This window comes from Lactuca saligna, chromosome 7 (assembly GCF_052625555.1).
Source record: "Lactuca saligna cultivar CGN05327 chromosome 7, ASM5262555v1, whole genome shotgun sequence".
NCBI classification, from domain to species: domain Eukaryota; kingdom Viridiplantae; phylum Streptophyta; class Magnoliopsida; order Asterales; family Asteraceae; genus Lactuca; species Lactuca saligna.
The window spans coordinates 156287539-156353097 of record NC_136423.1 but is presented as its reverse complement, the minus strand read 5'-3'; the positions used below and the strand labels follow the sequence as shown (position 1 = coordinate 156353097).

Sequence of the window (65559 nt, the reverse complement as noted above, 5' to 3'; positions counted from 1 at the left end):
TTCCAAATTAATTTATGATTAAATATTAATTAAACAATATGATTTCTAATTAATATATTATTTCCATAATATATTAATAAATTATTTATGTTGATTTTTAATTAATTTATTAACCAAGTAATAAATTAATAAATCGTTCTTCTCTTTTTAAAATCTATCATATTCAATTGTCAGGTTTGAAGGCAACCCAAAAAGACTATGCTACTATCAATTCAAGTATATATCAATTATAATTATGAGATTAGACATATAATCCAATAAAAATTAGGGTCATCAATCCATATCAAGCTAACTATCCACCATTCAACACTCATATCATCTTCTGTCGGCTCCAACTTCTGTATGAGTCTATTATCCTTCTAAAAAACTTATTAAATTATAAATAAACATAAATTATAAAGTAAATAAATATTTAAATAATAAAGTAACCATATGTCATTGATTTGTAAGAGTTGGTTGCATTCAAGCTTTTATTAAATTCCTCAGTTTTTACCATACAAAATCCCGAGGGATCACTTTCTGTTGTCGGGTACCAAACGAACTACTCACTGGAAAAGTATATATGAATGTTAGCATACAGATAAATTGTTAGAATTTTAGAAAAAAAAATAATTTTTTTTTTGCATATACTTACCTTAAAAGCGTATAAAAACTCATTAAGGGTGTACATCATTTTTTGAGGTTGTTTCTCTTTTGGTTCATCTGGAAATATAAGTTTGTCAAACTTATTGAATACATTAAATAACTATGTGTACAATTGATCCCAAATTATCATCTCCTATGGATATCTGCCACTTAAAAAATCAGTTAACAATTAAATTTCTAAAAATATATTAGTAACGATAAGTAAGTATAAATAGTAATCATAAAATAGATGGCGTTATAGCTATTGAATTCATCAATGTCGTATAGTAAAGCGAAATACTCTTGTGTAACAGTCTGTTTAGGCAACCGCTCATTGAAATCCTTCTAATGGGTATAGAAGACATACATAGAATGCCTCCTCGTCTGATAACTCATTAAGTGAATGTTTAAACACTGTCATAACATCGTCTAATTTGACCTAGAAGTTCCTCAGGACCATTCGAAAGGCATGGGATCGGAAGGCAGCGACGGATGCAGAAATAAGAAAATAGCCACCAAACTGGAAGCCGGTGATGAGACAAAATTCTTTCTTCCCGAAAGACAGGTCGTAACTCCCAATCTCAAACACCATTTCCTTTACTTGACTTTAGGGGTCAATGAAAGGTTCGTGGCAAAACACATAATGTAGAATTAAAGGACTTCCTTATACATCAGGAATGTTTAACCTCCTCCCAAAACATGTATTCCAAAAGATAGTCTTGTATTGGGTTATGTCCTTAAATGCCGCAAGAATTGGCTCGTTAATTTTGGGTTTACATGAGAGTGCAAGTGATGCATCAAAAACCATGTCGTACTGCACAAATAAAAATGTGTTATCACTTCATTCCAATACGGAAATGACCAATATTTTGGGCAGTTTCGCACCAGTTCCACATGTTCCAAACGAGTTCATCATGTTGTGGCACAGTTCCTCGTGTTTTGGAGGCTTCCTGAATGAACTTTTAAGATCTGAAACACAACATTTCGATGTAAATCAACAATACCTAAATATCTAAACTAGTTTTAAGTTGGTCCTACAACACTAGCTTCTTTAATTTAAATTCTAGAACACTTCCAAAACTAAAATCCAAAATTCTTAAAAAGCCCGAACTTCCACTTTACGGTTATACCCTTGGGCTTCAAATCATAAACCGAACTCCTGGATTATACAACCTACATTATCCACACCAAAAGGGTCTAAATCTCTCTTTTCCAAAGGCCCTAATCCTTATGATACCCGATCCTCGGGTCACGGCCCCAAATTAGGAAACGATTCGGAATTGGGTGTTACATAGTGATATCAGAGCCTTGAAATTTCAAATTAATGTTACATAATAGATGAAATCGAAAAAACAAAAAAATCAACAATCTGTTTCTCCACGATGTGGCAAATCTTCTACCAAGCACGTAACAAAAGAAAATAGTAGAGACCTTCTGAGTAAAATAATAAGTTACAAACCAAACGCGTAAATTACCTTAAACCATAGGGACCATTCGTGTAATTTACTCGAACAAATTTAAAAAAAGATATTTAGTGATGTAAATTATAATTTATTAATCAAAATATGTTATTATCTGTCTAAAAATTTCATAACTTATTATTATTAATAAATGAATTTATGAATTCAAATTGCCAACGATTAATAGAAAATATTTGGTTGTATTATCACATTTATTATATTTAATAAATTACATATATAAATATTATTATTATATAACATTTTATTTTGTAAAATTGAAGGAAATTAATATATAAATATTATTTATTTAAAAGATATCATAAGATGATATATGTCAAAACTTTTGAATAAATAACATGTGATAATAGAATTTTTATTTATTAAAAAAGATATAAAAAATGGCTTCTCTATAAAATAAAAAATTTAAACTTAGTAAGGTGTAATTCTTTAAAGATGAAAATTAAAGCAAAAGATATAACTTTTGGTGTCGCCCCACATATAGCTTTCATCAAAAAAATTCGACGTTTTAACAAACATTTCTGCATTCACACTGGAATCTTTTAGAAAAGTTCCACTCAAGCATTCACATTGGAAGGTTTTATAGTTTTTATTAAGAAATAAAATATATTAAAAACATTAGGATTTTATAAAATTAAAAAAAAAAAAAAAAAAAAGTGATTTTGATAATGTGTTATTATTTTTTTTTACAATTATAATATTAATTTTTTATAAAGTTCAATAGAAGACATTATCTTGTTTTAATTTGTTTTAAATATGAACCATTTTGACCGGTCAATCTGATTGTCAGTTATTATTGGTGATATGTATGTTATTGATAATGTCACCCTTATGTGATATTTTTGGTGACATCACTTACTGTGTGTTAAAAATAATAAAATAAAATAAAATAAAAATGTAGTGACTTAACTGAAAATAAAATACAATGTCAAATTAAATTTTATAAAAACTAAATGTTTTTTTTGTACAATTTGACCTTATTATAACAAAATAATCGGAACTTATTGAAGAGTTAGAAACCCTTTGTAGCCAAGTTTTGAGCAAAGCACCAAAACAAAATTGACACTTAAACATGGAGTGTTATAACTTTGTTGCTATTAGTATGCATTCCAATCTACATTTATTGGATTTATTTTCCTATATAGATCTCTGATTTTAAATGACCACGGCCTTTGATCTATCATGAAGCCCGACAAATTCTTGATAATTGCACTAGGAAACATATATGCAATAAGCTAGATAAAGTATTTACGTGCTTCAATGTAGATCAAATGGTCGTGACCAATTACAATAAGTAATTTATCGAGGAGGTGATGTCACCAAAAAACATCTCGTCTGCATAGCATGTTAATGTCACATTATCAAAGATGGCACGTTACCATTTCACGTCTACTAACAATTAGGTTGACCGGTCAAATTGTCAGCACCATAAATTTGAAAATAGAATGTCTTTTATCAAACTTTGTGAAAACTTAGTGTTTTCATATGTAAAAAAATATCATGGCTTCAAAATCGAAATTTCGTAAAAACTTAGTCTATTTTATGCAATTTGTCATATAAAAATTCAAATGAAATATAAAAATAAAATTGGAAGAGTTTTTTTTTTTTTTTTAATATTTGTAATATTTTTTATATTTTGACATCATAATGAATTAATTGAATATACTTTTTTTAGCAATTAAGTTAAAAAAACTTATATAAACTTTATATGTTTGAGCTTTTATCTATAAACCAGTCTGAGATAAATATGAGGATTTTTTTTCATAAATATGATCAAAATTTAAAGATTTTTAGAGAAACGTAGATATTTTTAATTTAAATGTATTATTTTACTATAATATTCATATAATGATTTCTATATTACCCAAAGTATTATCTTATTGTATTTCTCTATTTGAGAGAAGAAATTAACTTACAATGTCTTCCTTAAAGTAAAAATAATAATCTAAAAATTAAAAAAAAAAAAAAAAAATATCTTTAAACAAAAAATCTTTATCATACAAATGATATGTGTTGTTAAAATCACAATTTCAATCATAACATTGTATGATCATACAATCATACTTAGCTAAAATGATCTTGGTCATATTTTGATTTTTTTGGCTAAAATAGTGGTATGATCACAAACTTAGCAAAAATGATTTTGGTCATAATACTTTGTTTTGGAATAACTAAGTACGTTGGATAGCCCTCCTAGAATTCTCCTTTGCAAAGCTTAAAAGGATCCTATTGATCCTGACTACTTTAAATGATATTATTCGTTAGAAAATTATAGTAAACAATTACGTACTTTTAGTAGGAAAAAAAAACTTTGATGCAAGGATATTCTCTATCTTACAAAGAGTATCATAAGTTTAAATCAAACGTATTACAATCCATTAAAAAAATAATATAATAAGATAATACTAAAAAAATTAGAATTTTTTTTAAGCCTTCAACTTTTGATCATATATATATATATATATATATATATATATATATATATATATATATATATATATATATAAAATAAATAAAAAAAAATAAAAAAAAATAAAAAACCCTTATATTCTGTTGGTAATTAGTTTAGTGTGTAAAACTCAAATATTTAACTACACAATTATTGGACTTCATTGCTAAATAAAATATTAGAAATTAAAATTGAAGCCAATGTGAGACTAGTCCACTTCATTCAGCTGAAAACCTCTTAGATTGGATATCTAAGGTTCAAACTTTGACTAATCTGATAAATTTAATTTATAGTTAATAAATAGCGGTTAAAAAAACGTCTAAGAAAATATGAAGTCAAAATATAAAATCATTATAAACATTTCCTTTCTAAAAGAACGAAGTTCGTTTATCGAGTTTGTTAATTAACAAGCTTTTGTTAAGAACGTTTATTTAATAATTTAACAGGTTTTATAGGTTTCCAAACGATCATAAATAAAAAATATACAAAGGATATATATATATATATATATATATATATATATATATATATATATATATATATATATATATATATATATAAGGTTCAATGAGAACCTTTAAAGGTTAACAACCCTAAAAACCATATATTTCTAAGCTATTTTGTTTATTCTAATATTTTTATATTTTTAATATTTAATAAATAACAAAAACTAATAAGGTTAGAATGGTCTTTTTGAAAAACTTATTCCATAAACTTAGATGAGATCAATTGTTCATAGTTGTTCAAAACAAAAAAGTTATTCTCTCATCTCTTTCAGTAACCTCTGATGAACACCACAACCACCGCCACCATCGCCGATGGTGGCTTCACCACAGTCACTCCTCTTCTTTTGTCACAACCTCCGATCACTTGCGAAAACACCTACTTTCTTCGTCGAAACTTCAAATATGGAACCGCCTTTCTGTCACCGTTGAAGACGCTAACAACCACCAACAACGTCGACCTCCTCCGATGTTGAACTACCACCTCAACGTCTCAGGTCAGTGCATTTTTATGCTTTGTGCTCATGATTCTAGGTCTGAGTTCTTTAGATCTGGTGTTGTCTTCTTCTTGTCTAGATCTGGATCTAAGTTCTTCAGATCGGGTTTCCTCTTCTTCTTTTCTAGATCTAGATCTACGAAATTTGTTTGTTGTTTTCATCTCTAGATCTAGATCTTTATGATCTCCGGCGAACGACCACATCTTTCTGTCGTGTGTGGTGGCATTTTGACAGATTCGTGATTTTGACGCCTTTTTTTGGCGCTTCTTGTTCAGATCTGGGTAGATATGAGAGTCTGATGGTTTTTTCTTGTTTCTCATGGTGTTCATAGTTTAGATATGTCCAGATCTGGTTAGATCTAAGTGAATCTGAGTTTTAATAACTATAATCTCTTGTCAATAGTGTTAGTTTTATGGTTTCGATCTGTTGACGGTGATTCCTTACGGGACTGACAAGCTTCATGTGTTTTTTGTTCCGTATCCGGCGGATCTTACAGGTAAAATCATTTTATTTCTTTTGTGTACATGCTTTTAGTATTTTCATTCATTTCTGTTCTTCCAGAGCTTGTCAAAATGAGTTTTTTGTTGTTATTTTGAGCAAATTCTTCCCCGATCATGCTCTAATGTGTTGGTTTACTTCATATCTTCGTTAATGTGTTTTAGATCTCTATTAGATATGATTATTTACTCTTAGTTTGTCTAGTTTTTTGTGGAGGTCTTAAAGTTTAAGTTGTGAATGTATTATTTTGCTACATATCTAATGTGTATATCATCTTGTTCTTAAACTTCAACTATATGAATTTTGTGATTAAACTGTGAATGAACTTTAGTAAACTATGAATAGAAAATATTAAGTTGTGAATCGCCTATGCTAAGTTGTGTATCTTATATGGATTTTATGTTAAAATATGAATGATTTGTGTATTAAATTGTGATTTTTGTATTTTAAACTGTGAATTTATAACATTAGGTGTTGGATAAGGTGTCTAACTCCGTAATTATATTTCAGAAGTATTTGACTTGACTCGGCATGGTACACTTGGGTTGCACTTCACCCGAACAATTTATATGGATAATCTTTCGAGAATAGTATAATTTATGATTTATTAATATATTATAAGTTCTAATATATTATTAATAAATCATATTGTTTAATTAGTATTGATCTAAAACTAATTTAGAATTAATTTTCTGATCAAAAGTGTGACTAATTAAATATGGACTCTTGTATTTATATAGTGTGGACTCTTGTATTTATATAGTGTGGGCTAATGCTTATTTAGAATGCGTTGGGATTGCAAGTCCATGGATAGTCCATGGAGCTTTAACCCATGGATCTCATGGAAATGAAAGATCATGGGTATTAGGATTTACATGGATGTAACCCTAATCTACCACACCATATAAAGGAGTCCTTGGCACTTGAAATGAAACTAGTTTCCAAGGTTTGTGGTGATTTGTGACTTCCATTTGAGGTATCCACATTATTGGTGCTAAGCTCTCAAACTCCAAGCAATCAACCACTACTAAAAGGTATGTAACTCTAGTACCTTATTATGTTTCAAAGTTCCCCATGCCATGCTAGTTAGGTTAAGAACCTTGAAAAAAAACAAATTTGCATGTATCTTAGTAAAACATAGATCCAAGGTTTCTAGGGTTGCATGTACACCATAGGAGTGTTAGAATGCTCTAAACTCTTCAGTGGTATCAGAGAATAGACTTATTTTCTTGATACTTGATGCAAATTGTTGAAAAAACTCAAGTTTTTTGAATTCTGCAGCATGAACTCGCCGAGTCCATGGGGGCAGTGGACGAGTCCATGTGATAATTCATCCTACTCGTCGAGTAGGTTCGTGCACTCGACGAGTAGGAATCTCGGAATGCAGATTTTCGAGTTTTGCTGCCGGAAATGGACTAGAAGCATTACCCTAAACTGTTTTGGTCTTATAAAACTTTTTTTAGATGGTGTAATGGCTATGCTAATCCATTTTCAATGGCTATTATCAAAATTTCAAGTTTTGTATGATTTATTTATGATTCTTGAAATTGTTGATATGCATGTTCATGAACTTATGAGTTTAGAACATCATAGGAATTATTTGCAACTTTCTTGGTAGTTTAATTCTTGATCTTGATGTAATCCATAATTTGTCCACAAGTTATGGATTACCAAAAGTCACTCTTTTAAAGTCCATTAAAGAAACACATAGGTTACATAAAATGAAAAATCTCTCATTTTAATAAACCATTAACTCATAAGTTATGAAAGATGAAAAATTTTGAAAGTTACAAAACATGCCCTCATGTTTTGGAACATGTAAAAGTCACTTTGAAAACTTTAGTTCCAACCCCTAGAATTTTAAAAGTTAAATTTCAACCCTTAGACTTTATAATATTAATATTATAAGTTAATATAATATAATATATATATATATATATATATATATATATATATATATATATATATATATATATATATAAGAACAAGTTGTTTTACCATTAGTAGGCCTCATTTACGAACTCGGTCTATAAGGGGGTATAAGGTTGCTGCCTATAAAATGGCAGCTTAATGGGTGTCCACTCTCACCCACCACTTCCTTGACCGGTGGAGGGTCGTTAGCCGAACTGGTAGGACAATAAATTTAATCCTCATTAAAAGTATGATGATTATAAAGTAACTAAATGTTTTGATAAATTCCCATTCTTAGTTACTTTAGGAAAATGTGAATAAGGTGCTAACCCATGAAATTACACTTTGCACTTTGATTAAGTCGTTAGTGGAGCGTGTGTTGTTAACCGGCACACTAACCTGGACATAACAAGGTAGGCAAAGGGTGGCTTAAGTTTTATCATAGGTAGGTGGAACGTGTGTGGTTAACCGGCACAACGATTGAGTGATAAACATTAAGGGTACCAAGTAATTTGCATGGTTACTTCACATCTTGTTTTGTAATCATCGACATCCCAGTCACAAAACTTGAAGGGCATACTCGAGATTGAAACATGTCATTGAAAAGTTCAATGAATCTCAAAGAATCCAGGAGTTTCAAAACCAATTAAAACCTAATAATTTATTTCATTTTTCGTGGTTGAAATTGGTGAATCGTCATTCACCTACCTTTATATATTTTATAGCTTGGATTACGACATCCCTTTTCTAAGTTATAAAATATTGTGTTGGGTCCTATCCTTAATATTACATTTGGGTGTCTTATTAAGGACTATCTTTATATCTAATCTAAATTTGTCTTTCTTCTTTTCAGATGTCTTCTAACAATGCCGCTTCTGGCTCAAACTCTATCGGTTCCTTCTCTCTCATGAACCATTGTGAGAGAGTCATCTTCGATGGATCCAACTTTATGGATTGGATCAGGAACATCAGGATGGTCACTCGGTATGAGGAGAAGGAATATATCCTCGCCAAGGAGCTTAAGGAAATTGAGTCGTCTGATACTCCTGAGGAGATCGCTGAATACCAGGCACATGAGAGAGATGCTACCAAAGTGGCATGTATCATGTTGGCCTCAATAATAGCCGAGATCCAAAAGTCCTATGAGGACTACAACCCTTTTGAGATAGTCGAGATCCAAAAGTCCTATGAGGACTACAACCCTTTTGAGATGCACCAGGACTTGATGGACTGCTACCATCAGAGTGTTCGTTAAGAGCGGTATGAAATCATCTTCTCCATGATAACAACCTGAATGAAGGCTGGTGAACCCATCACGGGCCATATGTAGAAAATGCAAAGGTATGTGGACCATTTGCTGAAACTGAATGTTAACTTCCCTGAGGAGTTGGAAATTGACATTATTTTACACTCCTTACCTTTGTGTTATGATCAATTCCGAATTCCATACCACATGAACAAGGAGGAAGTTACACTCAGCAACCTTCAAGGACTCTTGAAGACCACCGAAAGTGGTCTTAAGAGTAAATCGGTTGTTATCACTCCTACTCCTACGGTGGCCCCTGTCTTGGCAATCGGGCGAGGCAAAGGAAAGAAGAGGAAGATCCCTTCGAAGGGTACGAAGGGAAAGTCCATTGATGGCTCCTCTTCATGTGGAACCAAGAAAGGTTTCGTCACTCCTTCTGCCATATGTTCTGATTTGTAGGTTGTGGTATTCACATATGTTCTGATTTGCAAGGATTAAGAAGAAGTGAGAATGTGGAGCATGGGAAGATAAAATTAATCATGGGGAATAGGAAAGCTTCACCTATCACCTTGGAGTTTACTCTTTGTTGCTAAGTAGTGGGTTTACATTAGATTTGAATAAGTGTTGTTACACGTCTGGAATGGTGAGAGATATTATCTCCTTTCATGGTTTGTAGAAACAATGTTTTACCTTTTCATTTGATAATGAATGTGGCGGTATTAATGCTTTCTTTGATAATGTTCTTTATTTTAAAGCATTACATTATGATGGTGTGTATTGATTCTTCCACTAGCTTGGATAAAGCGTCATTATGGCATTGTCGTCTTAGACATGTAAGCAAGAAACGTATAGGCCAACTCCAAAAGGAGGGAGTCTTGGAGTCATTTGACCTAAACTCGGATGATAGTTGTGAATCTTGTTTGCTTGGGAAAATAAAAAGTCACCCTTCATTGGTACTTGTGCTAGGGGTGAGGGTTTTTTGGACCTCGTACATACTGATGTGTGTGGACCCTTCAGAGCCTCCATAAGAGATGCTAACCACTTCTATGTGACTTTTACTGATGATTTTAGCAGATATGGATATGTCTACTTAATCAAGCATAACTCAGAAACCTTTGAAAAGTTCAAGGAGTTTAAACAGGAAGTGGAGAATCAGTTGGGTGGGACATTAAGATGCTTCGATTTGATCGAGGTGGTGAGTATCTTAGTACAGAGTTCCTTGACTATCTTAAGGAATGTGGGATTATCTAACAATTGACACCTCCCAAGACACCATAACTTAATGGTGTGGCTGAGAGGCGCAACCGAACCTCGTTGGATATGGTCCGTTCCATGATGAGTTGAGCTTCACTACCAATATCATTTTGGGGGTATGCCTTAGAGACTGTCTCCCATATCCTTAATCTAGTCCCTACCAAAAAGGTTCCCAAAACACCTCATGAGATGTGGACTGGAAAAGTTTCCAATCTGGACCACATCAAGATCTGGGGTTGCGAGGCTTTCGTGAGATGTGCGACTCATGATAAGCTCGAACCTCAAAGTGAGAGGTGTATTTTCATCGGCTACCCACAGAGATCCTTTGGTTGCCTCTTTTACATAACCAGTGATAATGTGGTATTTGAAGAAAGAAAAGGAGTCTTTCGCGAGAGAGAGTTCATAAGCCAAGGAAACAGTGGGAGGCAAATTGACCTTGAAGAAATTCAAGATTCAAGTGGTGAAGGAACCTTAAACCCTAGCAATCAACCTGAGGAGGAAACTCATGTTGATCTGATAGAAGAGTCTGTATCTCTTAGGCATTCCACGAGAGTTAGGAATGCACCTAAGAATTACTATGGTTTCTATATTGCTGCGGAAGGTGATACACTTATCAGTGATAGCACACTGGTAAGTCTGGATGAACCTAACAGCTACACGGAAGCCATGGCAGGCCCTGAGGATGCTAAATGAAAAGAGGCTATGAATAGAGAGATACAATCCATGTATGACAATCAATTTTGGAACTTGGTTGACAATGTACCAGGTTGCAAGAAAGTCGGGTGCAAATGGATCTTTAAGAAGAAGACCGACATGGATGGTAATGTACACACTTATATGGCGCGACTGGTTGCAAAAGGGTTTTTTATCAAACTCTGGGAGTTGATTATGATGAGTCCTTTTCACCAGTAGCGAAGATTAAGTCTATTAGAGTTATGTTAGCCATTTCTACATTTCATGATTATGAAATATAGCAAATGGATGTCAAACCCGCTTTCCTTAATCAAAATTTGGCTGAGGATGTTTACATGAGTCAGCTAGAGGGTTTTATCAGTACAGAGTACCCTAATAGAGTGTGTAAGCTTAAGAAATCCATTTATAGATTGAAACAAGCACCTCGTAGATGGAATCTTTGTTTAGATGAGAAAGTCAAAGAGTTTGGCTTTTTGAGGAGTGAAGATGAATCTTGTGTATATGTCAAGGGTAGTGGGAGTATAGTTAGCTTTTTGGTATTGTATGTAGATGACATACTACTTATATAAAATGACATCCCAACTCTGCAGGAAGTGAAGTCCTGACTTGGTAAGTGTTTCGCTATGAAGGACCTTGGAGAAGCTACCTATATCCTAGGGATAAGGATTTTGAGAGACAAAAGTAAAAGACTAATAGGACTTATTCAGAGCACCTATATGGATAAAGTGTTGAAAAGGTTCAACATGCAGCACTCCAAGAAAGGTGAGTTACCAATCCAGAGTAACGCCAGACTGAGTAAGACTCAGAGCCCGAGTATAGAGGCTGAGATAGCAGAGATGAGTCGAGTTCCTTATGCTTCCGCTGTAGGCTCAATCTATATGATATGACTTGTACTCTTCCTAATGTGGCCTTTGTATTGAGCATGATCAGCAGATATCAGGGGAATCATGGCAAGGATCATTGTACTGCGGTAAAGAACATTCTCAAGTACCTACGGAGGACTAAGGACTGGGTCCTTACCCTTGGTAGGAGTGATGATTTGAGAGTAGTAGGGTATAGTGATGCTAGCTTCCATACTGATAGGGATAACTTCCGCGCTCAACCAGGCTGGGTCTTTACCTTAAACGGAGGAGCAATTGCTTGGAAAAATTCCAAGCAAGAGACAGTGGCTGATTCAACTTGCAAATTAGAGTATATAGCGGCAAGCGAGGTAGCAAATGCGGCGATATGGCTGAAGAACTTCATTAGAGACCTTGGAGTTGTACCAACTATAAAGGACCCTATGGAGATTTTCTGTGACAACAATAGTGTGGTTGCCTTAGCTAAGGAACCGAGAGATCATGGAAGATCTTGACACATTGACATAAAATACCATTTTATCATACATCAAATAGAAGAAGGACTCCTCGTGGCAAAGAGGGTATCATCGGATGAGAACCCGGGAGATCCCCTCTCGAAGGGACTGAGTAGTGTTAAGCATCTCCAACATGTGAGGTGCATAAGGATAAAGGATGATATTAGTTTTAGTAATTAGATAGCTTTGAAATATGTAAAGTGTAATTGATATTTGATGATGAATAAAAGTTGTTGTTTATTTATGAGTAAAGTGTTACTATCTTTTGTCACTTGTTTACTATCATTTCATTTTGCATGTTTTGACTTCTAGAATAATTATGTTTTGGTATATCACATTATTCAAATTCTCCACAGTTGGTTATATGTTGAAAGTAGATATGAATCAAGACTTTCATGAGTTAGCTTGTAGATGCATAAGATGTTGGACATAACAGAGTGTTGTTACAACACTCATGAGTGCTCTCAAGTTCTGAGTATTGGAATCAACCCACGCTCACTTGTATCACTTCATGGAATTTATCTCGAGTGAACGTGAGACGGTAATATCATATAAGTCTTCAAACCTAGAGATATGAGTTGTTACCTATGAGTTGGTTATACATTGATTGTACGAAAACGCATTGGTAACTCGATGTTATAAAACGTACCTTTGTGTATAATTCAACAAGTAGTAGAACAAACATATGAGTCGAAGTTTATCTGTTCCTTCTTGGATTAGAAGCGATATCTGGGCTCCTCGATGATTTTGTTGTGACCTATGTACCGGGTCCCGGTCGGAACTAAGTTGATGTGTTCAATTACGTTCTATGTCAAACAAATCGGAAATTAGGAAACAAACTGTTGGACAACAAGTAAGACATTGTTCCATGTATATGTCCAACTGATATCTAGAACAGAGGACTATATGATCTCTTATCTAAAATGATGCTTCATAGTTCAACAAAGTTTTAAGAGCTACGATTGCCAGTCGGTTCCTGAAGTCATAATTGTAACTATAGTTATTAGACTTATCCAAGTAGGAGATTGTTGGATAAGGTGTCTAAGTCTATAACTATATTTGAGATGTACTTGACCTGACCCGACATGGTCCATTTGGGTTGCACTTCACCCGAACAATTTATATGGATAATCTTTTGAGAATAGTATAAGTTATGATTTATTAATATATTATAAGTTCTAATATATTAATAAGAAATCATATTATTTAATTAGTATTGATCTAAAATTAATTTAGAATTAATTTTGTGATCAAAAGTGTGACTAATTAAATATGGACTCTTGTATTTATATAGTGTGGGCTAATGCTTATTTAGAATGGGCTAGACTTGCATGGTAAGTCCATGGATAGCCCATGGAGCTTTAACCCATGGATATCATGGAAATGAAAGGTCATGGGTATTAAGGGTTACAAGGATGTAACCCTAATCCACCATACTATATAAAGGAGCCCTTGACACTTGAAATGAAACTAGTTTTTTTGTGAGAACTAAGGGTGGGGATTTCTAAAAGTGTTATACTATTCTCTCAACTTTCCAAGGTTTGTGGTGATTTGTAACATCCATTTGAGGCATCCACATTATTGGTGTCAGGCTCTCGAACTCCAAGCAGTCAGCCACTACTAAAAGGTATGTAACTCTACTAGCTTATTATGTTTTAAAGTTCCCCATGACATGCTAGTTAGGTTAAGAACCTTGGAAAAACATATTTGCATGTATCTTAGTAAAACATAGATCCAAGGTTTCTAGGATTGCATGTATACCATAAGAGTGTTAGAATGCTCTAAACCCTTCATTAAGTTATGATTTTCTTAAAGATAAGCTGTGAATATATTATTTTGCTACATATCTAATGTGTATATCTTGTTGTTCTTAAACTTCAACTATATGAATTTTGTGATTAAACTTTGAATGAATTGTATTAAGCTATGAATAGACAATACTAAGTTGTGAATCGCTTATGTTAAGTTGTGAATCTTATATGGGTTTTATGATAAAATATGAATAATTTGTGTATTAAACTGTGATTTTTGTGTTGTAAACTGTGAACTGACAACATTAAGTTGTGATCTTTCTATTAAACTATAACTTAACTAAATTAAATGTGAATTTTGTATATTAAATTGTGAATTTATTGCATTAAATTATGAATTTTGTGTATTAAACTGTGAATTGACTGTATTAAGAGTTTTAAGTTGATAACATGGTTGTGAATTTATACTTATTGAGCACTAAACTGTGAATTTATTGTAATAAGTTGTGAATTTTATATATTAAGCTATGATTTTTATGTTTTACTATAAATTAATTGCATTAACCTATGAATTTTTACTTTAAATTGTGAATTGATTATATTAAGTTGTAGATTTTTTTTTTATTAAAATGTGATTTTTTTGTTTAAAAATGTTAATTAATGGCATTAAGTTGTGAATTTTCTATTTAAATAATGAATTGATTATATAAGCACTGACTTATTTTATGTTAAAATACGAATTATTTATATGTGAATGTTTTTGTATTAGTTTTTTCGTGAATATATTAATTTTTTGACTTGTATAAATATGTAAGAATACATTAGTTTTTATAATTATTTTGCATTAAATTTATAATAAGTAAATTAATTGGTTTATTAAATTGTGAATATAGTATTTAAGCTATCAATTAATGATTTTATATACAGATCTGATTTTGAATGACACATGTGGTTGATAGTGGTGTGTGGTAGTTGGTGGTAGTGTTTGTGTTTGACTTTTTTAAAAATGCCAATTATTGTATATTGGATTGTTTTATATTATGATGTGAATTTTATGTATTAAACTAAACACGGACTATATTAATTTGTATATATATTTATATACTTTTTGTGTTAAAATATGGCAAAAAGTATGCACAAAAATATTAAAGGTTGTATTAGTGAATTTGAACTTTAATTAAACTTGAATATGGTATTTTAAACTGTGAATATATCTTATACATGATATATTTGTAAAGAAAACTACAAATTAGAAAAAAGAAAATTATATTTCAAGGCATAATTTTATTTTTTTATGAAAATTTTATACATTTTGCTATAAAAATGAAATGGTATGTGTTAAAAAGTACCAAAAAAGAAATGAAAATTACAATGTTTGTTATATTAAGTTGTGAATACGCCCAGAAGAATGCTACTAAATTTAAATTTGTTGTTACTCTGACGGTGATCCGATAGTGGTGTGGCGGTGCTTCGGCAACGGTCCCACTACAAGTCGCAACTAGTTGTGAATTAGGGAATGAAAAAACTTTGCTTAAGATAATATTAATGTTTGATTTGTCCAAAATGTTCTTAATGAAAATATCTAAAAAATAGTTCTTAGGGTTTTTAATATTTTTTTGTTCTCATTTGAACCACTTCATATATATATATATATATATATATATATATATATATATATATATATATATATATATATATATATATATATATATATATATATATATATATATATATATATATATGCGCAAATTGGAAAAGCTCTATAAACTTATTCAATGTTAAATTTTTAATGAAAAAAAATCCTAAAAAGTTCTTCAATTCACTTAGATTGCTTCTGGATTTTTGCCACTAATGCTTGTCAATTTTACTTCACTTGTTATCTTTATTAATGTCACTGGGAAGAAGAGCCTGCCTTATTGTTTCATGACTTCATGTGGAATTAAACCAAAAGGAACTTTAGCGACCAAAAGAGAGTGAGTGATGTCCTGCATTTATGACTTTTTATTCTTGTATTTTTACGATCCTAATAATGGATTTCCTGTAGCATAATAAAATATTTTTACTACATTATATAAAAAATATGAGATTATTTTTATTTAAAAACTTAGCTCAAATATACCTTCTTATTTTGTTAAACAACATTTACAATATATATATATATATATATATATATATATATATATATATATATATATATATATATATATATATATATATATATATATATATATATATATATATATATATATATATATATATATATATATATATATATATATATATATATATATATATATATATGAAGTCCTAAAAAATATTACGAAAATGAACATACAAAAAGACTACCAACAGGATAGGCCCGTACAAGAGCATGTTTATCTAGACCCAGATTTTTTATAGGTAGCAAAAAATATACTAGTGAAGTTAGCACGACCCACAAAGGGTCATGGGCAATTTTTTTACCACTAAAAAAAATGAAAGTATAATATCATAATCGGATAGGTTTTTTAAAATATAATGCCTTAACGGGAAAAGATATTTAGATGTATATGCTTTGAATAAAAAGAACACACAATTTGAGGCTCTTTAGAAAGAATAAATTATCCCCATTTCAAAGTCCTGGCAGCAGAGAATGGATATGGCTTAACTCAATTGAAAATGTGTTTTATAAGTGAAAAGTATCGTTTCATTAATTATTTATGAATTTATATAAACTACAAAAGAACAATATGAACCGATCTACTTACTCAGTTAATCTACAAAACACGAGGCATACATCTTAGATTGTATCAATGTATATGTTTATATGTTGATCTCTTTGTTGTTTCTATCATCATATAACAAAATCCAGTATTTGTGTGTCATGTTTGAAGCATATAAGCTAACACATTTTTGGTTAATGACTATTTCTTGCAACCATGCTTTCAACTAACTCCTTATTATGATTGTCCTCTGAATACAAATTTAAAAGTAAACCTAAGTACTATTCATAAAACCATAAACAATAACTTTTTGAATTTACAATGAAGTACATAAAATAGACCAATGTACCTCTTTGGTCCAAGGTCCTTTACCAAGTTAATGGTTAAGAACTTTTTGCTAAGTTGCTTGATTTCAGCTCGTCAGTAACTACACATCCTTCTAACTTCCGAATGGTCACATCCAAAAACAAGATCCTCATGTTCAATCCTATCTTGTGAAAAGAAGGTTAAGTTTGTGACCTAACAACTTTATCAAACATTCATCTTAATGACATAACTGAGCCTAAGAAAACTATGTTTGACTTGAACCTTTTCAATGTTACAAGAAGGGTATTTTGGTCCTTGGTCATCCCATAAAGTTGTGTAAGTTGTAGTTGTTCTTTTCAGGTGTTGTTTTATTTGTTTCTTCATAGTATACTTTTTGTTGTTCTAAAAAAACTAAAAGGCATTTATATATGATGCAACATGTATTTTGGAGATATAATTTTTTAAAAGTTTTATTGTAAAATTAGATTTTTGAAAAATAATAAAATAATGAATTGCTGAAATTTGTTATAATGATTATTTTAGTGATTTTGTAACAACTTAGTTAGTGAAAGACCATCAACATCACGAAGTTGCAAAATTAAAAATTGAAAGTGTTTTCGTTATCGTACGTCAAATCTATCCAATGAACGCATGATCAATAATAATAAATATTAGAAGATGCTTAAGCTTATGATTGTTATAAAACCCCATAATGTTATTAGAGTTATTTAACATAATATTACATTATTTAATGTTGCATTATTTTTGTCAAAAAAACATTTTAGTTTTTTATTTAATATTCCGATGAGATTAAAAAGGTTCTCTTTTAAAAAAGAGAGTATAGAAATAAACAAATAAAATATAACAATTTGTCTATAACTTTTTCGATGACTCCTAACATAGTGTTTTGATACCTTAATGTTTTCTAGTATGTGATTAATATCAACATCGTGAAACATACTGATTATATTTCCACTGAGTGATGTGTACGTGTTTTCCATTCCAAATATGCTAGGAATGTTTGGTCTCTATACTTTTAGATGCATGTAGCACAACCAATTTATTACATTTATAAAGACAAAAAAGATGTAAGCATAACCTAAAATAAAACACTAAAATTGTCCCCAAATTACAACCTTAATCCTCTACAAAGCTCTACGTATATATAATATTTAGAGCTTACCGGTTATCTTGTTTAATATGTTATATTAAGCTTCAAACACAATAGGTTTTCCCCCTTAAAGCCATTTGTTGAAGGGTTGACAAATAAATAAAAGTCGACCCAGTTAACAAAAAATTCAACAAACTTACAAATTAAACACAAAAATTAGGAAATTTTTATTAAGATAACAAAATTCCAATAATGTGAAATTTTTATTAAGATGCTTTCTCCTCATATACATTTGATATATTTCCCTAAAAATTTGAACCAGGATACAATGTTTATGCGCTATCTAATATAAGAATAAATTTGAGTTGATATAGTACCATAGGGTGCTAAAAATACTTACCGGAAAGGAAAATATAGATTGAGTTGTAGAAATCAAACAGATAACGACAACCAATTAGCAATTTATCATTACTGGACCAGGAGATGTTAATAAAGAAAACAAAGGAGTGATACCCAAACTAAAGCAACAACACATATCAAAATCATCAATTAAACAATGGAGTACCAGATCAAAAACTTATTCTTCTTCTTTTCGAAATATATCCTACATGAAAAGAGCCAAAAATAAACAGATCTGAGGCTGGAGAGATAAAGGAGGGTTAACTTATTATTATAGGGAAATTGTAATCTAACCCTTATGAATGATCTATTTGACAAAAATGACCCATTTTATTATTATTTGTATATAATGTAACGACATTTTTTTAGAACACATTGTTCCAGAGATGTCTCCGGAATTCCGGAGTACGATTCCGGACAATGGTTCCAAAAAACGTGTTTTTTTTTTGCATGTAACATATGTTTTTTCTTTTAGTTTAAATTTTAGTTTTATATAATATATAAGTTTTGCTTTTATAAAAGGTATAAATTTTGGTTTTATAAAATATAAAATGCAACTAAATCAACCACCAACTAATAAATACATAAACTAACACAAAAACTCGATGTTCAAATACTAATACGATGTTCAAACTATCTTTATCCTTATACCCCAAAAAAATTATGCTAGTCTTTGTCGATAACCTATAGCCCATGGAACGGTTTTAACCTGTATAGAAATTGATTTACCAATGATCAACGCCTCCACGAACCAATACAAAAACACGCCAGAATCCCCTCAACTGCTAATCTGTTGTGGCACGTCTTGTGCTTTTTTCAAGGGTGATCTTGAAGCTTTCAAGTGGGAGTGAGTCAATTGTTATGGTACCCCCAATAGCTGACTTCAACTAGTAGTTTGTGGATTGGGCTCTCATACCTATAAAATAATCCTCAATTTCCGAACAGTAGCCGTCCTTCCAATGACTATCGTATATAGTCATTCTAAATGTCTTCAAATCCAAATCACCCAAAAACTAATGAGCATATGGTAAATTGATTGGGATGTAGAGCTACAATAAATGTTGAAATTATTAATTAGTATATATCTACTCCAATAATGTAATCCAACTAAATTATATTGTATCACACTCTTCCCAAGCTGAGTTAACAGATTCGTCAACCATATCGCGTCAGTTAAATGTATCAGTGTTGAAAGTTGATGGCATAACCATCCACCGAGCATTATCTACCAAACAACATCGAATCATCATGTTCTTTATATATATTGTGTACGGTAGGCTCTAAAAGATTGTACAACGGTGCTGGCTGTTTCCGTGTAACACCTTTCCTCTTCATTTTTATCCATGGCGACTTATACCATATAGACATAACTTTTTGACACTTATAATGCCTAAGAGGTGCTGGAGACGGTGTTTTGTATTCCTCCTGTGGAATCACTTTTACATCCAATGATTTAATACACAGAGATAACTACTCAGGGTCGTCATTCAACTGTTGTTCCATGGTGCATAAGACATAACTATGCTCCCATAAGTCATTGTCAATGTAGTATGTCTGTACCGTTCAATAATGTATACTTATAAACGATGCAAAAACATAACGACTATAAACAATGAAATAATTAAAATTGTGCTACCACCCCCTTCGAGGTGCCAGCATTGTCCCCAGGAGTCTTATTGATAAATTTTAGAACCATGGCTAAAGCAGCGTCATGCTTTGCTAAATGTTGATCCTATGACCTCAACTGCTCACGACATTCACCAAGCTTACTTTTCAATTGACGAACCTTGTTTTGCAAGACACTAATAATTCGGTCCTTGTTTTGCAAGACACTAATAATTCGGTCCTTGTCAGTTGAGGGGTCAGCGGCCAGGGATAGTGGTGGTGACGGGTGAAATTGATCATCTATTTGTGCCTTCTTTTCTCGAGGCTCATGGGTAAGGGAGTTTTTGAGTGATGGCATTAGAGAAGGTGCCCTGTGAACTTCAGTGTCGGGAAAATTAGGGTCATCAATCCATGTCAAGCTAACTATCCACCATTCATCACTCATCTCATCTTCTATTGCCTCCAACTTCTGTACAAATCAATTATCCTGCTAACAAAATTATTAAATTATTAATAAACATAAATTATAAAATAAATAAATGTGTAAATAATAAAGTAACCATATGTCGTTGATTTTTAAAAGCTGTTTGCATTCAAGCTTTTTTTAAATCCCTCATTTTTAACCATACAAAAGCCCGATGAATCACATTCTATTGTTGGGTACGAAACAAACTGCTCACTGGAAAAGTCTCAAGAATCTATATCTAAATGTTAGCAAACAAATAAATTGTTGGAATTTTAGCAAACAAAATAATAATAATAAAATTTGCATATATTTACCTTAAAAGCGTATAAAAACCCGTTAAAGGTGTAGGTCATTTTTTGAGGTTGTTTATCTTCCGGTTCATCTGGATATATAAGCTTATCAACCTTATTGAATATGGTAAATAACTGTATGTACAATTGATCCGAAATTATCATCCCTTATAGATATCTACCACTTAAAAAATCAGTTAACAATTAAATTTCTAAAAATTATTAGTAATGATAAGTAATTATAATTAGTAATTATAAAATAAACGACATTGTAGTCGTTGAATTCGTCAATGTTGGATAGCAAAGCAAAACACTCTTTTGTAACAGTCTGTTTAGGCAACCGCCCATTGAAACCCTTCTAATAGGTATAGAAGACATACACAGACTGCATCCTCGTATGATAACTCATTAAGTGAATGTTTAAACACCTTCATAACATCATCTAATTTGACCTAGAAGTTCCTCGGGACCATAGCCATGGGAACGGAACGCGATGCTGAATGAAAAAACATGAAACTAGACACCAAACCGGAATCCGGTGATAAGACAAAATTCTTTCTTCCCGAAAGACAGCTCATAACTCTCAATCTCAAAAACCATTATTTTCTACTTGGCTTCGGGGGTTAGTGACAACTTTGTGGAAAAACACATAATGTAGAAGTAAAGGACCCCCTTATACATTAGGAATGTCTAACCTACTCCCAAAACATGTATTTCATAAGATAGTCTCATATTGGGGTCTGTCCTTAAATGTCAGAAGAATTTGCTCGCCGATTTTGGGTTTACATGAGAGTGCAATTGATGCATCAAAAACCATGTAGTACTGCATAAATAAAAATGTGTTATCACTTCATCTCGAGACGGATATGACCGATATTCTGGACCAACTCCACACATGTTCCTCATGTTCCATACGAGTTCATCTTGTTGTGGAATAATTCCTCGTGTTTCGGAGGCTTCCAGAATGAACTTTTAAGATTTGGAACACAACATTTCGATGTAAATCAACACTACCTAGACATCTAAAGTAATTTTAAGTTGGTCCTACAACAATAGTGGATTCTTTAATTTAAACTCTGGAACACTTCCCAAACTAAAATCCAAAATTCATTAAAAGCCTGAACTTCCACTTGATGGTTATACCCTTGGGCTTCAAATCACAAACCAAACTCTTGGATCATCTAACCTACATTACCCACACCAAAAGGGTCTAAATCTCTCTTTCCCAAAGTCCCTAAGCCTTATGAAACCCGATCCTCAGTTTGTGGCCCCGGATTTGGAAACGTTTCGGAACAGGGTGTTACAGTGATATCAGAGCTTTGAAATTTCAAATTAATGGTACCTAATAAATAAAATCGAAACAAACAAAAAAATCAACAATCTGTTTCTCCAGGATGTGGCAAGTCTTAAACCACGACGTGAGATCTGTATGGATTATCAAATTTTGGGATTTTCTGGTCTTATTCAAAAGATAAAATAATTATTATTTAATTCATTTTATTTTAAATGTCTAAAATCTGAATACGTTAACTAAATGATTGAGAATAATCCTAATTTTAATATGAAAGGAAAACTAAATAAGATAATTATCTTCTCTTCATATATCATAATAAATAAGAAAACACACTTGGTTTCATAACTTAATAGCACCTAAAACTAACATTAAGAAAAGTAAACAAAAAAATATACATTAAAACATTGAATTCATATCTTAAGAAAAGAAAAAACAATAAAAATAAAAATCGACATACTTGATGTAGATAAGGTGGTATTTCACCTAAGAATCGGAGAGAAAGAGATTGATACGAGTTGATTGTGTTTCACCGGAGCGATGAGGCAACAACAACGATGTGGGTTGACAACGGCATGAGATCTCGTCCGTCAATCTCATTAGGATTCATAGATTTTGAGGCATAAATCATAGAACGTAGATCTAGAGGTGTAAACCGTAGATTTGTTGCCGAAGATCGTAGATCTATAACCGGATATTATAGATCTGGATCAGAGCACTTTAGATATGATAACGACATAGATGAAGTTGTAGGTCTAGGTTTTGTCTAAGGTTCTTGAACAAAGGGTCGGGCAATAAAATTAGCGATGTTCAGGAGCTTCTTTGAAGAATTTGAAGTAGCTGGAGTTAACATATTGTTGTACTAAAATTGTTGTCTAAGCTTGCATTAATGAGTAATAGATCAGACTAAGACATGGAGAAGATAAAAAAAGTAAAGAGTTAGGACACTCGCGGCATCGGTGCCGATTTTTATTCTGGCGAGACGGAGATGGGGTGGACATCAACGACGACAAGAAGTGGTGTTAAGGTTGTGTTAGTGGAAGAGTTTGAGAGTAGTTGATTGCATCAAATCTAATAGATCTTATATAAATGAAAAAATATTGAAATTTTGATCTAAATGTTAGGTTTTAAAGTTAAAGGTCTCAAAATGGCAATTTTTCCAAAATTGCTATAAAACCTTACAAAAAAAATAAAGACCAAGAATTGAGCAATATACCCTTAATAATAAGCTACAAATAATGATTCTCGAGTTCCTAATCTTTTTTAATTTTCATTGATCATATATATATATATATATATATATATATATATATATATATATATATATATATATATATATATATATATATATAGTTAGGTTCATATAAGACGATCTAATTTTATGAGACCGTGAGACGCATTTTTTTTTTTTTTTCTTTTAGTTAATTCAAGTTCCGAAAATAATATTTAAATTTTTTTTTTATTTTTCCATTTATTTTGCATTTTAAAATTATTTTTAAATTTGATCTCACGGTCTCACAAAATTAGAATGCTCTCAAATGAACCTGAACCTATATATATATATATATATATATATATATATATATATATATATATATATATATATATATATATATATAATTTGTGATGTAAAGGAAAAACAAAAGAATTAAAACAAGACATTGAAAACCATATATTTTCGGACATAAGAGTTCAAAGATCTCTTATTTTACAATACATATTAAGTGCATACTTGCATCGAAATAAGTCGCGCTAGTTATTTGTTTTACATATAAGCACTACATAATGCATAACTGCATTGTGAAACATCTTTTTAGTATATGACTGAAAAGATGGTTCTTTCCAGATGTTTCCATTAGTTTTGAGTTTGTTTGTAAGCAATTGCCTCTGCAACCGTCTTGCAACACTTGCACCCTCCTTTAGCTTGGTAAGATTTACGAGTACAACAACCATACGTGCAACCTTTATGTCCAGGATTATATGAACCCTTACCGGGCTTAACACCTTTGCCAGGCCTTCCAATTCTACCGCCTATGATGTGTTCTTCACGTCCACTGGCCTTATACTCACCTACAGCATTAAGTGTTAATTAACTTGCAAGATTTATACGCTTTTTTAAAATAAAACACGTAAGAGAGAAAATTTATTTACTGTCAGTGTTTTCAGCCAACGCCGTAGCTACAGCCACTTCAGAGGTAATGAGAAGGACAACAGCAAAAACAAGAGTAAGAAGAAGGAAAGCTCTTGGAGCCATTTTCACTTGTTTATACAAAATGAAATATATGGAAGAGAGGTGTGGAAATTAGTGTGTTACATGTCTCTATTTATAGAAGGTTTTATGAATGAAAAAATTATTGCTATGTCCTACTCCGTTTAGTGGTTGGGTTGTTAGGATTGGGGCTAAGATTAAGATAAAACCTTTTTTTTTTTTTTCTGCATGTGCTTGAATTTTATCACTTTTAAAAAAAAAAAGCAATATATTAAAAAGAATCTAAGGAGCAGCTAGAGGTACATGAATTACACGTAAACCCAATTAGGGTCCATACACTAATCAAACCAATTAAATGCATCAGCTTTACAAGCATGATTCTTAATCCAAAAAAATAATGAAATTACACCTCATTAGCAAAATCCTTGCTGCTTTTAAATCTGTTGTTGAATTTTATCTTTGGTTTATTTTGTACTGGAAAATTATTACAACTAAAAAAAGCTGCCGACGGAACAAGGAAGAATAATACATAAATATCGAAATAGACTTATTAGAGGTGATGACCGAATCCATCAAAAAAAAATATATATATATCAACTTAATGTGATAAAAAGGTTACACTATAAACTATAAGATCTAATAACTTTCAACACAAAAACGTGGAGAGGATCTATTTTTCATATATATATATATATATATATATATATATATATATATATATATATATATATATATATATATATATATATATATAAAAGATACAATTACAAATAGATATACATGTGAAAAGATAAAGCACTAAATTGAAATATAAAATACTAAGAGATAACTCCATCATTATCACCAGATTTATCATTATCGCTAATACCCCTCAAGCGCATGGTTGAAGGCCCAACACAAAGCTTGTGCCGAAGGAAATCAAAAAGCGGTTTAGGTAGACTCTTAGTAAAAATATCGGCTACTTGCAGCCTTGTCGGAACAAAACGAGTCTGTAGTTTACCGGAGGCATCAAGTTCTCGAACAAAATGATAATCAATATCAATATGCTTGGCACGTTTGTGAGCAATAAGAGTCTGGCTGAGAAAGATGGCACTTCGATTGTCACAATGAAGTGTCGGATGATCATGAGGTAAGACATGTAGCTCACGAAGAAGATGAGCAACCCAAACAATCTCAGCAACAATATTAGCCATAGCTCGATACTCAGACTCACAACTAGAGCAAGAGACGGTAGGTTGTTTCTTAGCACTCCAAGATATAAGATTACCACCAAGAAAAATAGAGTAGGCATAGGTAGAACGGTGTGTTTCAATGCAACAAGCCAAATCAGCATCAGAATAACCAAGTATGTTGGGTTGGGTAGAGTGCCAAAAAATAATCCATATGAAATAGTACCCTTGACATACCTTAAAATTCGTTTAACGACCTGAAAATGATCTGGAGTTGGAGCATGCAAGAACTGACTCACTTGATTGACTGCATAAGACAAGTCCGGACGTATAATAGTGAGATATTGCAAAGCACCCACCAAAGAACGATAGGAAGTGGGATCATTAAACGGAGTGCCGGAGCTTGTTAGATAATCTGATGTTGAAAGAGGTGTAGCAATAGATTTGGAGTTCAGTAAGCTAGCTCTAGTAAGAATACCATGAGCATATTTGGATTGACTGAGAAACAAACCATCATTAGTATAAATCACCTCAAGACCAAGAAAATAACTCAACTTGCCAAGATCCTTTATAGCAAACTCACAATTTAAACGTGAGATGCAAGAGGTGATAAATTGTGGTTGGTTACCTGTAAGTATTAAGTCATCAACATAAATCAAAAGATAAAGTATACAGGTACCCCTTTTATAAATGAAAAGAGAGGTGTCGGCACGACTAAAAACCAAACCATGAGTAGTCAAAAAAGAACTCAGTCATTGAAACTAGAAACGCGGAGCTTGCTTGAGGCCATATAAAGCTTTCTGTAGGCGGCACACATGATTAGGAAACTTAGGATCGAGAAAACCAGGAGGTTGTTCCATATATACAGTTTCAATGAGATGACCATGTAAAACGACATTCTTAACATCTAGTTGATGAAGTTACCACTGATTTAATACCGCCAAGGATAAGACTATACGAACAGTAGAAGCTTTTACAACCGGACTAAATGTCAAAGAATAATCAAGACCTGGCACCTGTGTAAATCCTTGTGCAACAAGACGCGCCTTAAAACGATCAAGAGAGCCATCAGAGTTGTATTTCGTACGAAAAACCCATTTAGAGCCAACAACATTTGAACAAGTAGGTCTAGGAACTAACACCCATGTATGATTAGTTTGCAAGGCATGCATTTCTTCTTTCATGGCAGAAAACCATTTGGGATCTTTAACAACACTTTTAAAACCACGAGGCTCCTTATTAGAAAAATGAGCAAGATGAAGAGGGTGGTGCTTAAGAGAAGACATAATGGAATAATCATCCACAAAAATTATGTAATACAAGTAACCATTAGTAGACATAATGGGAGCTAATGAACAAGATCAAGGATGTTTGAAGAGGCGTTTAGAATTAATATTAAAAGGTAAATGTTTGCTTTTAGAAAGCTGACAAGAAGAACAAATACTAGGTTTGGGTAATAAAGAGGTAACAAACAAATGACCTAATCTAGACAAAGAAGAAACAAAATCAAAAGAGACATGACCCAAACGTTTGTGCCAAACTTCAAAGGAAGCATGAAGTTTAGATTTAGATAACTTAGATAAAAATTAGGGGTGAGCATAATAACCGAAAAACCGAACCAAAACCAAATTAACCGATATAACCGAACCATAATAACCGAACCATTTTAAAAACCGTTGGTTCGGTTTCTAATTTTTGTTAACCGATAACTAACGGTTCGGTTATCATTTTATAGATTAACCGAACCATTATTAACCGAACCGCTAAATTTATATTTTAATATATAAAACTTATAGATTATATATAAAATAATATAGTCAAACTTATTTAAGATCCATTAAATTATTGAAAATATAATCCATTAATCGTTACTTATAGGAGACGAACGAGCAATCAAACCATCAAAGGCTGATCATGCAGACACACACAATCTTCCAATCGTGCATTGAATTAGATTATTGATTAATGTTGTAATTCCTAATTGGCTAATTCTACAATTTGTAAACATTATTCACAATTAGTTTAATCTTCACACTCATAATCGTAATCGAAGGTTTCTCGCACCGTCAATCCTAATCAAAGGTTGTTTTGATTTTATAGTCCTATTCGAAGGATTTTTAACTTTATAATCAAGACTTCTAGGTAAGTTAAGTTCTTGGTTCATCTTGACTCTGTGATATATTAAAAATATACTTTTTTGAATTTTTTTAGCTTTTTTTGTTTACTGTTTTTGACTTAATCACATTGAATGTATATGAGTGATTCTCTTTTTTATCCAATAACACATAATATGAATGTTTGGCTCTTTTATTTTATGGTTTTTGATTTAATCGTATTGAACGTGTATGAATGTTTGACTTTATTTTAATATTAATATCAATTATCAATATATGAAAATTTAATGCCAACTTTTTTAATGTTTTATATTTTTATTGAATGTTTTATATTTTGAATGTGACTATGTGTTATCTCACTTTAAGTATTAACGGTACACATTTTATTCTATTATTATAAACTAGGTTACAATCATTGATGTCGAAGACTTTTTGTTATTCTATTTTAATTTTTTATGACTATATACTTTCGTTATTTATATTATTTTGAACATTATAGTTAACCAATATTAACCATTAACCAAAACCATTAACCATAACCAATATTAACCATAACCAATATTAACCATACCCAATGGCTACCAAATGCATTAACCAATCATAATGATTATGGTTCGGTTTTAACCAATAACCAAACCAAACCACCCGATACACACCCCTAATAAAAATGCTGTTTGCCCTTGTTCAAGAATGTAAAGACCTTGATCAACCCTTCCTCGAGCTAGAATTTCCCTGGTGAGACGATTCTGAAGTAAAAAAGAAGGATTTTGAAAATAAGATATCAATAGGTAGATCATTTGTAAGTTTGCTAATGGAAAGCAAATTTTTGGTAAGATGAGGAACGACAAGAACATCTAATAAAGGAATATTATGAAGAGTTAAATGTCCAATATGAGTGATAGGCAAAGTGTTACCATTACCAAAACCAACAAAATCAGCTCCATTGTAGGACTTAGTATCATGAACATTGGAAGTCAATGGAGTCATGTGAGCAGTAGCACCGGAGTCAACATACCAATCCGAAGATGTATCTGAATAGGAGGCACGGAAAGCAGATGCCAAGTTTGCATCAACAGTGGGTGATCGTGTGGCAAATGTATGAAGATTGGGGCATTAGTTTGCAAAATGACCATCTTTCCTGCAAAGTTGGCAATGAGGAGACCTACGGCCGCATCCCCTACCACCATTGTAGCCACCTCTAGAGTGTCCACCACTGTTAGAGGTACCACGATTACCTCTGCCATTTGAAAACCCTCCACAGTTTTTAGTTGCAGTAAATGCAGCTTGTGGAGTAGGTGATGGAAACATAGACTGAATAAATAATTCATGTCCCTCTACTTGAGAGAGCAAATCCTGGAATGAAGGACGAGGTTTAACAGCCCTTTGTGAAATTGAAAAATGCTCAAAAGAAGGTCCAAGACCACACAAGAACCAGTGGCTTTTATCATAGTCATCTACCGGATATCCAATTGTTGATAATTGCTCACAAATAGACCTGAATTTTCGACCAAATTCAGATACAAAGGAAGTACCTTTCTTCCGTTGTCTTAGAGAGTCACGTAGAGTTTGCATTCGCTCAATAGAATCATGACGATAAGCTTTTTCAAGTGCAGTCCACACATCCATGGCTGTTGACAAACCAAGAACCTCAGCCATTGCTTATTCAGTAAGAGAGGATTGAATGATGATAATAGCTTTCTGATCACGTTCTTGCCATTTAACAAAATCTGGTTTTAGTGTTGGTACAGGTGGTGAAGCATCACTTGCTGCAGTGGGTGTAACAGTGCGTGGAGGAGCAAGCGAGCTCCCATCAATGTTATCGCTTAATTTCTGGAAGGATAGTAAAGGGAGGATCTAATTTCTCCAAAAAGATAGTTGGAGGAAGAGAGTTAATTTAATAGTAAGGAGATGGATAAGAGTGTTTAGGGAGAAGGGGGATTGATCATCTCCAGCAGCCATGAAAAAAAAAAAAAAGTCGGCAACAAAGAATCAAGATCCCTCTGATACCATATAAGATTTAATAACTCTCAACACAAAAACGTGGAGAGGATCTATATATATATATATATATATATATATATATATATATATATATATATATATATATATATATATATATATATATAGGGTAAAGTGAATATACCTAACAACCTTATATAAGCTTAGGTACCTAACCACATTATACTATATTGTTTTGCATTATATTTCCATTGCAATCGTCTAAGGTTCTTAAAGTTCAACCCTTAACTTGATTTACTTCCAAGATTTTCAGATATTCACCATTATATTCTTCCTACACTATTTGATTTGTAACGGTAGTATATGAAGCCCACCAGGGGGTCTCCGATAGAAAGACATCATTTGAAGGATGATAATGGTGAAAGTCCAAAGATTTTGGAAGCAATTAAGTTGTGAGGTTGAATTTTAAGAACTTTGGGTGATTACAATGCAAATATGATATAAAATTACGTAGTATGATGTGGTTAGATACCTAAGCTTATATAAAGTTGTTAGGTATATTCAGTTTACCCATATATATATATATATATATATATATATATATATATATATATATATATATATATATATATATATATATATATATATATACATATATATATATATATATATATATATATATATGAAAAGATAAAACACTAAATTGAAATATAAAATACTAAGAGATAACTCCATATTATCGCTAATATAAACCCATCCATGTTATCCATAAACTTTTGAGTCTAACTTATATATTTTTTAACATATATTTTTACATTAATTAGTAAGAAAATACATATATAACAAATTATATGTATATTAATTTGCAACTTTGAGTCGTTCATTTGGTTTTACTTCTTCCTATTATATTATAGTTTTTTAAACATTTAATACAAAATACAAATAACCTCATGCCTTGAAAATAACAATTTTGATTCTTCTTTTATCAAACTTTTATATTTACACTCTTTTGCCTCAATGATTTTTAATTAATAGTTTTCCTCCCTAATTATTACATAAAGTTATATTATTGGTTAGTTATTACTATAAAATTATATTATATTATTGGTATTTTGTAAATGACGATTGTGGCCCCTTATAATATTTTAAAGATATATTTTTTTGTCCCTTACAAACTTTGTTTTTTTAGTTTTTCTTTTCATTAATATTAATTATTATCAATTATAACTTTTTATTAATTGTTATTTATAGTATTATATCAAATATGATATAGTTTTAAATTTTATTTTTGCCCCCCTCCACCATACATAATTGTTAAGATAAAAATTTTATTTTTATATTTTTATGGTCTAATTTGCAAAGAAGTTCTCTGATGCAACGCAAAGCATTGTTAAATACTAGTTTTATTTTATATACAACAACAATTTCAATAATATGACAACAATCAAGTATTAGAAAAATGAAAACCATCGGAACCTAATGATATCCGATGAAAAAAATTGAAATTTCTTTTTAAAAGTTTATTAAAAATTACTATAAACTCAAATAAAACTAACATTAATAATACATAATAATGTTCTTATTTTAAATCGCAGTGTAATATTTTATTTTACTTTTTGGTAATTATTTTTTATATATTAAACAAACTAGATGTGAGCACGATATACTACACAGATTAAGTAATATATAAAATGACATGAAAAAAAATAATTTAAAATAACCACAAAATAACATGTGACAAAATGTAACATCCCAAAGATTACAATAAATTTAAACTTTCGAAAACAATTATATTTTTTAATAAAAACCATTAAATCCTTTAATTAATCAAAACTGTTAAGTTTCAAGTATTTAAATAACATTTCAAAGTCAAAACATACTTTCGACAATATTAATCCATTTATAATTTAAAACAACAATGGAAACCTAATATTCTTTAAACCCCATATCAAGAGTCTGTGACAACGACCCAATCTTCAACCGCATGAGTGTACAGTCATGCTAAACCACTGTTATCAATAGTGACCCTAGCGCTCGCCATGGCGTTTGGCGAGGCGAGGCGTTCAAATGTCGCTATGGGGTCCATAGCGACGTAACGACCTGTTTCAAGTTTTTTTAATATGGTATAAATAGATCTGTATTAGGGTTTTTAGTTAACTAAGTCAAAGAAGCATCTGATACTCTAACGTTCGCTCTATCTCAGTCGCTTCTTTTGACCCTCATTTACGCTTCTTCAATGATCGCCAGTTCCTTAATCTTCAACGTTCTCTTCTTCCTGTGATTTAACTGACCTGCACCGGTTTAGATTAACACTTGTTGTTTTTTGTAATACGCATGTTTTAGAAATTAGTTAAACTATTAGTCTTTGGGGGTTTTAGCTTATTTATTAGTTATAATTGATAATTAGGTGAAGGTAGAAGTGATATTAATTTTAATAGGTATTCTCTAAAAATGAAATAGCGGTCGCTATTTCATCGCTATCGCTATATAGCATGGAGATAGGTTGTCGTTATGCCCTCACTATCATCATTGATAACACCGAGCTAAACCCTTGTTTGAATCTGATGTACCTGTAATAATTATTTTATAAAGGAATGGGTAAGCACGGAACTTAGTGGATTACAACACAACATAACAATATAAGTATTACACCCTAAGCCTATATCACATGACATAAATAATTATATGAACATCAATATGATATATAAACATTAAGATCATACATCTCGTGTCTATTTGGGAACACATGCCAAACAACACTCAAATAAGGACTTCGTATTCAGTCGTCGAATCCATGGACTTAGCGTTTCCGCCTTCGGCCCCCTAACTTGGCATAATGGCATCCGGTCAGTCGGCTCAATATTCAACGGTCAAGCCCAAACATATCATGCACGGCAAACCACACCCTGGCCAAGGCCTTAGCGCACCGGCCAGGCCGAGCTCAATAAGCTCAGTGCTCGTTGATGCCCCCGAGTAGGGGGCCTCGACAAAAGACCAGCGCCCGCTTAGAATACTCCTGGCGCCCCAACAAAAGGCTTACACCAGTCAATGGACGCTCCCAGCTCCAAGACAAATGATACGGTCAGGAGACAAACAGCAGAATCAGGCCATTACCGTTAGGGCCAATGAGAGCGCTCTAACGGTTAAAGGCGCATGATCCTCCAATCAGCGCCCCTGATCTTGTCTCCCAAAAAAGGGGATATTGTCTAGTACGGACTAGGCAAGAGCGCTAGGTATAAAATGATGCACCCTTGGACACACAAGGTAAGCACTCTTTCCCTGCTAAGATACACACAAAAAACCCTAAGGAGCATTCTAACTTGACCGTCGGAGCGTTTTTCCGGGAGCACCCTCTTGGGAACGGCTGACGGCTTTCTTCTCTTGATATTTTGGAAAGGCGACGAGGGATGTGATTCAACAACATTGGATAGGTCAAGTTCGCCATACGCATCAACACTCAAATAAGGGCTCCATATTCAGTCGCCGAATCCATGGACTTAGTGTTTCCGCCTTCACCCCCCCCCCCCCCCCCGACTTGGCACAATGGCATCCGGTCAGTCAACTCAATATTCCACCATCAAGCCCAACCATATCATGCATATACATTCCACATAACAGATAAGAACATCAAACATAACTCATGCAACAATTATTACTTTAAGTATTAATCATATAGCTCCTAGTCTCACCTGACATAATAATAAGCATATAATCCCCTATGGTTATGAAGTGAGGAACTCACCTCTAATGATTAAACTGTTGGATTAGTGTCTAAGTCCATAACTATTTTGGTATGTACTTGACCCGATGGTGCATGGTCCTTTTGGGTTGCCTTCACCGAAGCAACTTGATTGGAGAAATATATAGAGAGAGAGGATAATATGATTTATTAATATGTTATAAGAATAATATATTAAAGGAGAAATCATATTTGTTTAATTAATATTGGTCAATAATTAATTAAGAATTAGTTTTGTGATCAAATGTAATTAATTAAACTAGAGGGGTTGATTTGTAATTATGTGATAGTTACAAAATAAGGTAAGGATTATCTTATTTATATGGTGGACGAATTTAAGGTTGGAAAGCCTTAGAATTCGAGTATGATAAGGATTCAAGGATTATCTTATTGGTTGCTTAATGGATAATCAACTAGATAAGGATAATGACTGAAACCCTATCTCTACACCTATATAAACACCCCTAGGGTCATGAATTCGTGTATCCCTTCCCAACAGGTCCTAGATACGAATTCTAACCTCTCACCTCTCTCTTTATACCTTCTCCATTTGCTTATGGTGTTTGTAAGCCATTAGAGGAGTGACACTTGTGACTCTAAGCCTTCCAAAGTCAATACAAGGAGATTTGGGATTGTTATTGCTACATAACAATCAAGGTAACACTATAAACTTATTCTCATGATAATATGATTACTTGTATGCTAGAATTAGGGTTTATAGTCTTGGATTCAAAGCATGTACAATAGAGAAACCTAGATCCAAGCATTAGGGTTTGTATGAGCACATAAGATGTCTTATGACCAAAACCCATCAGTGGTATCAGAGCCTAGATTGGTTTCTATTGTATTGATGCTTGATATAACTGGAAAATTCGATTTTTTGGATTCTGGAGGCTGGACTCGCCGAGTCCATGGCTTAACTCGCCGAGTCCATGCAGACTCGACGAGTCAACTCGTCAGACAGGCGGGTTTTCGGGATTTTTACCTATTTTGACTTAGGATAATTGCCATAATTGTTTAAACTTAATAAAATTCGAATTTTGTTAATCCTTTATGATTATCCTTGTCAAAATAAAAGATTTTGGTCATCTAATTAGATAATTGTTACCTTATTTGATATATGTGAAGTTATGGAAATTATTTGATCATTATCTTGCAAGAATTTGAACTAGATCTAATTAGATAACCACCAATTATAGTTAATTGCCTTATTTGAATTATGTGATCTAGAATATTCTTGACAAAGTTTGGAATAGTTTCAAATTAATCCCTGTAGGTTTTATAGTTTAAATTTGAACCCCAAAAGTTTTGTTGTTTTGAAATTTAAATAGTTAAAACCCTAATGTTTTGAAAAAGGTTTCAAAACTTGCCCTCAAGTTTTGGAATTTAAATTTTGATTGAATAGTTTAATTTTGATGCATATTTAAATTCTAAACCCTTATGGTTTGAAATGTTTCAAAACTTGCCCTCAAGTTATGGAATTTAAAGGTTGATTAAAAGGTTAATTAGAAATGTTAAATTCTAAAACTCTTGTAGTGTTTTGAAAAAGTTCAAATCACACCCTTATGGTTTTATTAATTAATTAAGGTGTATAATTAAAAGAGATTTAATAAATCCATAAAAGTTTAGGTTAACCTTTTAATTGAATTAAAAGTGTAATTGTTAAAGTTAACCATATAGTATTTTAAAAGTATAAAATACACCCTATACTACATATAATACTAAAAGTCTAACGTTATATATATGTATGAGTAAAAGTCAGTCTTACCGTTAGTAGGCCTCATTCACGAAGCTGGTCTATAAGGGGTGTTTAAGGAAATTGCCTATAAAATGGCGATTGAATGGGTATCCACTCTTACCCACCGCACTCTTGACTAGTGGAGGGTCGTTAGCCGAACGGGTAGGATAGGACGAAACTTTCCATTATAAGTATAATGAAATACAAAGTAACTAAATGTTTTTAAAACTCCCAATCTTAGTTACTTAGGCAAAGTGAATTGATGCAATTCCATGAAATTACACTTTGTGCCCTTGCGAAGACGTTAGTGGAGCGTGTGTGGTTTACCGGCACACTAAATGGTTCTAAGCAAAGGTAGCAAAGGGTGACTCAATGTTTGTCATAGTTCGGTGGAGCGTGTGTGGTTTACCGGAACATCGAATAGGTGATTGTAACATGTGAGGGCACCATGTAGTTTGCATGGTTATTCACACCCGCTTTGTGATCCTCGGCATCCCAGTCACAAACTAGAGGGGCATATCGAGATTTAAACATGCCATTGAAATGTTCAATGAATCTCAAAGGATCTAGGAGTTTTCATAGATTTAAAACTTAAATTTCTTTTTCGTTTTTCATGGTGGAAATTAGTGAATCGTCATTCACTTACCTTCAAATGTTCTGCAATTTGGGTTACGACATCCCTCTCCCGAGTTGTAGGATATTGTGTTGGGTCCTAGCCTTGTAATTTCATTTGGGTGATTTACCAAGGACTCAATCAATCAACTAACTTGAATTCTTTTTTCTCCCGATGTCAAAGTTCGACAACTATGGTCTTCTCAAATCCCGTGGAACAAGTATTCCACATGAAGAAGATATTCCACGATTCGATCGAGGAACAAGAAATCATGCTTCGCTTCCTCCTCCTCCTCCAATTATTCTCCCTAAACCACAAGATTGTAAAATTGAAAGGTTCAATATCACTCAAGCCCTTTTGGCAAGTAAACATAAAGAGGGCAAGTCGGTGTGTGCACACGTCTTAGGGATGAAGTCACACATTGATAGGTTAAAAATGATGCGATCCGTTGTCGGTGAAGAGATGGCTTTTGATTGGGTTCTTCAGTCACTTCCTAACTCGTATAGTGAGTTCGTAAGAGAGTACTATATGATGAACCACGACGTGACACTTATAGATCGCACCTACATGCTTATTACTGCTGAATCAACAATGGTTTGGCGCAATAGAAAAGCAAAGTTGATTGGTGAATCTGCCTTCAAGACCTCTATGGATATAGACAATGGCAATGAAAGACATGCAATGATCGAAAAGTTTGATCATAAGAGAAAAGCGATGTCTGAAGTAGTTCCATGTGTTGTTTCATAAGAGTCAGTTTGCTTTTATTGCCAAGAGAAGGGGCATTGGAGACGAAGTTGCCCTATTTACCTAAGAGATCTAAGAGATGGGAGAGTCAAAAGTATGACTACGCTTTAGGTAAGAATCCACTATCTAACTCCATTAAGTTCCTATTCATTGATTCTTAATACATGATGTGATAAGATTGCATTTGAATGTTTTGAAGGATCGGTGAAAAGAAAGGAAGCTTGATAAGAGAGCAAGATGAATCTAATCACAAGAGATGGATCTTGATCGCATGGACTTGAAGATTGGATTTTGAGCTTAGATAGTTATGATAGAGTTGTCAGAAATCTTCCTTTTACATAGTTTTCAATAGATTTTGCATTGTAAGGACAAATGTTTTTCCGCTGCTTTTATAAATAAAACAAATTTTGTTTAACTTATTTATTTGTTTATTTCCTTGCAATGAAATCGTTTTGAAAATTGATGTTTGAATATTTCTACAACGAATGGATGTGATTCTTAGTTATGTTATTTATGGAAATGTCAAGAATTTACCAAATAGGGAGAGTTGCTCATCGCCCAAGTTTCAATTGGATAGAAACTTGGAATCATGCAACGTGGATGCACGATGAATGAGAAATTTCGTATTTGGAAATTGGACTAATTCATTGACAAAGTGTCAAGTGAAGGACTAGGAGATCGAGTACACAAAGTTGTGTGTTGATCAAGTTCACCATAAGAGTAACAAAGATATTCGTCATGATTTACTAAAGGCTTAGTAAATATGATTACACTTACAAGATTAAGTGTAATTTTGAATTGATTAAAGGGTTTAGATCAATAGCAAAACGAATAAGAATAATCAAGTAGGCAGAAAGATAAGAGTTTCTCCATTCTAAGAAGAAGGGATAGTAGATTTTATGCTTTAAGATAGGTCTTAATGATTAAGAACCATATCTCAATTGATCCTCTAAGTGAGTCTGAGTACAATTGTATGTACAAGAAGAGGAATCAAAGATTGAAGAAATGGTTAAATCAAAAAGTCTATCATACTTCGTTCCAAAACAAGTCTTAAAGTCAAGATTGTGACATTGAGTGAATAGTATTAAGAAGGTTTATAACATTCATCAATTGTGGAAAGTTGTGATGTCTTGGATAAGACAAAGACCAACTAACACCAAAATTATGAAGTGTTTTGTTTTGATAAAAGCTACACTAACTCTTGAATATTTGGTTGTCAACAAATGTTTATTGACAAGAGAATCTTATATGTCAAGGAGTCAGTGGGAGTCTTAATAGTCTTGAAAAGTTTCAAGAACAAATCAAATAAACCTTATCGGTTATCACTAGCACACGAGTTGAGGTTTACAACCTATCGTGAAGACATTATTTTGTTTCTGTGCCAATCCAATCGAGTTAATTATGCATGTGAGTCCTATGAGTTCTCATTTGAATGCATAAAAGGCAAGGACCTTGATCAATGAAAAGTACATTGATAGGAAAAGGTGAGCTTCTTAACTACTTGGAAAACGTGGTGGGCAGCTGTGCTACCATAAGGCAAGAAATCAAGATTAAGAAAGTTCGTTCCATATGAGTTTGAATTTGTCGTAAACTTTGGTTTTTAACAAATTCACATGGATAGGAACACATACACCATTTAAATCTAAGTGTCATAAGATTTCCTCCTTCATGAAAATGATTGTGAGAAAATGCTTTTACTAAGAAAGATTTTAAAAGATAGTGATTGTAAAATTGCATTCTCGAATTCGATCATGGTTACGGCATCCCTTTCCATAATTTGAATTGTGAGGTTTGGCAATTAGTCTTAATTGTTAAGACACACATATGAACTATCTAAGGCAAAAGTGTATAAGTTCAAGAAGCCTTGATAAAAGATTATCAAAGCACTAAGTATTAGAAACATGAACTTAAGAAATTCAATAAGTATTGTTTTTCTGAAAGTTAAGATGTTTATAAATACATGTCGAAGCTAGTGGGAGCATAAGTGTTATGTTTTATAATAATCATCATGATAGTGGGAGCATAAATGTTATGATTGTATGATTATTAAGGCACATATTGCATAGTTGGCAATATTAATTATAGAAAACAAGAGTCATATTTTGCAAAGTTGTAAGAGTTGAAAGGTTGTTTTGCTATAATTAAGGGAGAGAATATTATGCTTCATTTCAAATCTAAAGGATTAGGTTGTGGAATGTTAATAAATTTAGTCAAAGGAACATAGCAAATAAAACATTATGCGTTGTGTCCCATACGCTTCGAGCATATGATCGATTGCAAATGATTTAATGTTTGACCATTCTAAAATTTTCTAAATGTCTAGCGCATTTAGAGGGAAAAGGGACTAGAATTGGTTTTGACTAAAATAATTAAACAACTATCAAAGGACAATCCAAAGTTCGACGAGGATTGGTTGCTTGTGAGTAGTTGGAAGCATGGTATTAATGGACCATATTGACATTATGATAAATAGAAAAGATTCTATTAAGAAATGAGTTCTCATATGGAAAGTATGGAAATGTATCTATATTGGGAAGGAAATATTGAAAATCTATGACTAGATTAGAAACTTTTATGCAAAAGGATGTTCAAAGGAATGTACTTTGAGTGAGAGACATCATATCAATGGAATTGTCTTGTAACAATCTACGTTAGAGGACTTTGTAATATCATTGGCAATAGTCTTTGAGACTTTGGTGCAGTGGAATTACAAAAGGATCGTTGCATAAAGTGTTAGAATCTAGTATATTCTATAAGTAACAAGAATTTGATATTCTTACACTTAAGAAAATGGATTTGGAGTTGTAAAATGAGAATGATTGGAAATGTGTTCAATTTGTCTATTTCACAAAAGTAAGAACCATAGGTAAACATTGTGTGCATGCTAGGAGCATGGGACAAGTGTAATAATTCAAGTAAGAAGTTGATTACCCGAAACGACAAATAATGAGTAATCGATATGGTGATAAATAAAACGTGTTTTGTTTATACTCAAAGGTTTGAGGCCATATGGGATTAGTATTATTATTGTGTTTCACTTTGCATGTTTTGACTTCCAAAATAATTGAGTTTATTAAGAATAATCGAATTATTCAAACGGGCCACAGTCATTCATATGTTGGAAGTAGATATGAATGAAGACTGTCATGAATTGGTGTGTGGATTGTCTAGAAAAGTATTAGACATAAGCAAATGTTTGCTGCAACGTTCATGAGTGCTTATGAATATGATTTGAGCATTGGATTAAACCCACGCTCACTTGGATCAATATCTCGAGTGATTAGTGAGACGATAACATCTTATATTCTTGAAACCGAGATGTGTGAGTTGTATCTTGCTAATCGGTTGCACACTGATAATATGTAAACGCACTAGTAACTTGGTGTTATAAAACATATTGTTGTGTGTGATTTGGTTAGTGAGTGCAAGCAAGCATTGTATCAAAGTTTATCCGTTCCTTTTATCCAAGGTAGGATAGAAGCGATATCTTTGGGCCCCTCGATGGTTTAGTGATGACATATGTAAATGCTCGGCCGGGCTAGGGCTAATTTGATTTGTTCAATTAGTCTGTCGTCATAAATCGGAAATCGAGATATAGTACAAAGAGAATGATTTGAAATCATATCTCATACGATATCTAGAATGGAGGAATATATGATCCCTTATCTAAGGACACGCGTATCTGATATGATCAGAGTTGACAACGGCTTTGGAAAGCTACGATTGCAGATTAGGATCTGAAGTCATACGCAGAATAGTTGTTAGACTTATCCAAGTGGGAGACTGTTGGATTAGTGTCTAAGTCCATAACTATTTTGGTATGTACTTGACCCGATGGTGCATGGTCCTTTTGGGTTGCCTTCACCGAAGCAACTTGATTGGAGAAATATATAGAGAGAGAGGATAATATGATTTATTAATATGTTATAAGAATAATATATTAAAGGAGAAATCATATTTGTTTAATTAATATTGGTCAATAATTAATTAAGAATTAGTTTTGTGATCAAATGTAATTAATTAAACTAGAGGGGTTGATTTGTAATTATGTGATAGTTACAAAATAAGGTAAGGATTATCTTATTTATATGGTGGACGAATTTAAGGTTGGAAAGCCTTAGAATTCGAGTATGATAAGGATTCAAGGATTATCTTATTGGTTGCTTAATGGATAATCAACTAGATAATGATAATGACTGAAACCCTATCTCTACACCTATATAAACACCCCTAGGGTCATGAATTCGTGTATCCCTTCCCAAGAGGTCCTAGATACGAATTCTAACCTCTCACCTCTCTCTTTATACCTTCTCCATTTGCTTATGGTGTTTGTAAGCCATTAGAGGAGTGACACTTGTGACTCTAAGCCTTCCAAAGTCAATACAAGGAGATTTGGCATTGTTATTGCTACATAACAATCAAGGTAACACTATAAACTTATTCTCATGATAATATGATTACTTGTATGCTATAATTAGGGTTTATAGTCTTGGATTCAAAGCATGTACAATAGAGAAACCTAGATCCAAGCATTAGGGTTTGTATGAGCACATAAGATGTCTTATGACCAAAACCCATCATAAACACCCTTCAAGTAGCCCAAGACACCCTTTACACCATTTCAGCCTTCAACCTTCATAATAAAGCCAAAATATAGTTAAGTTATGGTTATTTGATACCCTAAAAATACAAATGGCTCATGGGTTAATTTTCCATATTTTTACCTAGAAGTTATGGTCTGTTCGGGACCTTTTTTTTCTCTCCTTAAGCACATTATTTTTCAAAACTATTCTACATGAATGAATTTCAGGTCCTTAGCTTTAAAATTAGTGTTCGCACACCTCTGTACAATTTTCTACAATTTTTGGTGATTTTTACAAAACTGTCTCGCAAAACAGTTTATTACAGACCAGTGTGGTTAAATGGTTGATTTCACCCTATTTATGGGCATTTATGGCTTTCAGTAAAAACTAATGAAATGTAGAGGACTCAAAAATGAAACTCTTGGCTTTGGTTTCGACTGAAAAGGGTTTTACATGACAAAGATATGTCATTTCAAAATTTTGGACAAATTAGGGAAAAATCCTGAAGTCACAACTTTGACTTTTTTAGGGTTAATTTTACATCTTAACCCGTAAAGCTATTAAGAACATGGTTTCAAAGCTGGAAATTAATTGCTTAATTTAGGCTATCGTGTAATGGAGCAAAATGACATGTAACGTGAAATATTTAACTCAAAATTCAATGTCTTTTTGAGAAAAACAAAGTATGATGCCTATTTGAGAAAGATACCTCGTTAGGGCTATTTTTCATCCATTCCAAGGCTTGTTATGAGAAAAATACACCACTCACTACCACCCAAGCCTGAAATTCAAGGATACAGCCATGGTTTCCTTAGAATGAAAGAAAAACGAGTAGAAGAAGGAGGAAGAAAGAAGAAAAGAGAAAAGAAGAAGATGAAACCTTTGTATGCAATCATAGTTGCACTTCTCATACTTAAACCCTTCTTCCTTGAGTCAAAGTACCATGATCGACCCCCTTCTTTCTCCTTAAGCAGTCCTTAAAAAAAGTGTTCTCTCCTTCTCTGGGTTCTATTTGGTCGTACACAACACACTCTACAAAAACTTCACTTACATTAGGTTTTTAATCTAAAACACATTTGACACCAAGGCTTAAAGGGAGACGACCAATTAATTGAGGATTGGACTGCAACATCATGAAGTCTCATAAGTTACTTGGTGTTTTACATGTATAATCTAATAGTCCCTCAAGCTCTCAAATAAGGACATTACTTAGCCCAAAACAATTTCATTTGCACCAGTAAGTTTCAAAGTTGACAATTTCAATCCTTTCTTTAGAAATTAGTTACACAATCTCCAAAAACTCATTCCGCAATTATATTATTACTATTATTATTATTATTATTATTATTATTATTATTATTATTATTATTATTATTATTATTATTATTATTATTATCGTTATTATTACTATTACTATTATTATTTATTTATTTATTTATTTTAAAAGAAAAACGAATATTGGAAAACGAGGTGTTACATCTAGCAGGCAGGTAAGTGGCACCTGATCATACATTGACTGAGAAAGATAACTAAGCATTCCTTATAATGGATGTGGATACCTTCTCTTTCACAACGTGTTATAAAACCGTGAGGGCAACAGATCACATAAGAACTCTATACTTAAGCATGCTCGGGCGAGAGCAATCCAGGAATGGGTAACCCTTGGGAAGTTTTCGTGTTGGGAGCCAAAAGCGGACAATATTGTGATACGTGCTAAAGGGGGTGTTAAAATGGTATAGAGCCAGGGCATGGGTCGATGTGTTCGATGGGGACGCCAAAACCTATAATGGGGGGTAAAGGCAGGCAGGTAACCTGCACCTAATCCTACATCGACTGGGAATGAGAACTAAGTATTCCTTATAAGGGATGTGGATATCTTCTCTGTCACAACGTGTTTTAAAGCCGTGAGGGCAGCAAATCCCATAAGAACTCTACAGTTAAGCGTGCTCAGGCGAGAGCAATCAATGGATGGGTGACCCCCTGAGAAGTTTTCGTATCATGAACCCAAAACATACAATATTATGATACGTATCAGAAAGGAGTGATACATAAAATACATGAGAGTGTAACATATGAAAAAATGTGTTATTTATTAGGGTATATATATATATATATATATATATATATATATATATATATATATATATATATATATATATATATATATCATTTTACGGTTATTTGTGACATTTATTAAAAAAAAAATTACCATTTTATAATATCTATTATGAAGAGTTGTTATTTTAGAATTTCTTTTTTGAAAATGACAAATATTAGAAAAGCTAAACTTAACATGATATTCTTATATAAATAATTGGATTTGCCTATGAATTTTGATAAAGAAAATGTGTCCAAAGAAAGCAATTACTAGAAAATTACAACAAAACAGTTATTGATGAAACACGAAATTATAGAAATAATAGTTAAAAATACATTGATAGTTTTTATACCTGTAATAAAAATCAGATAAATATTAGATAATCAAACTTTTGATGTTTACGTCTAACTAATATTTACTTGAACATATTTAAAAAAAAAATTTAGTAATCTAAATTATAATCTAATATGTTATCATCTATCTAAAAAATTCGCAATTTATTATTATTAATAAATGAATTTTTGAATTCAAATTTCCAACCTTTAATATAAAATATTTGTTTTTGTTATCACATTTATTATAATTAATAACTTATATATATATATATATATATATATATATATATATATATATATATATATATATATATATATATATATATATATATATTAGTATAATATGACATTTCATTTTGTAAAATTGAAAAAAAAATTGATATGTAAATATTATTTATTTAAAAAATATCATAAGAAGATATATGTCAAAACTTTTGACTAAATAACATGTGTTGGGTTAATCGGTTTTATTATTTTAGAAGTTTATTTTGTTTAGTTTAAATAATGGGCAATTAGGAAAGTAGCCATATTTAAGTCTTTTATTTTATATTCTGCATAGTTTTAGAATTCAAGTAGGATACTTATTTGTCTAGTATAAATAGGATCAATGATATTTTCTTTTATGCAAGACTTTTTCTATTTTACTTTTGTTCAAGTAATATATTGGTTTCAATTCTTCCATTCTCACGTATTCTTTTTACTTATTGCATAAGGGTTTATTTTTGCTTGTTATTTACACAAGTTTCAACCCAAGTAATCTTACACTTGGTATCAGAGCGAGGTGAAGACGTTGCCGGTTTGAGAGTCGGTTTCAAGAAAACCGTAGCCTTTCGTTGTGGGGCAGACACAACGGGAATCAAGTTCTATTTAAAGGGGGTGTGATTCGAGGTTGATTACAAAGCAACCCCAGTTTCTTATTAGGCTTGTGAGAGACTAACCGGAGGCGCGGAGTAAACGAACGGGAAGACGTCAAAGCGGGTGACTTTGTATCGGTTCGTTTTGCGGGTGACGGAAGACGGTAAAGGTGGTCGTGATATTGTCTTGTTGTTCGGTGGAAAAGTGCTCTCGGAACAAGTTTGATTAGGTCGGGGTTGTAAAAAAAAAAGAGAATAAGTTCTTGATCGATTTGTTCCTGATAAGGGGATACCGACGTAGGTGTGTGAAAAGCGGGCAGGAAGGATCCGTCAAAGCAGGTGGCTTTGGATTCAGTTCGTTTGGTATGATTGAAAGAAAACGGTGAAGCGGGTAGCTTTCTTTTCTTCGTCGGTGGAGTTGCCTCTTTGAAGAATGGTAATTGAAACAAAGAAAGAGATTTGACAAACAACACGGTGTGAACATTATGGCGCTGGAAGTTCAAATCGGGTGGCTTCGGATGTGGCCGGGGAGAGGTCGTGAATCCTAGAAAAGTCTAGATGGTAATGAACATGTCCAACGGGATGCCATGATATATGTCACATGTGTTGTCACCAATTAAAATGGGTTGTTAGAAGACTTTTGACATGACCAAGGAGAAGGTCGGATGTCCAGGAAAAATCGAGAATCGGGGATGGTTCGAAAAGATGATGATTAAACATTGTTTTGAACGAGTGGCTCGTATGACAAATCCGATTAAGGGGGTGATTGTTGGGTTAATCGGTTTTATTATTTTAGAAGTTTATTTTGTTTAGTTTAAATAATGGGCAATTAGGAAAGTAGCCATATTTAAGTCTTTTATTTTATATTCTGCATAGTTTTAGAATTCAAGTAGGATACTTATTTGTCTAGTATAAATAGGATCAATGGTATTTTCTTTTATGCAAGACTTTTTCTATTTTACTTTTGTTCAAGTAATATATTGGTTTCAATTCTTTCATTCTCACGTATTCTTTTTACTTGTTGCATAAGGGTTTATTTTTGCTTGTTATTTACACAAGTTTCAACCCAAGTAATCTTACAACATGTGACAATAGAATTAGAATTTTGATGTATTAAAATAGATATAAAAATGGCTTCACTATAAAATAAAAGATTTAAACTTAGTAAGGTGTAATTATTTACTGATGAAATTTAAAGCAAAAGATAACTTTTGTGTCGCCCCACACATGTGGTAGCTTTCTTCAAAATTTGTCGATGTTTTAACATATGTTTCCGTATTCACACCGGAATGTTTTTGAAAAGTTTCTACCGAGCATTCACATTGGAAGGTTTTATAGTTTTTTATTAGATCCGGTAAACGTGTCGTGTCGTGTCGAGTTCGTATCGTGTCAAGACATTAAATGGGTTGAAAGGGTTTGACCCTAACCCGACCCGTTTAATTATCGTGTCGTGTCGTGTCAACCCGTTTATTTTCGTGTCGAGTTTCGGGTTAAATTTTAGACCTTGTAAATATATTGTGTCATGTCGGATTCAAATATTTTAAATGTTCGAAAGTAGGAGTTGTGGAGACAAAAAGAAAAAAGTGAAACACTAGAGTTATGAGATGGAATAACAAAATTTATAGTACGTTTAGAAGGAAAAATGAAAATAGTTAAAGTTTGGGAGCAGAAGAATAGGTAGTGAGGATCACTAAAAGTCTATAACATATAATATATTTATAAAAATATGAAATTTATAACATATAATTTATTTATAAAAATTATTAAATAACTTTGAAATTTTGAATATTATTTCTAATTCTCAAGTTTGACCACTATAAGTCTATAACATATAATATATTTATAAAAATATGAAATTTATAATAAATAATATATAATTAAGCGGGTCATATTTGAGTCATTTTCGAGTTGAAAGTCGTGACCCTAAGCCTACTCGTTTAATTATCGTGTCGTGTTGTGTCAATCCGTTTACATAAACATGTCGAAATCTCTGACCCTAACCCGCTAATTTCGTGTCGGGTTTTCGTGTCGTGTCATGTTTTTCCAGGTCTAGTTTTTATTAAGAAACAAAATATATAAAAAACTTTAAGATTTTATAAAAAGAAAATGATTTTGATAATGTACTATTATTATTTTACAAATATGATATTAAGTTTTTTTAAAGTTCAATAGAAGACATTATAGTTTTTAATTTGTTTTAATGTTAACCATTTTGACCGGTCAATTTAGTTGTTAGTTGACATTGCATATTTGCATGGTGATATATCCGTCATTGATAATGTGGTGCTTACTTGACATTTTTTGTGATATCACTTTCTTTGTGTCAAAAATAAAAAATAAACTAAAATATAGTGACTTAATTGAATATAAAAAACAATGTCAAAATTAAATTTTATAAAAACTTAATGTCTTTTTTTGTACAATTTTCTTTTATTATATAAAAAAATCAGGACTTATTGAAGAGTTAGAAACCATTTGTAGCCAAATTATGAGCAAAACAACAAAACAAAATTGATGCTTAAACATGCAGTGTTATAATTTTGTTGCTATTAGTATGTATTCCAATATCCATTTATTAGATTTTCCTATATAGATCTCCAATATCCATTTATTGGATTTTCCTATATAGATATGTATTTTGAAATGACCACCACCTTTGATCTAACATGAAGCCAGACAAATTCTTGATAATTGTACTAGGAAACATATATGTAATAAGCTCTTTATGTACGTGTTTCATTGTTGTGACAACCCGAAGTTTCCGTTTGTTTTAACGTCGTAATTAAGCACGTCAAAAATTAACCAAATTTATCCCAAATTATTTTTGGCTGGATTTAAGCCCGTTGAAATATTTTAAATAATATTCGTCAAGCAAACCAAAAATAAGGAAGTAAAATTTAGAGTTGTCGTATTTAGCGTAAGTCGCGGAACTCCAAAAATTTGGAATTTACGGACAAAAACTCGGAGTTTTTGACCACGAACCCCCTAGAGTATAAATATGACACTTAGTCATTTTCTCTCATTTTTCCAACTTCCACCTCAAGAACACTCAAGAAATCCTCTCAACTATCATAAGTTTATCTCATCAAATCCGCCAAAAACAATCATCCAAGCTCCTAGAACGTAAGTGCACTTACCCTAGCTTCTTGTGTGCATAATAGAAACTTGTTTACACTTGAAATCATCCAAGAACACCAAGAACATGGTGTTTACGGTCCAAGAACATTCTTGGACCCTAAACCCTTAAATAGGTGCTAATGTGTGCCTTGGTTCATTCTAAGCCTTGTCAACTAGCATGGATCCCTTCCTAGACGAGTTTAGCATTCGAAAATCATCATTTCCCCATGTTCATATGAGTTTACGGTTTGGGGAGTTCATCCCAAAACTGTAAACACCTCCTAGAGGTGTTTAGATGCCCCTAATGCCTTCTAATGGTTGTGTGATGGAGTAGAACCTTACTTGCATCAATTAGGGACCCCAAGAACATGAATTGAAGGGAAAACATGAGTTTACGGTTTGGGAAGGTCTCCCAAAACCGTAAACACCTCTTAAGGGTGTTTAAGTGTCCTGTAACGCCCCAAAAATACGAGCCAAAAATTTCATTTTTAAAAACATATATTTGGCAAACATTCGAATTAAAACGTTTACTGATCATAACATTTTATAAAAATATCACATGTCTGGAAAACATTTCATAAAAACATAATAATGTCAGAGTACAATTTCCCAGGAAGATCTCGCAATGCGGAATACGAAGCATGTGTGTGATGGGCCGCTACCGCGTCAGCTCTTTCCCCTTCGAAGAAGAGGTACCTGAAACCAAAACTGAAGACTTTAAGCACGAAGCTTAGTGAGTTCCCCCATCATACCGCATACCATACAATCACATAACATACATATTGCCAGGCATTTCTGGGGTGCCCGACCTACTCGGTACGGCTATTCTGGGGTGCCGACCAACCCGTGTCAAGCCATTTTGGGGTGCTGACTACCCATGTCAAGCCGTTCTGGGGTGCTGACTACCCTTCGGTCCTGACGACCGAACCTCAGGGACTATTTCACCCCCTACTGCTACTATCACATATATCATAACATAACATATATCAAACATATATGGGGTGCCTGAACTACCCTTCGGTCCTAGCAACGGAAATCGGGGACTGGTCCCCTCCTACTACCTCTATCGCATATAACATAACAAGCCAGCATGCAAACATATCATCCCATACTGTCAGACGTATTTGGGGTGTCTGACTACCCTTCGGTCCTAACAACCGAACTCTACTACTATCACATACAACATATCATGCTAGCATATAACATATCAGGTAGTAGCAAACCTAGATGATATCACAAAGACAATCATCTATCATACGTCTCCTACTGGTGGGCTGGCATTGTGGCTATAGACCCACCGCTACTGGAGGGTAACTCACCTCGAAAGTAGCTGCTGAAATCTGCTTGCTGAGTGTCCAACTGTTGGATCGCAAATCCTCCGGCTATAAACCATAAACATAGGTTAGACACCCATAAATACCATTAGGTCAAAAGACTGACCCTCCCTTGGCCCAAGGTCAACCCCTTGGTCAAAGTCAATGTCCGTTTGACTGGACTCGCCAAGTCATGGCATGGACTCGCCGAGTCCTTTTCCTAGTAACCCCGTCCTACCCAACCAGTCCTTCTTCCCACTCATTGAATCACTCTTCATTCATGACTTGAGATGATTGAACTGACTCGTGACCCGACTCGCCGAGTTTGAAGAACAACTCGCCGAGTTCCAGGCAATCTTCATAGGACTCGCCGAGTTGTTCATCCAACTCGCCGAGTCTAAGGCCATCTTCATGGAACTCGCCGAGTTCCTCCTTGGGACTCGCTGAGTCCCTATGACCCATTTCCCATAAAGGCCAAATCTGAGACATGCAACGCTTCAAAACCATAGATCCATGTCCCTTGAGCATGCTTATCACGTAAAGTTGCAAACTTTACGTGCATGCATGGCCCTATAAGCTAAAAAGGCCAAAACCAAGCTCTTCAAGAGGTCATAGACTCAATGGGGACCTTAATCACTTCAACCACAGGAACTTTATGATACTAATTCATCCAATAAGTCCAGATCAGAAGTCCTTTCGGATCATTAAGCACCACACATGGAGCTTGGTGTTCTAGGGCTTGAAAACCACCAATTTGGGATAAAAATGGCAACTAATGATCTAAAGATCAAGGTAGAGACTTTTCTACCTGAATGGAAGCTTCTCCCTGCGTAGAGTTCGGATCTACTCCTTTCCTTGCACTCTTCAACCACCTCTTTCTCCTTCTAAGCTCCAATCTCCTTCACAAGTCCAATAACTCTCTCTAGATCAATAAAGGGGTTAGGGTCTCACTCTAATGCTCTCTGGAAGTGTTAGGGACAAAGGAGGCCAAGATAGAGTGTCTCAATAGGGTACAAACACCCGGATTAGGGTTTTTGCCCAACCGGGGCCTACTTGCCGAGTTCGGGACCAACTCGTCGAGTCCAGAGTCCTATTCCCGCACCTTGACCCACTCCTACTCGGCGAGTTAGCCCATCAACTCGCCGAGTCCAAGGCAATATATAAAGAAATAAATAGCAAGGAGTACGTACCGGGGACCAGGTGCTACAAATCTCCCCCACTTATCTTAGACTTTGTCCTCGAAGTTTGCTGCTCGATCCCGAAACAGCTCGGGTAGTGCTCCATCATCTCTTCTACTGGCTCCTAAGTCCACTCCGAACCCTTCCAGTGCTGCCACTGCACCTTCACGAGTTCCACCTTTTTGTTCCTCAGATCCTTCGACTTCCTGTCGTGGATTGCCACAGGCCACTCGATGTAATTTAGACTGTCGTCGACCTGGATATCTTCCAAAGGCACCACTACCGAGTCGTCCACCAAACACTTCCGCAACTGAGAGAAGTGGAAAGTGATGTGGATCTGGCTGAGTTCGGCCGATAGATCCAACCTATACGCCACCTTGCCCACACGGGCTACAACCCTGAATGGCCCAATGTACCTTGGGCCTAACATACCCCGCTTTTTGAATCGGATGACACATTTCCATGGCGACACTTTCAGAAGAACCATATCCCCAACTTGAAATTCCAAGTCTGAATGGAGCTTATCGGCGTAACTTTTCTGCCGACTCTGAGCAGTCTGAAGCCTGCTCCGGACCTGCTGAATCTTCTCCGTCGTCTGGAGCACCACTTCAGTGCTTCCCATGACCCTCTGGCCAACATCTCCCCAACATATCGGGGTCCTGCATCTCCGTCCTTATAACATCTCGAAGGGAGGACGGTCAATACTTGCGTGGTAGTTGTTGTTGTATGAGAACTCAGCTAAAGGAAGATAGGTATCCCAACTACCACCGAAATCCAGCACGCATGCCCGCAACATATCCTCAAGGGTCTGGATGGTCCGCTCACTCTGGTCATCCGTCTGCGGGTGAAAGGCAGTGCTAAAATGCAGACGAGTGCCCAACTCATCATGAAACTTCTTCCAAAAACTGGATATAGATATCGGCCAACTTCTCGGTCGAGATGCTCTCCTGAATCGGAATAAAATGGGCGCTCTTGGTCAATCGATCTACGATTACCCATATAGAATCCACTCCTCGCGCAGTCCTGGGAAGCTTTGTGATAAAATCCATCGTAATATCCTCCCATTTCCACAACGGGATATCCAACGGCTGCATCTTTCCGTGCGGTCTCTGATGCTCGACCTTGACCTTCCTGCAGGTCAAGCACCGCTCGACGTACCACGCCACATCCCGCTTCATGCAGGGCCACCAATAGTCCAGGCGAAGATCCCGATACATCTTCGTCGCCCCTGGATGAATAGAGAATCAGGATTTGTGCACCTCCTCCATCAAGATCTGGCACACGCCTCCATGATACGGCACCCACACCCTACGGTGTAGTGTCAATAATCCCCGACTATCATAATCAAAGGAGGTGACTTGCCCCACTATACGCTCACTCTTCCGATGCTCCTCCTTCATAGCCTCCTGTTGAGCCTCCCGAATCTGCTCCAACAGGGGAGTCGCCACAGTCATCCTCATGCAAACATCACTGATCGGCGCCATCTTGAGGCTAAGCGCATCGACCACCACATTGGCCTTCCCCGGATGGTAAAGGATCTCACAATCATAATCCTTCACCACGTCCAACCACCGACACTGCCTCAGGTTCAGATTCGGATGATCCATGAGGTACCTCAAACTCTTGTGGTCCGTGTAAATGGTACAACGAACCCCGTAAAGGTAATGTCGCCATATCTTGAGGGCGAAAACCACCACCCCCAATTCCAAATCATGTATCGGTTAGTTCGCCTCATGAGGCGTCAGCTGCCTCGAGGCATAAGCAATGACATGCCCCTTCTGTATCAACACTACGCCTAAACCTGAGATCAACGCATCGCAAAATACCACAAAATCCTCCACACCCTCGGGCAGGGCTAAGATCGGAGCCTCGCACAACCTCTGCCTCGGAGTCTCGAACGCGACCTGCTGCTCAAGCCCCCATCGAAAAACCACGGCTTTCCTAGTCAACCGTGTCAGGGGTACGGCTATCTTGGAGAAATCCTAAATAAACCTCCGATAGTAGCTTGCTAATATTAGGAAACTCCGAATCTCAGATGGAGACTTCGGAACCTCCCACCTCATCATGGCCTCCACCTTAGCCGGGTCTACTGAAATCCCGTTCTGATTGACAAGATGCCCAAGAAACTGCACCTCGTGCAACCAAAACTCACATTTGGATAACTTGGCGTACAAGCTCTCCCTCCTCAGGGTCTCCAAAACCTCTCTCAGATGCTCCACATGTTCCTCCTGAGTCTTGGAATAAACCAAGACGTCATCAATGAAAACTATCACAGACCGATCCAACATCGGTCTACATACGCGGTTCATGAGGTCCAAGAACGCGGCAGGAGCATTGGTGAGCCCAAACGGAATCACCACGAACTCATAATGGCCATAACGCGTCCAAAACGTGGTCTTCTGAATATCCTCCTCTCTAACCCTCATCTGATGATAGCCTGAACGCAAATCAATCTTGGAGAACCAAGATGCTCCCTGCAACTGATCAAAGAGGTCATCAATCCTCGGGAGTGGGTAACGGTTCTTCACCGTTACCTTATTTAGCTCCCGGTAATCTGTACACATCCTGTGCGACCCATCCTTCTTCTTCACAAACAGGATCGGGGCTCCCCAGGGTGAACTGCTCGGACGAATAAATCCCTTGTCTAGCAGCTCCTACAGCTGTGTAGATAACTCCTGCATCTCGGGAGGAGCTAACCGATAGGGTGCCTTGGCTATCGGATCCGCACCATGAACTAGGTCGATCCTGAACTCTACCTGACGCTCTGGAGGTATTCCAGGAAGCTCCTCCGGGAACACATCAGCGTAGTCTCGCACCACGGGAACCTCGCTCACTGTCGCCTTACCCATCTCCTGGGTATCCATAATGTACGCGACATACCCCACGCATCCCTGCTGAAGGTAGCGCCTAGCTCTCGCTGCTGAACATACTATAGGTCCACGTTGTGGCCTCTCGTCGTGGATCACCAACTCTCCCTCACTTGGGGTCCTGACCCGCACTAGCTACTGTGCGCAATCTATCACCGCCCTATTAGGGCTCAACCAATTCATGCCTATAATCACCTTGGTTTCCCGTAACAGTATGGGAACCAAATCCACCAGATAACGCTCCTCAAATAACCTCAAAACACAATCCCTGAACACTGCTGATGCTCGCACCGATAGATCATCGTCAATATCTACCTCTAAGGGGCAATCCAACATGCCCAAGGACTCAGTAAACCTCATGCTAAGCGCAAGGGAAACAATTGACCGGGTGGCACCCGAGTCGAACAACACCTGAACCGAAATACCGTTCACATGGAACGATCCTAATACATATACACAGACCATACTCTCCCTTATTGCAACCCAATAGCCTCCTAGCACTTGACCAAAGTGTTTTCCACATATTAGGATGCTTATACGTGTTTAATTAGTATTATAATCACTAATTGTATGTAAACATATGTCATCATATGTTACTAGGTCATTAAGTGTGTTCAAGTCTTCACTTGACACTGAACACTCGACCGACACTTCCATCAGATCCACTCGACACAGGTGAGTTCATACCCCTTAATTAACCTTTTAAATGATTTTAACTGCTTTTATAATTGGGAATACAAGTTGAACTGTACAGTTATTAGATAAATCACATGTGATTAATAACTGTATAGCAAACTAGACTTTTGCATCGTTAACTGTTTTAATCAGATTAAGATTTTCAAATCATGTTTTCAAATCTCGTTAAAGTACGGATATCTCTTTTTAAATCATTAAAGGTTATCCAAATGTTTCCAAAGTTCGTTTGCTAAAGAGACATCCAGTTGTAATGTCTTATTAAAGGTTTTCCAAAGGTTTTCTTCACTTAAACTGTTTTATAAAAACCTTTTTCAAAGCTTGTTTTACAAAATGACATCAAGTCGTAAATTTCTTAAGTATAAAGGTTTTACCAAAGTTTTCTTCTATGCTTTTATTTCGTTAAATTCATGCCTATATTTTTATAATTATATAAGTAATGTTTAAAGAACTTAGGAAGGTTAGTTCGCCCTATTTCCTTTTCCTCGTTGGGATGTGGTCTGGTGGGTATCGAGCATCCGTACGAAGGTCGTTTAAACATTAATTATATATCACGTATACATATATGGACATAAAAGCTCTCTCTCTCTCTCTTTCTCTCAGCTAGTTCATCACCTTTGGGTAGTAAAGGCATCTTTCTATTATTCATGTTTCTGGAACCCTAGTAACTATTATAGGAATAGTTAGGAGACTCTACCTCTCTCTCTCTCTCTATCTATCTCACTCTATCTCTCTCTCTCTCTCTCTATCTCTCTCTCTCTATATATATATATATATCACTCTATCTATCTCTCTCTCTCTCTCTCTCTCTATCTCTATCTCCCTCTATCTCTCACTTTATCTCTCCCTCTATCTCTCACTCTATATCTCTCTCTCTATCTCTCTTTCTATTTCTTTCTTTTACTTTAGATTGTGACACACTATTTCCCTCTACAACGCCTCATAGCGCCATCACCGTGTAACCAGAGTCTCCGGGAAGGAGAGCGAACATCATGTGTATTGATCTATACGGGACTGACACTTCCACACCCAGACTACTAGCTACAGTCCGTGCCGGTAAGGCCCATAGGTGACATAATGCCACTACCTCTACGCGTGACCTAAAGGGTCATCGGATACTCACCCATGGGTGACATAATGTCACTACCTCAACACGTGACCTGGAGGGTCATCGGATACTCTATCGTCAATCAGCATGGTTACATACGAGTTCACATTCACCCATTGTTTTAGACTTTGCAAGTTGTATCGTTCCTTCGATACTATCTGGAGTTTGTGCTTTCCTTTTGTTAGACTGAACCAGGCGTATCAGTTATTCGATACTCTCCTGGAGTCTATGTTTTCATTTGCTTTAGTCAGCAGTATTACTGCTGAAGTATATGTTATTTTCCCTTAGTAATTTTAGTTGCATTTTCTCATGTTTCCTTTAAAGTCAATACTGTATTTTGGTAACGATAGTATTTTGGGGAAAATTACTCTTTAAAACATAAACCTGTCAGGTCTTGGTAGAAGACTGCTTTTATTTAGAAAATATAGGATTTTCTAGAAAGAACTCTAATACACTGTAAATTCTAGATTACTATCTTTCATAAAGTATTTTGAATAAAAATGTGCATTTATACAAATGACACTAAATACTTATGGACTCACCAGCATTATAAAAATGCTGATACTCGCTTTCAAAATAACTTGTATTCTCAGGTCATCGATAGACAGGTACATCCCGGGAGCATTTGCGGAGACAGCGTAGTACGGAGCTGCATCTATATTATTTCTTGTATTACTTTGATGTTGCTATGAAATGTAACCTATATATGTAAAACTATTACTATTAATGCAATGGTTGTTGTACTTTGATTACTATATTGCATATGTTGTGATACTTGACATGACGTCATCCATCTCAGAACGTTTCCGCCGTTCCGGTTTTGGGGTGTGACAATTGTAGATCAAATTGTCATGACGAATTACAATAAGGAATTTATCGAGGAGGTGATGTCACAAAAAAAAATATCATGTTTGCATGGCATGCCAACGCCACATTATCAAAGACGGCATGTTACCATTTTACGTCAGCTGACAACTAGGTTGACAAGTCAAATAATCAACGAAATAAAATTGAACATAGAATGCCTTTTATATAACTTTGTAAAAATTTAGTGTCTTGATTTGTAAAAAGAATAACATGACCTCAAAATCGAAATTTCGTAAAAACTTAGTGTATTTTATGTAGTTTGACATATAAAAATTCTAATGAAATATAAAAATAAATTTTGGTAGAGTTTTTTTTGTTTTTTTTTTTTTAATATTTGTAATATTCTTTATATTTGACATCATAATCAAATAAGTGAATATACTTTTTTTTTAGCAATTAAGCTAAAAAAAACATACAATTGTTTATATGTTTGAGCTTTTATCTGATAAATCAGTTTTATTTGATAAACCAGTCATGGATAAAATATGAGGATCTTTTTTTTCATATGATTAAAATTTGAGTATTTTAATATATATATATATATATATATATATATATATATATATATATATATATATATATATATATATATATATATATAATGTAGTTGTACTATTTTACTATAATATTCATATAATGCCTTCTATATGAACCAAAGTATTATCTTATTGTATTTCTATATTTGAGGAAAGAAATTAACTTACAATATCTTCTTTAAAGTAAAAAATAATAATCTAAAAAATACAAAAAAAAAAGTTATCTTTAAAAGAAAAATCTTTTTCATACAAATAATATCAGTGTTGTTAAAATCACAATTTTAATCATAACATGGTATTATCATACAATCATACTTAGCTAAAATGATCTTGCTCATACTTTGATCTTTTTTGGTTAAAATAGTGGTATGATCACAAGGTCGGATCGTAAGATCGTATGATCGATCATAAGATTGTTACTATATATATATATATATATATATATATATATATATATATATATATATATATATATATATATATATATATATATATATATATAATACTTTGTCTTGGAATAACTAAGTGCGTTGGATATGAGCTCTAGAAATCTGTTTGCAAAGCTTAAAAGGATTTTATTGATCCTGATCTTATTTTGTTAAACAACATTTACAAAAAAAATAGAAATTCCTTAAAAATATTACAAAAAGGAACATACAAGGAGACTACCAACAGGATAGGCCCGCACAAGACCATGTTTATCTAGACCCATATTTTTTATAGGTACTGTATTCATAATATATATATATATATATATATATATATATATATATATATATATATATATATATATGGGTGTGTGTGTGTGTGTTTGTGTGTGTGTGTGTGTTTAAGGCCCGTGGTTAGCACGGTTTATGAAGGACAATTTTGGTATTTTTTTTTATTGCTATTTAGAATATATTATGTAAATAACAAAATCAAAAGTACCATGCTATAAATGGGTGATATTTTGATGTACAATGCATGAATAGGAGAAAGTAAAAGAAAGTACATTGTTATAATCGACAAGTAATTGAAAGCCCTTGCTATTTCATTTATTTCTTTATTATTGCATCCAACATACCAAAAATATCTTATTTTTGAAGTATTTCCTTCCCTTGTAATTTGAAATAGAAATACAATTAGATCAACCATCCGTTTGGAAGAAACTATAAGGTTGTGACAAGAGTGAATTATTAATATATATATATATATATATATATATATATATATATATATATATATATATATATATATATTAAAGTGTAACTCGCCGAGTTGATCTTGAGACTCTGCGAGTTGAGTCGGGGTGGCTCCTCGATTCATGCCAGGTGTGACTCGTCGAGCAAGGGGAGGGACTCGACATGCCAAACGAGACTAGAGAGTTAGTGGACACGTGTAGACTCGCCGAGTTGCCCAAGTGCACTCGACGAGTCGGGTCAAAGTTTGACCGTTGACTTTGGTTGACTTTTAGGGTTTGGTCAACAATGAGGGACTTTGAGCCAAAAGAGGGGTAAAATTGTCTTTTACCCTTCTGAGGGTGCCAAGAGAGGGTTGTGTCTAGTCCCGAGAGTTATATTTATGAGAGTATTTAGTTTATGTGATTAGACAAAGGCTAGATCGTATTTCAACCGAGTCAGAGATTTACCGAAACATCTGAGGTGAGTCTTTTCACTATACTTTACCTTGAGTGGTAATTGGAGTTATGTGATAGAGTTATTGTATGTTATTTATGTGTTGTGTTGCACTGCATTATTTCTATGTGATTTATGCCATGTGTATATAAGAGTATATCAGTGTTAGAACTGGAAGGTTCACAAAGCTAGGACCAGAGGGTCCACAGAGTTAGGGCCCAAGGGCCCACAGATTTATAGCCTCAAGTGGCTAGTATGTGTTATGTATGCTATTTTGGGGAACTCGCTAAGTTTTATGCTTACAATGTTATGTGTTATGTGTTTCAGGTCCCAGTGATGATCGCGGGAAGGCGCCGACATGATTCGTACACATGCATGGGATTTTATTTATTTTGATATTGGGAAATGTTTTGTGAAACAAAGATATGATACAATGAGATTTTGTTAATACATGTGTTTGGAAAATATGTTTTAAAATGCGAAAAATTGTCTTAAATTTTACGTTGTTACAAGTTGGTATCAGAGCCTTGGTTTGAGGGATTCAGATGCATCTTCGGGCGTATCTAAACTCAAACTGAGGATTTGAGGAAAATTTTGATAATAAAGTAAGTTTTTAAAGAGTAAAAATAGTTTTGAGACAAACAGAGCAGAGCCGTGTGTACGATCAGCCAGCGCCCGAACGGTGATTTCCCAAAATACCCTTACAATAAGTGTTAAAAGATGCGTTATGCTATGCTATATGATGAATTATATTATGCATGCTAGAGCAGACTAGGTATTCTTATTAGGACTAGAGTGGCCTGATATATTATGCCTTAGTCTAGGGGTTTTGCTGCTAGAGATGCTTGAGAGTGTTTAGATAGCAGCGAGGAGCTTATGAGAGATCTGCTAGTGAGCAGCACATGAATAAAGAGAGTTGCGTACTTGGGATTTGGGACTCTGGGAGGAGGACTTAGGATGAATGTTGATGCGATATGGACGGTAGTATTGGGCCCGTACTACTGAAGATACCGGGTCAGTGCGCAGTCCAAGTAAGAATCCTTAGGGTACCAAAGATCAAGTAGGATTGGGATATCGAGTGTGTGTACACCCGAGTGAATTACTGATATCTTATGTTGTATTTCAGAGAGGCATCATGGTAGGGACATACCACAGACCAGGGACCAGTGGAGGGGGTGTGAGAGACGTGGAGCTCCGCTAGATGATACATGATGAGGTGGCTGCTGCCATCTGCAATGAGATTCCAGAGATGTTCGGGTCTATCAAGACCACCCTGATAGAGTCATTCGACGAGAGATACGCTGCTCTTTCTGAGGCTGCTGTTGCTGCGGCCACTGCAGCTATAGTTGCGACAAGGCCGCAGGGTGGTGATGCATTGTTGTTCCGAGAATTTAGCAACACGAAACCACCAGAGTTCGATAGGACCCATGACCCGATTGCAACGAGGAGGTAGATATCAGACCTAGAGGGGTGTTTCTTTACTTGCTCATCTCCTGAACATTTGAGAGTCCGGTTCGCGCTGAACCAGCTTCGCTTGGGAGCGAAGGACTGGTGGAAGTTTGTGACGGCACACTACAGGCCTGCTGAGCTTGCTGCAGTGACCTGGGAGAGGTTCACTGCTATGTTTCAAGATGAGTACATTCCCCAGGCGGAGAGGGAGCGATTAGCATAGGTGTTTCTGACCCTCAAGCAGGGTACCGAGTCTGTTACAACGATTACTCGGATGTTTCATGAGAGGGCAATGTTTTGCGCAGAGCACGTGTCCTCCGAGAAGGCACGTATGAGCCGATATTTGAGTGTGTTTAGGAGGGATATACGAGATTTTGTGGCAAACTCGACGTACCGGACATTTGCCGAGCTTCAGGAAAATGCCCGGAAGAGGGAGATAGAGTTGGAGACCCAAGCTAGGGAGGAGGCTGAGTCTCAGGGGAGGGATCGACAGCCGGCTCAGTCCCAGCCGACAGCCAAGTGGGCCAAACTTGCTGATTCGAGATCTAGGAGCCAGAAGGGCCGCACTTGTGGCAAGTGCGGCAAGAGCCATGATGGGATGTGTAGAGCACGGTCTTACTACAAATATGGAAAGGAGGGGCATATGGCCAAGGATTGCCCCAAGGGTTTGCAGTATGTTTTCACTGCAACCAGACCGGACACCAGAAGGCAGAGTGTCCACAGTTGCGAGGGACAGCTCAAGGAGCATCTCAGGGGTCTGCCCCTACTGCGGTGAGAGCTATAGACAGTCGGACCATGAAGGCTGAGGCACCGAAGGCATGAGGGAGGGCTTTCCAATTGACTGCGGAGGAGGTCCGAACAACGCCCGTTGTCGTGGCTGGTATATATTCTTTCATATATTTACTTTTATGTTGAGATATTGTGCTTATATTATGATATGCGTAGGTACTTTTATTGTGAGTTCTGTACCTGCCTAGGTGTTATTTGACCCGGGGGCGAGTCGGTCTTTTGTATCTTTGACTTTTAGTCAGCACATCAGTATTAGTCGAGAGGTGTTGAGTTGACCCCTGAGAGTTTCCATAGCTGACAAGAGAGCGGTGTATGCCACCGAAGTGATCCGAGGGTGTGTACTCAAGATTTTTGGCGTTGAGTTTCCGATTGATCTAGTTCCTATCGCGATGGGTGATGTATGTGTCATAGTGGGCATGGACTGGTTGAGCAAATTTGGAGCAGTTATCGACTGCGAGAGATAGCTGGTGACCATATGAGACCCTATTGGGGGAGTTCTTATAGTGTACGGCGAGGGTATGCGTTCTGGGTCGGCATTTTGTTCAGCCGCTAGAGCGAGGCAGAGTCTACAACAAGGCTATAAGGGATTTGTAGCGTATGTAATGGATACGAGGGTTGATTCAGAGAGACCGAGGTCTGTTGATGAGGTTCCGATAGTGCGGGAGTTCCCGGATGTATTTCCGGAGGAGCTACCGGGTGTGCCTCCCAAGAGGCAGGTTGAGTTCAGTATTGATTTGGTTCTGGGGGCTGCGCCTTGCGCCTCCAGAGATGTAGGAGTTATCCTCACAACATTAGGAGCTGCTGTTGAAGGGGTTCATTCGGCCGAGCAGTTGGCCGTAGGGAGCACCTATCCTTTTTGTTAAGAAAAAGGATGGCTCACACCGGATGTGCATTGATTACAGGGAATTGAACAAGCTGATGGTCAAGAGCCGTTACTCGTTACCGAGGAGCGATGATTTGTTCTATCAGTTACAGGGAGCATCTTGGTTCTCCAAGATTGATTTGAGGTCTGGATATCATCAGGTGAGGGTGCGAGATGAGGACATCCAGAAGACAACGTTCAGGACTCGTTATAGGCATTACGAGTTCGTGGTGATGCCTTTCGGGCTCACCAATGCACCGACGGTGTTCATGGATCTCATGAACAGAGTGTGTAGGCCGATGTTGGATCGCTCGGTGATCATGTTCATTGACGACATATTGGTGTATTCGAGATCCAAAGAGCAGCATGAGGAACATTTGAGAGAGATCCTCGGAGTTTAGAGATCGGAGAGGCTTTATGCCAAATTCTCCAAGTGTGATTTCTGGTTACGTGAGGTCGAGTTCCTAGGGCATCTTGTTAACCAGAAAGGGATATTGGTCGATCTGGCCAAGATTGAGGCGGTGATGAGTTAGAAGGTGCCGAGGTCACCTACAGAGATCAGGAGTTTCCTAGGATTGCCAGGCTATTATCGGAGATTTATCAGGGATTTCTCCAAGATCGTCGTTCCACTCACCAAGTTGACCCGGAAGGGTGTTGCTTTTTCATGGGGCCCAGAGCAGCAGGACTCCTTTGAGACACTTCGCTAGATTCTATGCAAAGCCACGGTGTTAGCCCTTCCGGAGGTAATGGAGGACTTCGTGGTATATTGTGACGTGTCGATATTAGGGTTGGGAGCGGTGCTTATACAGAGGGGGCACGTGATAGCATACGCATCGAGGCAGCTGAAGCCTCATGAAACGAGGTATCCCACCCACAATCTAGAGTTAGGAGCAGTAGTGTTCGCTCTCAAGATCTGGCTTCACTATCTGTATGGGGTCCGGTGTACCATATACACGGATCACAAGAGCCTAAAGTACTTGATGGATCAGCCCAACCTGAAGATGCGACAAAAGAGATGGTTGGATGTGGTAAAGGATTATGATTGCGAGATCCTATACCACCTGGGTAAGGCTAACGTGGTAGCCGATGCCCTGATCCGTAGGGTGGAAAGCGCCCTAATGCGGGACATTTGCATGAGATTAACAGTGATGACTCCGGTGTTGGACACCATTCGAGGGGCCCAGGCTGAGGCCGTGAGCCCAGGAAACCAGAAGAGGGAGCGAGTTATCGGGCATGTATCGGAGTTCGTTTCTGATAGTCGGGGGCTTATGACATTTTAGGGTCGGATTTGGGTACCTTTTATGGGCGGGACGCATACCATTTTGATGGAAGAGGCACATCGATCGAAGTTCTCGATCCATCTCGGGGACACTAAGATGTATTTGGACCTGAAGAAGGAGTATTGGTGGCCTTGTATGAAGAGGGACATCGCGTGGTTCGTTGAGAGGTGCCTAACCTATCATAGGGTTAAGGTCGAGCACCAGAGACCGCATGGTAAGTTGCAGCCGTTAGAGGTTCCCGAGTGGAAGTAGGAACAGATTACTATGGATTTTATCACCAAATTGTCGAGGAGTGTGAGGGGCATCGATGCAATTTGGGTGATTGTAGACAGGTTGACGAAGAGCGCTCATTTCCTTCCTATCAGTGAGAGCTCTTCCGCAGAAAGGTTGGCAGAGATGTACGTGAGGGAGGTGGTATCGCGGCATGGAGTGCTGATCTCGATTATCTCAGATCGAGATGTGCGTTTCACTTCCAGATTCTGGAAGAAATTTCATGAGGAATTGGGTACAAGGCTGCATTTTAGTACCACATATCATCCACAGACTGACGGGCAGAGCGAGCGGATGATTCAGACGCTCGAGGACATGCTCCGAGCATGTGTGTTGGATTTCGACGGGAGTTGGGGCACATATTTTCCCTTAGCAGAGTTTTCCTACAACAACAACCATCACCCGAGCATTGGTATGCCACCCTTTGACCTGTTGTGTTGTATGGGAGGAGGTGTCGGACCCCCATTTGCTGGGGAAAGGTAGGACAACATGTTATGGGTAGTACAGAGATCGTGATTTAGACAATTGAGCAGATACAACAGGTCAGATAGAGGTTGTTGACCGCTAAGAGTCGTCAGAAGAGTTATGCGGACAGGCGCTGGTCCGAGCTCGAGTTTCAAGTCGGCAACTTCGTACTCCTAAAGGTCTCTCCTTGGAAAGGAGTGATCCAATTCAGGAAGAGGGGCAAGTTGGGACCCCGATATATTGGTCCTTTCAGGGTGATCACGAGAGTAGGCAGGGTAGCCTACTGTTTTGAGCTACCTGCAGAGTTGGGTCAGATTCATGACACCTTCCACGTGTCACAGCTAAGAAAGCGTATAGCCGACGAGTCGGCAGTGGTACCATTAGAGGATATTCAGGTGGATGTGAGCCTGAACTATGTTGAGAGACCGGTGGCAATTAGAGATCGGAAGATCAAGGTTCTGAGGAACAAGGAAGTGCCTCTGGTGCAGGTCCAGTGGCAGCATCGGAAAGGGTCAGAGCTGACTTCGGAGCTGGAGCACGAGATGCGTGAGCAGCATCTAGAGTTGTTTGAAGAGTGAGACTTCGAGGGTGAAGTATGATTCTAGTGGGGGAGAATTATAACATCCGGATTCCCAGGTATATTATTTTATTAGTTTATGTTGAAGTTTGTGGAGGGACTCGGCGAGTTGGTTCTTAGACTCGCCGAGTAGGGTCGCAAATTCTCATCCGGGTTCATGACTGGACTCGGTGAGTCCACGTTGTTTAATTAAACCCTAATTTCCCGGGTTTGGGACCTATTTAAAGGCCCTTACTACTATCATTTGCAGCTACCAAACCCAGAGAGAAACCCTAAAAGAGCTAGAGCAATTGTGAGAGGAAATGAGCCATTTCTTGATCTTTGTCGTTGATTCTTACAAGAAGGAGATGTTTCTAGCTTACAGGAGACCAAGGAGGTGGTGCATCTGTGGATTTCGAGCTAAAGAATTCATCTTTGAGGTACTATATCGCCCCGTTATATGTTGTGTTGAAGGAATCCATAGATGTAGAGTTTTCATGTCCTTTAATGGAAGAAATTGTGAGAACATGGCCCTTATTCACTTTGAGATTTTGGATCTGGACCCATAGTGGTCTAAAGAGCTTATCTCAGCTTGCTTTATGTTGGGCTATAGAGGTGTTGAGCTTAGGATGTTATTTTTGGGGCTAAATCACCAAGTGAAACCTCCTAGACGTCCCATGAGTGTCAAGATTCGCGCTTTACGTGTTCATCAGGCTTGGGAGGTCAGATCTATGGATCAAAGGAACATATTTGACCTTAGGAGGTCAACTGAGTTTGTGCATGGCATGAACTCTCCGAGTCCAAGGTCAGACTCGACGAGTAGGGTTAGGGTTTCCTGTAAATCACATAGTGAGTCAGAGAGGGATTAGAGGACTGGAGTTCAAGGCGGAACTCGCCGAGTTAAGTCGGGATGGCCCCGCGATTCATGCTAGGTGTGACTCGTCGATCAAGGGGAGGGACTCAAATGAGACTAGAGAGTTAGTGGACACGTGTAGACTCGCTAAGTTGCCTAAGTGCACTCGACAAGTCGAAACTTTGGTTGACTTTTAGGGTTTGGTCAACAATGAGGGCCTTTGTGCCAAAATAGGGGTAAAATGGTCTTTTACCCTTCTGAGGGTGCCAAGAGAGGGTTGAGTCTAGTCCCGAGAGTTATATTTATGAGAGTATTTACTTTATGTGATTAGGCGGAGGCTAGATCATATTTCTACCGAGTCAGAGATTTACCGAGACATCTGAGGTGAGTCTTCTCACTATACTTTACCTTGAGTGGTAATTAGAGTTATGTGACAGAGTTGTTGTATGCTATATATGTGTTGTGTTGCACTGCATTATTTCTATGTGATTTATGCCATGTGTATATCAGAGTATATCAGAGTTAGAACCGGAATGTTCACAAAGCTAGGACCAGAGGGTCCATAGAGTTAGGGCCCAAGGGCCCACAAAGTTATAGCCTCGAGTGGCTAGTATGTGTTATGTATAGTATTTTGGGGAACTCACTAAGCTTTATGCTTACAGTGTTATGTGTTATGTGTTTCAGGTACCACTGATGATCGCGCGAAGGCGCTAGCATGATTCGTACACACGCATGAGATTTTATGTATTTTGATCTTGGGAAATGTTTTGTGATACGAAGATATGATACAATGAGATTTTGTTAATAAATGTGTTTGGAAAATGTGTTTTAAAATGCGAAAAAATTGTCTTAAAGTTTACGGTGTTACGTAAAGATATGAAACTTAGGAATAGTAAACTTCCTAAGTGTTTGGCAAGATTGATCCCTAAGGTTATGTATGTTTGCTTCTTTTTTTTGTCAATTTTTTTTTGTCACTTTTCTTCCTCCAACTTATGTTGGTTTTAAAAAACTACTTACAACACCCTTCACCATTATGCTTTTGTTCACAAACAATTCTTTCACTTTCGTTTGAATTTTCCATAACCCTTGCCTTTTTTTTTTTTTACATATTATTAGTATTTAGTCTTTTGGCAGAAATAATCCCTCATTATTATTATTAT

The 65559-nt window shown here is 35.3% G+C and overlaps 1 protein-coding gene and 1 long non-coding RNA gene across 2 annotated transcripts; both read right to left on the bottom strand.

Annotated features, from left to right (window-relative positions):
* Positions 1 to 24076: 24076 nt before the first annotated feature.
* LOC145005502 (uncharacterized) lies at positions 24077 to 24721 on the bottom strand. The gene is made up of 2 exons (XR_013662587.1): positions 24580 to 24721; positions 24077 to 24498 (listed from the first exon to the last, which is right to left on the bottom strand). It is a non-coding gene; the product is annotated as an uncharacterized LOC145005502 (long non-coding RNA).
* Positions 24722 to 28540: 3819 nt separating this feature from the next.
* On the bottom strand, positions 28541 to 29576 carry LOC145007376 (uncharacterized). The gene is made up of 3 exons (XM_078966323.1): positions 29051 to 29576; positions 28773 to 28951; positions 28541 to 28666 (listed from the first exon to the last, which is right to left on the bottom strand). The coding sequence occupies exons 1-3, from the start codon at positions 29574 to 29576 to the stop codon at positions 28541 to 28543; spliced, it is 831 nt and encodes a 276-aa protein (XP_078822449.1).
* Positions 29577 to 65559: the final 35983 nt, after the last annotated feature.

What these genes read in the sequence shown, in the direction of transcription:
- LOC145007376 (XM_078966323.1), bottom strand. Translation starts at nt 29,576, where the DNA reads ATGGCTGAGGTTCTTGGTTTGTCAACAGCCATGGATGTGTGGACTGCA. An exon ending in CCAACTTTGCAGGAAAGATG is followed by an intron (nt 28,952 to 29,050) that starts GTCATTTTGCAA and finishes CCTCCTATTCAG; the next exon opens with ATACATCTTCGGATTGGTAT. An exon ending in ATAATATTCCTTTATTAGAT is followed by an intron (nt 28,667 to 28,772) that starts GTTCTTGTCGTT and finishes TTTTTACTTCAG; the next exon opens with AATCGTCTCACCAGGGAAAT.